Here is a 72089-nt window from a genome sequence, read left to right on the forward strand (position 1 = left end):
GTTTGCGCCTGCCTCGATGTGGGATGCTAAAATCTGTCCACCACCACCCCAGAGAACCACTCTTTTCATTAGATTGATCACCCTATACCTGTTCACCCACAGCTACTCTAACTCACCCAGTAGTTTCCACACAGCAGCCACACATCTTTTTTAAATGAACATTTTCATCATGAACCTTCCCTGCTTTAAAACTTTTCAGTGACTTCCAACTGCCACTATAAAATGTTTAAAACCCTCACATTCCCTACAAGCCTTGCAAATCAGCACCCCACCTAGCTCCAATTCTGTGTGCTAACCCCCTCCCCTCATTCTGTCTGTATGCTAGCCATACTGACAGCTGCAGGACCCTGTTTATGATAAAAACACTGCCCTTTTCCCTTCTAACAAACACTTGGCTCTTCACTGGCCCCATGAAAGCAGGGACCCTGTCGATCTACTAGGCTACTGTATCCTTAGCATGCAACACGATGCTTAGCACAAACAATGAATGAATGAATGCACTATCAGTTAGCTTTCTATACCTTCTCTCCATGAGAGAACATTATTCAGAAATTTGTATTGAACTGGTCAGCATAAGTAACTGCCTTCCCCGCCACCCTTTACCTCAAATGTTTAATAAAATAGTAACAATAAGGTTATATTTGCATTTACAAATACAAGTATTTGAAACTAACAGGCTCTGTTTAAGGATTAAATAATTTATTTTTAAGAAATTTTGAACTGCTTTGCTAAATTGTTCTTAAAATTACTTATTAATAACTTCTTCTTTAAGTTTCTCTGCAAGCAATCTCCTCTTTAGTAATGTTTGCTTCTCCTCTGCTGTCATTTCTGGTTTCTCTGTCATTTCCTTAAAAAAAAAATAAAAGAAAAAAAATTGGCTACAGTAGTATAAGATGGGTTCATTTTCTAAAATTCCTAACATACTGCCTTGAACAAATAGAACATTCAGTAAATTTTTTTTAAAAAGCCACACATGGACTGAGTTCCCTAAATCTCTTCTTTGTAAAAATCTCTTCTTGGGGAAGCCTTTTAGAGGTGGTGGCTAGGGTACTGATGCTGCTTTATGATAAAATATTTCAAAAGGCTCAGGTAAAAGAGATGGCTGACCCTTCAGTGCTCAGAGCAGGGCAAGTAAAGAATCATAAAACTGCTACCATTTCTACTTCACAAAATCCTCCTATCACAACCATCTCACTGCCTAGAAAAGACTTATTATCAGGTGCTACACTAACAGGGAGGTTAATATGAATAGATCTACAAGAGCACATATGTTGATTTTGAGAATCCCACCCGTAGATTTGCAAATTTTCTCATACTAGAGCTAGCCATACCTCTGCCTCCCCAGCAGGTTTTCCTTTCTGCTCCGAATTTTCTATGTGCTTAGTCCTCATATCCTTTCTCATGGACATCAACTTATCTCTCTTCTGCTTCAGATAGTGTTCTCGTTGCCGGAGCTCTTCTGTTCCAAGTGTTGATAAATTCTGGGTCAAATAAGAGAAGGAAAAATCAAGTCTGCGTAAGTAGCACAGATAGCCACTGACTGATTAAATTAGAAGTTTGAGTTCAAGACTACAACAAAAGCCAAGTGTGTATGGCTGTTTACATTGTTTGTTCCTAGTACTTTATCATTTTGCTCATAGCTCTTAAAAAGCAATATTTTTTACTTACTGCTATTGGTCCCTCACTGTTTGCATGTTCAAAGCCAGGAATCTTCAGGTCTTTTTGTGGGAGGGAGGAACTTTCAGGCAACGTTTCCAGCTTTCTTGTCAAAGGTTGTACTGACTGATCAGCAAAATGCACTTTAACTTCTGGCAGTAATCAGACAGAGACCAATTAGAATATTATAAGTTATTATACTAGGTTACACTAGGTTCACCAAAATGAGCTAGTGGTAATAATACTTGGGTCTTTCTCATACTCATTCACTCAGCATGCATTGATTCAGTGCCTACATTGTGCTAGGCACTGGGTGAGAACAATAAATGTGGTCCCTGTCCTCAAGGAGCTTGAACTACAGTTCTTATGAATAATGACATTTCAACAAATAAATACCAAACTCCTGCTGTTTGGTACTATAGCTACAAAAAGATATAATTCTTGTCTAAAGATTAGAACTGCAGTAAAATGTAATACAAGGTTGCCATACAAGCCAAATAAACAGTGCACTAAAATCCCTTACTAACAATGTAATTGGCTTTCAAACTTTTGCTTGCAGGCAAAAACTGTTAAGTGACCTTATATTTTCAGAACAATTATTATAAAGCTATAATTTTTTGTATTGGAGGGATAAGTGCCAGTAATATCAATAATTTGTGCTACATACTGAAGATAACTAGAAACCTACTAACATATTTAAAAAATGAAGATTTTAAAGTAAGTAGAACAGGGAGATCAGCTTGATGCTTTGTAATGACAGAGGGATGGGATAGGAAGGGTGGGAGGGAGACTCAACAGGGAGGGGATATGGGGATATATGTATACATATAGTTGATTCACTTTGTTGTACAGCAGAAACTAACACAACATTATAAAGCAATTATACTCCAATAAAGATGTAAAAAACTACATAAATAAATACAGTAAATAGAACTTGGAAGCGGATATAACATGAGTACTCAATACCTTCCAGTTATTTGGTAACTGTGCCAAGAGACAGGATTAACATGCTAATTGCTTTTGAGACATTTTTTATTATAAGATAAGGTGGGGTTTTTTTTAAGATAAAACATTTTCACTGTAATACATGGACTATGAAAGACAGCTGGTGAGACAAGCAAAGACACATAAAAATAATGCCAAGAACTAAAAGCATCATGGGAGAACATGATATTCATGTCTCTAAATGATTAAAAATCCAGCACAGTAAAACCAGAAATAGAACTTTGCAGGAGCAAGAAACTTGCCCAAGGATCACTGCTTTAGCACAGGGTGAGTGGACTGACTGCAGTGCCAGGGAAGTTAGAAGAAGAAAAGCTCTTCAGGCTGTTGGACAGAAAGGGAAGTCTCCCTGGAAGAGATGAGGCTGCCACTAACACTCCAACCAACCTAGACAGGGAGCTAGCTCAGAACTAACTTAAACAGAAATGAAGATGAGCTTCAACAAGTTGGTCAAAATATGCAGACAAAATTAAACATGCCATTCATATGACGGTGACTTTAAGCAGTGGTGGGCTTAGCCCCCAAATATGGAAGCACAGAGCTCGGGACGAGACAGTAAAATTCTGAGGAGGGGGAAATCCCAGGCACATAAGCATTTATATTCAATTCATGTACTTGGTCTGGACAGTTCCTTGAGTTTGTTGGTTATGAACACCTTTTATATTCTAACTAGAGAGAAAAGTACCTGAAGCCAAAATACTTAACTTCTCTGATTTCTAAGAATGGAGAATTGGAAAGCCAGCTAGCTTAAAGAAAGATCATTTCATCACTGGCAACCCTGCGTCAATCTGAGAACAGATGCTATCCATTTTCAGCAGGGACTGGGGAAAGACATGAGCAAAGGGATAAGCAGGAGGTCAAACACCTTTATGATTCCTCCCACATTAGGCCTTTCTCATGGGCACTTTGTATGCAGTGATTGCCCATAATATCAGATATGCTCATTTTTTAAAAAAAATAGAATAGTTTTTAAAAATTAAAATCATTACTTTTGAAATTATCTGCCAGTTTCTCTACCGCTAATGTGCATAACTGACTTACAAATGGCTTGAGATTAAGTTTTCTATAATAGTTTCACTTAATAGTCAGATAAGCAAATATATTCAAATTATGTCAGACACAAGATTAGAACAGTATATGTACTTAGGTCTATATAAAACGAAAAGCTAAATTTGGGCCAGCAAATTTTAAAAGCACTCAAACAAATCTAAAGCAGGTACTTTCACAGACATAATTCAAATGAGGTTATTCTACTCAGAACCTGCAGAATATGAAAAAAGAAAAGAAATTATTAGATTTGCTAGGAAGGAAAAAGCCAGATAACTTCATAAACCTGCTTCTGTTTCATAAGCCCCATTGTTTTATCAACTAAGCATTTAGATCCTTAAAATAGTGGATAAACAACAAACCTATCTATCTCAATTATAAAACTTCTACAAAGTGTAGAAAAACACAAGATTTGGAGTCAGAAGACCAAGATAAGTCACAGTTTCACTATTTAAGAGCTCAGTGATTTTGGACCTCATTCAAGTTCCTTGAATTTCTTGTTTTAAAAAAATAAAAGAAAAATAAGGACCATAATATCTACCGCACAGAGTTATGGGTTTTTTTAATTGATAAAAGGACATGCACCTAAAAACCATAGAAATCCATTAAAAAAATGAAGTAAATTCATGATCATGATTCAAGTTGTTTCAGAATTACCTGTCTTCTTATAAAGGAAATCAGAAAACATATATTGAAAATGATTTGCTGCATAGTGAACAAGATCATCCACTAACATTTCCCACAAGGATTCTCATCAATTTTGGTTTCAACAATAGTTTCTGACAACTTCTAGATAAATTGGCTACCTGTTGTTTTCTAATTGTGTTTTAATTCACTAGGAAAATATTATCTTTCCCTGTTCAGCTTCTAACTCTCAAACACCATGTAATTATGGTCAAGGAAGAGAGTACCAAATGTTATGTGAACATACCTTGAATGCTGTAGTCATGGCATAAAGCCTGGAGGCTTCCCCAAGGAATTTTGATCAGAGCTCTGGGTTCCAAGCTTCACTTAGAAATTTGGGGGCTACGCCCTCTCTGTCAGCTATCTCCTACAAGCAACCACTTTAGCTAAATTCACAAAGAACATTAAATACCAATGGCCATTTTTTGAGGGTGAAGTATGCACGAGAAAGTAACACACTCTTTACAGTGTTTATGTATTCATATTATTCAGAAATTTCAGTACATTTCAACCTTACCTGAGGGTGGGTGTGCAAAGTGTTCACCATCCCCTTGGGAATTATTCATTTTTGCAGTTTCACTGGCATGCATCGGAGGCTCTTCTGTTTTAGCCTCTGATAGCTTCAGGAATCAACAATATAATTTTAAAAATACTTTACATTAATTCTGAATAATTCACTACTTAAGGGATTCATACACATTAGTTTAAAAAATTATTGTCTACTGAATGGATAATAAATCAGAGATTCTATTTTTCCAAAGTTTTTAGGATGTTTCCACCATTTTTTATCTTCTACCTTTTGAGGTAGGTAAACATTCTCATTTCCAATCATGCAGTGCTAAGAATAACTAGTTTGGTTAAGACTTTGGATTCAGAAAGAAGTGAGTTCAAACCTAGGCTTCACTCTTACTATTCATGTGACCTTGACCAAGACACCAAGAAATACTCTAAAAGAAATAAAATCACTGATTTATAAGGTGCTTTTTCACTTAAAATAATCTAAAAAATATAATAATAATACCACTACTATGATATGCCTGAAGCAACCACAAACTGGTTTACAGGTATACCTCATTTTATTGCACTTCAATTTATTGTGTTTCACAGACATCCCGTTTTTTTACAAATTGAAGGTTTGTGGCAACTCTGCATCAAGCAAGTCTATCAGTGCCATTTTTCCAACAGTATTGCTCACTTCATGTCTCTGTGTCACATTTTGGTAATTCTTGCAATATTTCAAATTTTCATTATTGTATTTGTTATAGTGATCAGGGATCAGTAATCTTTGATGTTACTATTGTAACTGTTTGGGGGCACCACAAACCACACCCATGTAAGACAGTGAAACTTGATAGATGAAAGTTGTGTGTGCTCTAACTGCTCCACTGACCACCTGTCCCCTCATTTCTCTCCCTCTCCTCAGACCTCCCTAGTCCCTGAGACACAAGAATGTTGAAATTAGGCCAATTAATAAACCTACAGTGACCTCTAAGTGTTCAAGTGAAAGGAAGAATCACGGGTCTCTCACTTTAAATCAAAAGCTAGAAATGATTAAGCTTAGTGAGGAAGGCATGTGGAAAGCTGAGATAGGAGAGACCTTCAAGATGGCAGAAGAGTAAGACATGGAGATCACCTTCCTCCCCACAAATATATCAGAAATACATCTACATGTGGAACAACTGCTACAGAACGCTGGCAGAAGACCTCAGACTTCCCAAAAGTCAAGAAATTCCCCATGTACCTGGGTAGGACAAAAGAAAAAAGAAAACACAGAGACAAAAGAATAGGGACGGGACCTACACCTCTGGGAGGGAGCTGTGAAGGAGGAAAAGTTTCCACACACGAGGAGACCCCTTCACTGGCGGAGGTGGGGGGTGGCGGAGGGGAAGCTTCGGAGCCACGGAGGAGAGCGCAGCCACAGGGGTGCGGAGGGCAAAGGACTGGGGTTGGCTGCATGAACACAGCCTGAAGGAGTTAGTGCGCCACAGCTAGACGGGAGGGAGTCTGGGAAAAAGTCTGGAGCTGCCTAAGAGGCAAGAGACCCTTGTTTCCGGGTGCACGAGGAGAGGGGATTCAGAGCACCACCTAAATGAGCTCCCGAGACAGGCGCAAGCCACGGCTATCAGCGTAGACACCACAGATGCCACCAAGAAGCCTGTGTGCGAGCACAGGTCACTATCCACACCCCACTTCCGGGAAGCCTGTGCAGCCCGCCACTGCCAGGGTCCTGGGATCCAGGGACAACTTCCCCGGGAGACCACACAGCACGCCTCAGGCTGGTGCAACGTCACTCCGGCCTCTGCCACCGCAGGCCTGCCCCGTACTCCGTGCCCCTCCCTCCCCACCCCCTGCCCCCCGACCTGAGTGAGCCACAGCCCCCGAATCAGCTGCTCCTTTAACCCCGTCCTGACTGAGCAAAGAACAGACGCCCTCAGGCGACCTACACACAGAGGCAGGGGCAAATCCAAAGCTGAACCCCTGGGCTGTACGAGCAAAGAAGAGAAAGGGAGGGCTTCCCTGGTGACGCAGTGGTTGAGAGTCCGCCTGCCGATGCATGCCGATGCAGGGGACACAGGTTTGTGCCCCGTTCCGGGAGGATCCCACATGCCGCAGAGCGGCTGGGCCCGTGAGCCATGGCCGCTGAGCCTGCGCGTCCGGAGCCTGTGCTCCGCAATGGGAGAGGCCACAGCAGTGAGAGGCCCGTGTACTGCAAAAAAAATAAAAAAATAAAAAAATAAAAGAAGAAGAGAAAGGGAAATCTCTCCCATCAGCCTCAGGAGCAGCGGATTAAATCTCCACAATCAGCTTGATGTACCCTGCATCTGTGGAGTACCTGAATAGACAACGAATCATCCCAAATTGAGGCAGTAGACTTTGGGAGCAACGATTTTTTTTTTTTTTCCTTTTTTCTTATTCTGAGTGTGTATGTGTATGCTTCTGTGTGTGTTTTGTCTGTATAGCTTTGCTTTTACCATTTGTCCTACAGTTCTGTCTGTTCGTTTTCTTGGGGGGGGGCGGTTTTTAGTATAGTTTTTAGCACTTGTTATCATTGGTGGATTTGTTTCTTGGTTTGGTTGCTCTCTTCTTTCTTTTTATTACTTTTTTTTAATTATTATTTTTTACTTTAATAACTTTATTTTATATTATTTATTTTTTTTTTTTCTTTCTTTCTGCCTTTCATTCTGAGCCGTATGGATGACAGCGTCTTGGTGCTCTGGCCAGGTGTCAGGCCTGTGCCTCTGAGGTGGGAGAGCCGAGTTCAAGACATTGACCCACCAGAGACCTCCCAGCTCCACGTAATATCAATTGGTGAGAGCTATCCCAGAGACCTCCATCTCAACGCCAAGACCCGGCTCCACGCAACAACCAGCAAGCTACAGTGCTAGACACCCAATGCCAAACAACTAGCAAGACAGGAACACAACTCCACCCATTAGCAGGGAGGCTGCCTAAAATCATAAGGTCACAGACACCCCAAAACACACCACCAGATGCGGACCTGACCACCAGAAACACAAGATCCACTCTCATCCACCAGAACACAGGTACCAGTCCACTCCACGAGGAAGCCTCCACAACCCAATGAACCAACCTTAGCCACTGAGGGCAGACACCAAAAACAATGGTAACGACGAACCTGCAGCCTGAGAAAAGGAGACCCCAAACACGGTAAGTTAAGGAAAATGAGAAGACAGAGAAACACACAGCAGATGAAGGAGTAAGGTAAAAACCCACCAGACCAACCAAATGAAGAGGAAATAGGCAGTCTACCTGAAAAATAATGATAGTAAAGATGATCCAAAATCTTGAAAACAGAATGGAAAACATACAAGAAACGTTTAACAAGGAACTAGAAGAACTAAAGAGCAAACAAACAATGATGAACAACATAATAAATGAAATTTGAAATTCTCTAGAAGGAATCAATAGCAGAATAACTAAGGCAGAAGAACGGATAAGTGACCTGGAAGATAAAATAGTGGAAATAACTACCACAGAGCAGAATAAAGAAAAAAGAATGAAAAGAATTGGGACAGTCTCAGAGACCTCTGGGACAACATTAAACGCACCAACATTCGAATTATGGGGGTACCAGAAGAAAAGAGAAAAAGAAAGGGACTGAGAAAATATTTGAAGACATTATAGTTGAAAACTTCCCTAATATGGGAAATGAAATAGTTAATCAAGTCCAGAAAGCACAGAGAGTCCCATACAGGATAAATCCAAGGAGAAACACGTCAAGACACATATTAATCAAACTATCAAAAATTAAATACAAAGAAAAAATATTAAAAGTAGCAAGGGAAAAACAACAAAGAACATACAAGGGAATTTCCATAAGGTTCACAGCTGATCTTTCAGCAGAAACTCTGCAATCCAGAAAGGAGTGGCAGGACATATTTAAAGTTGTGAAACGCAAAAACCTACAACCAAGATCACTCTACCAAGAACGGATCTCATTCAGATTCGATGGAGAAATTAAAACCTTTACAGACAAGCAAAAGCTAAGAGAATTCAGCACGACCAAACCAGCTTCACAACAAATGCTAAAGGAACTTCTCTGGGCAAGAAACAAAAGAGAAGGAAAAGACCTGCAAAAACAAACCCAAAACAATTAAGAAAATGGTAATAGGAACATACATTATCGATAATTACCTTAAATGTAAATGGATTAAATGCTCCAACCAAAAGACACAGACTGGCTGAATGGATACGAAAACAAGACCCGTATATATGCTGTCTATAACAGACCCACATCAGACCTAGGGACACATACAGACTGAAAGTGAGGGGATGGAAAAAGATATTCCATGCAAATGGAAGTCAAAAGAAAGATGAAGTAGCAATTCTCGTATCAGACAAAATAGACTTTAAAACAAAGACTATTATAAGAGACAAAGAAGGACACTACATAATGATCAAGGGATCAATCCAAGAAGAAGATATAACAATTGTAAATATTTATGCACCCAACATAGGAGCACCTCAATACATAAGGCAAATGCTAACAGCCATAAAAGGGGAAATGGACAGTAACACAATCATAGTAGTGGACTTTAACACCCCACTTTCACCAATGGACACATCATCCAAAATGAAAATAAATAAGGAACACAAGCTTTAAATGACACATTAAACAAGACAGACTTAATTGATATTTATAGGATATTCCATCCAAAAACAACAAAATACATTTTATTCTCAAGTGCTCATGGAACATTCTCCAGGATAGATCATATCTTGGGTCACAATCAACCCTTTGTAAAATTAAGAAAATTGAAATCGTATCAAGTATCTTTTCTGACCACAATGCTATGAGACTAGATATCAATTACAGGAAAAAGTCTGTAAAAAATACAAACACATGGAGGCTAAACAATACACTACTTAATAACTAAGAGATCACTGAAGTAATCAAAAAATACCTAGAAACAAATGACATGAAAACATGACGACCGAAAACCTATGGGATGCAGCAAAAGCAGTTCTAAGACAGAAATTTATAGCAATACACTCCTACCTTAAGCAACAAGAAATAACACAAATAAACAACCTAACCTTACACCTAAAGCAATCAGAGAAATAACAAAAAAAGAAACCCAAAGTTAGCAGAAGGAAAGAAATCATAAAGATCAGATCAGAAATAAATGAGAAATAAATGAAGGAAACAATAGCAAAGATCAATAAAACTAAAACCTGGTTCTTTGAGAAGATAAACAAAATTGATAAACCATTAGCCAGACTCATCAAGAAAAAAAGGGAGAAGACTCCAATCAATAGAATTAGAAATGAAAAAGGAGAAGTAACAACTGACACTTCAGAAATACAAAGGATCATGAGAGATTACTACAAGCAACTATATGCCAATAAAATGGACAACCTAGAAGAAATGGACAAATTCTTAGAAAAGCACAAACTTGCAAGACTGAACCAGGAAGAAATAGAAAATATGAACAAATCACAGGCACTGAAATTGCAACTGTGATTAAAATTCTTCCAACAAACAAAAGCCCAGGACCAGAGGGCTTCACAGGTAAATTCTATCAAACATATAGAGAAGAGCTAACACCTGTTCTTCTCAAACTCTTCCAAAATATACCAGAGAGAGGAACATTCCTAAACTCATTCTACGAGGCCACCATCACCTTGATACAAAAACCAGACAAAGATGTCACAAAGAAAGAAAACTACAGGCCAATATCACTGATGAACACAGATGCAAAAATCCTCAACAAAATACTAGCAAACAGAATCCAACAGCACATTAAATGGATCATATACCATGATCAAGTGGGGTTTATCCCAGGAATGCAAAGATTCTTCAATATATGCAAATCAATCGATGTGATACACCATATTAACAAACTGAAGAATAAACACCATATAATCATCCCAATAGATGCAGAAAAAGCTTTCGACAAAATTCAACACCCATTTATGATAAAAACCCTCCAGAAAGTAGGCACAAAGGGAACTTACCTCAACATAATAAAGGCCATATATGACAAACCCATAGCCAACATCGTCCTCAATGGTGAAAAACTGAAACCATTTCCTCTAAGATCAGGAACAAGACAAGGTTGCCCACTCTCACCACTATTTTTCAACATTGCTTTGGAAGTTTTAGCCACAGCAATCAGAGAAGATAAAGAAATAAAAGGAATCCAAACTGGAAAAGAAGAAGTAAAGCTGTCACTGTTTGCAGATGACATGATACTATACATAGAGAATCCTAAAGATGCTACCAGAAAACTACAGGAGCTAATCAACGAATCTGGTAAAGTAGCAGGATACAAAATTAATGCACATAAATCTCTTGCATTCCTATACACTAACAATAAAAAATCTAAAAGAGAAATTAAGGAAACACTCCCATTTACCAATGCAAAAAGAATAAAACACCTAGGAATAAACCTACCTAAGGAGACAAAAGACCTATATGCAGAAAACTATAAGACACTGATGAAAGAAATTAAAGATGATACAAACAGATGGAGAGATATACCATGTTCTTGCATTGGAAGAATCAACATTGTGAAAATGACTATACTACCCAAAGCAATCTACAGATTCAATGCAATCCCTATCAAACTACCAATGGCGTTTTTCACAGAACTAAAACAAAAAATTTCATAATTTGTATGGAAACACAAAAGACCCTGAATAGCCAAAGCAATCTTAAGAAAGAAAAACGGAGCTGGAGGAATCAGGCTCCCTGACTTCAGAGTATACTACAATGCTACAGTAATCAAGACAGTATGGTACTGGCACAAAAACAGAAACATGGATCAATGGAACAGGATAGAAAGCCCAGAGATAAGCCCACGCACATATGGTCACCTTATTTTTGATAAAGGAGCCAAGAATATACAATGGAGAAAAGTCAGCCTCTTCAGTAAGTGGTGCTGGGAAAACTGGACAGCTACATGTAAAAGAATGAAATCAGAACACTCTCTAATACCATACACAAAAATAAACTCAAAATGGATTAAAGACCTAAATGTAAGGCCAGACAGTATAAAACCCTTAGAGGAAAACATAGGCAGAACACTCTATGACATAAATCACAGCAAGATCCTTTTTGACCCACCTCCTAGAGAAATGGAAATAAAACCAAAAATAAACAAATGGGACCTAATGAAACTTAAAACCTTTTGCACAGCAAAGGAAACCATAAACAAGACAAAAAACAACCCTAAGAATGGGAGAAAATATTTGCAAATGAAGCAACTGACAAAGGATTAATCTCCAAAATTTACACGCAGCTCATACAGCTCAATATCAAAAAAACAAACAACCCAATCCAAAAATGGGCAGAAGACCTAAATATACATTTCTTCAAAGAAGATATACAGATTGCCAGCAAACACATGAAAGAATGCTCAACATCATTAATCTTTAGGGAAATGCAAATCAAAACTACAATGAGGTATCACCTCACAGCAGTCAGAATGGCCATCTTCAAAAAATGTACAAACAATAAATGTGGAGAGGGTGTGGAGAAAAGAGAACCCTCTTGCACTGTTGGTGGGAATGTATATTGATACAGCCACTATGGAGAACAGTAAGGAGATTCCTTAAAAAACTAAAAATAGAACTACCATATGACCCAGCAATCCCACTACTGGGCATATACCCTGAGAAAACCATAATTCAAAAAGTCATGTACCACAATGTTCATTGCAGCTCTATTTACAATAGCCAGGACATGGAAGCAACCTAAGTGTCCATCAACAGACGAATTGCTAAAGAAGATGTGGCACATATACAATGGAATATTACTCAGCCATAAAAAAAATGAAATTGAGTTATTTCTAGTGAGGTGGATGGACCTACAGTCTGTCATACAGAGTGAAGTAAGTCAGAAAGAGAAAAACAAATACCGTAGACTAACACATATATATGGACTCTAAAAAAAAAAAAAAGTGGTCATGAAGAACCTAGGGGCAGGATGGGAATAAAGACGCAGACCTACTAGAGAATGGACTTGAGGACACAGGGAGGGGGAGGGGTAAGCTGGGACAAAGTGAGAGAGTGGCATGGACACATATACACTACCAAATGTAAAATAGATAGCTAGTGGGAAGCAGCCGCATAGCCCAGGGAGATCAGCTCGGTGCTTTGTGACCACCTAGAGGGGTGGGATAGGGAGGGTGGGAGGGAGGGAGTCGCAAGAGGGAGGAGATATGGGGATATATGTATATGTATAGCTGATTCACTTTGTTATAAAGAAGAAACTAACACACCATTGTAAAGCAATTACACTCCAATAAAGATGTTAAGAAAAAAGGAAGCTGAGATAGGCCAAAGGTTAGGCCTCTTGTACCAAACAGTTAGCCAAGTTGTGAATGCAAAGGAAAAGCTCTTGAAGGAAATTAAAAGTGATACTCCAGTGAACACATGAATGATAAAAAAGTGAAATAGCCTTATTGCTGATATGGAGAAACTCTTAGTGGTCTGGATAAAAGATCAAACCAGCCACAACACTCCCTTAAACCAAAGCCTAATCCAGAGCAAGCCTTTAACTCTCTTCAGTTCTATGAAGGCTGAGACACGTGAGGAAGATGCAGAAGAAGAGTGTGAAACTAACAGAGGGTGGTTCATGAGGGTGAAGGAAAGAAGCTGTCTCTGTAACACAAAAGTACAGGATGAGGCAGCAAGTGCTTATGCAGAAGCTGCAGCAAGCTATCCAGAAGATCTCACTCACAAAATTAATGAAGGTGGCTACACTAAACAACAGATTTTCAATGCAAATGAAACAGCCTACTACTGGAAGAAGAGGCCATATAGGACTTTCCTAGCTGGAGAGGATAAGTCAGTGCCTGGCTTTAAAGCTTCAAAGGACAGGTTCTCTTATTAGGGGCTAATGCAGCTGGTGACTTGAAGTTGAAGCCAATGCTCATTTACCGTTCTGAACATCATAAGGCCCTTAAGAATTATGCTAAATCTACTCTCCCTGTGCTCTATCAATGGAACAACAAAGCCTGGATTACAGCACATCTGTTTACAACATCGTTTACTGAATTTTTTTTTTTTCTGGTTTACTGAATATTTGAAGCCCACTGTTATGATCTACTCCTCAGAAAAAAAAAGATTCCTTTCAAAATATTAACTACTCATTGACAATGCACCTGGATACCCAAGAGCTCCGATGGAGGTGTACAACAAGATTAATGTTGTTTTCGTGCCTGCTACACAACATCCGTTCTACATCTCACGGATCAAGGAGTAATTTCAACTTTCAAGTCTCATTCTTTAAGCAATACATTTCATAAGGCTATAGCTGCCATAGATAATGATTTCTCCAATGGATCTGGGCAAAGTCAATTGAAATCCTTCTGGAAAGGATTCACAATTCTAGATGCCATTAAGAACATTCATGATTCATGGAAAGAGGTCAAAATATGAACATTAACAGGAATTTAGAAGAAATTGATTCCAACCCTCATGGATGACTTAGAGGGCTTCAAGATTTCAGTGGAGGAAGTTTTGCAGATGTGGAGCAAACAGCAAGAGAACCAGAATTAGAAGTGGAGCCTGGAGATGTGCCTGAATTGGTGCACTCTCATGATAAAACTTGAATGGATGAGGAGTTACTTCTTATGGATGAGCAAAGAGAGTGGTTTCTTGAGATGGAATCTGCTCCTGGGGAAGATGCTGTGAAGATTATTGAAATGACACCAAAGGATTTAGAATATTACACAAATTTAGTTGATAAAGTAGCAGCCAGGTTTGAGAAGATTGACTCCAATTTTGAAAGAAGTTCTACTGTGAGTAAAATGTCATCAAACAGCACTTCATGCTACTGTGAGATTGTTCATGAGAGGAAGAGTCAAATAATGCGACAAACTTCATTGTTGTCTTATCTTAAGAAACTGCCACATCCACCCCAACCTTTAGTAACCACCACCCTGGTCAGTCAGCAGCCATCGACATCAAGGCAAGGCCCTCCACCAGCAAAAAGATTACAGCTTGCTGAAGGTTCAGATGATGGTTAGCATTTTTTAGCAATAAAATAATATTTTTCTTTTTCCTCTTTGGCCACACCACACAGCATGTGGGATCTTAGTTCCCCGACCAGGGATCGAACTGGCGGCCCCTGCAGTGGAAGTGCAAAGTCTTAACCTCTGGACCACCAGGGAAGTCCCAGCAATAAATATAATTTTTAATGAAGGTATGTACATTGTATTTTTAGACATAATGCTACTGCACAATTAATAGACTACAGTATAGTGTAAACATAATCTTTATATGCACTGGGAAACCAAAATACTTTTGTGACTTATTTCATTGCCATCTTCGCTTTATTGCAATAGTCTAGAACCGATCTCACAACATCTCTGAGGTATGCCTGTATTTCCATTTCTAAAATGGGATACTATATTTAAACCAAAGAGATCGTTTAAATCTTGGAAAGAACCAAGTAAACTGATACTTCATTTTCCCTTAAAAACAGGAAAATCCAATCACATGTAACTTTCAGGTAATTCATGAATACCTAAATCATAAGTCTCTATATGTTGAGTGATGGAAACATGACGACTGAAATTATTATCAGGTCTACTTTTGTGTGTTTGAAAATTCCATTAAAAGAAGTCTAAAAAAACCATACACCCCAAAACATATTATTATTCAAGAAGCCTGATATAGTTTACATATAAATCAGAAAGTCAATACTACTGTCCTGTCTTTTTGTGTGTGTGTTTGTGGCCGCATCGCCCGGCCTGTGGGATCTTAGTTCCCCAACCAGGGATCAAACCGGCACCACCTGCAGTGGAAGTGCAAAGTCTTAACCTCTGGACCACCAGGGAATTCCCAGTACTACTGTCTTCTCAGAGAAGTTTTGAATGAGTTTCTGTTCTATACTCCTACATTAAAAAATATTATTATCTATGAATTTCACCTCCATTTACTAAAAGGAGATTTACTCAAAGATACATAAATCCCCTCTAAATCCTAAAATAGCTCTCTTTTGCTCTTCATTGGTTACCTTGGAGTAAAATAGGTTTTTTTCAAATATAGTAAATGATACAAGCAGGTATCATAGTCATTGAAGGAAAAAAAGGAAAATGACTTTCAAGCAACTGAGAATTAGTTTATATTAGGTTTCACTCTCCCTTCAGGGAGATTTGAGAAAATGTGGAAAGAGAAGCAGCTAGAAAAGGGGGGAGGAAAAAATAAATATTATCTTCCCTCACCTCAGACAGATACATGTTTAATTGATCCTTAGGAAAGATTAGGCCCTTTATGGAAACAGTTCTTAATGAAAGAGGAGTATGCCAGGAAATGTGAAACTGAATCATTCTGCTTCAAGCTGGCAATGTTAAAGTCTACAAGGGACCCTCAGTATTAACTGCAGATGCTGTTTCAAAATAGTAAAGGAATCAAGGCGAGTGGGGAAGTAAAATATTTTTCTTAATCTTCTTTTATTCATAAAATTAAGGGGAATTTCTATTAAAAATTCCCCAAAATATGAATGGTATAACATACAGTTTTTTTGGAGTGAACAATCTCATTCTTTATCGGGAATTTAAAAGGTAGGTCGCTGGATGAATTATAAAGTGAATAAAGTTATGAAGTTAAGTATAAATGCTCAGAATTGCCAAGAAAATATAAATACTCTGAGGAACTGTGTCGTTCCACCTAAGCTTAAACTTTAATAGAAAACCCAGGTGTAAACCTAAGGGATAACAGCAATGAAATATTTTTATTATATTAATATGTTTTGTAGGCACCTGCTTTTTACTCTTTCTTTCTTCCTCCTGGTCATATTCTTCTTTCGATTTTCTGAAATATACAAAAATAAAGTAGAAAAGTAAACTTTCTCTTTTGGTCAAAGAACCAATATTCAACAAGCAACATGCTAACCTAAGCTTACAATATGTGCAAGAAATTTTGGAAACAAAGATGGAAATAATCAGGCTTAACTTAAAGCAGCTTACAATCAACTGAGAAAGACATACATAGGCATAAACAGCATAATATAGTTAGCCACATAAAATACAGGTTTACCTATTTCCTCTGGAGATGTGAAGGACCCCTAGCTGAACAAAGATCAACAGGTTTGAAATCCTAAACCCAAATCTGAATGGCAAATCTCATGAATATGGACTTCGATCTCTCTCTTTAGACTGATCAGTTACATTCCTCCTAAGATCCATTTCTCCCCTCATTCTAGTTTTTCCATGGCATCTGAGCTACCACACAGCTCTCCTGATGCCATTATGCCAAAGCCCTATCAGCTTTTGTAAACTGCTCACTGAGGCAAGTCTGATTTAGGAAAATAGCCAATTCAACTCTCATACATGTTCATGATTAAATTCCACTGCTTATACAGTAGTACACCGCCCCCAGAAGCTCGTAGAAAATACAGTAAAATCTAAAAGCACAATGCTGACCAGTCTTCAAACCACCAATCAACCAAGAAGCAACCAGTACAAGTCAAAACTGCCAGTCCTCTAAACCTATTACCAAATATCCTTAACTCTTCAAATCTTTCAACTCAGAGCGCTGTGTGTTGTCTCAGGCTCCCATTTGCCCTCGCCATGGAAAGGAGGACCTGGAAGGAAAGGCCGGGGTTTACCCGCAAACTTGCCTCCCTCCCCACAACCACTCAAATCCCCTGAAATGCAGCACAAAGTCCTACAGCTTCTTCCACAGTCCCCCACTAGGCCCATCCTCCAAACCACCATCCTGCCTAACCTCCCTCCTGCTTTGGAACTGGGGACAAGTTGGGTAGGTGGGAGGACTACAGGATGCTAGAAGATGGTCATGTATGTGGTTAGAGTAGAGAGCCAGGGCCACCAAATGCCAAGACCCCATTCTGCAGGGGACACAAACAGCTGCAGGTATCCTTTTGCCTTAAACCTATACATTCCCATAGATTTAAATATTAAGTGCTTCAATTGCCCCTCCCTTCTAAAACTCCCATAGGGGTCAGGGGACAACAGGCCCAAGGGGGGAAATGCCCCTTTAGTGGGCTGCACATTCCATGCCAGGCATTTGGCTGAGAATCACGTAACTGAGGCAAGAAAGAGACCAGCAAAGAGTCAGCTATTTGGTCTGTGGAGTCTGGATATCCAACCTCCTACTGTGAGACACCTGGCATAAGCCTCCTCTAATACCCAGATCCAAAAGCCAAGGAGTTTCCTGCTTATCTCAGGCCACTACAGCCCTTCCAGGCATCAGGCTGGGTCTACTGCATCTTGTTCCCATTGGTGGCTAGTTTCCTATTCCCATGATGGGAGTGGAGGAAGACCCTCCCATCTGCGCTGATCTGGTATGAGTCATCTGAAAATAATTTTTTCTGTCCATTAAGAAATGTAATATATACATAATTATAAACAAATAAAATGATAAATCATTTTCATAGTCTTTAGGAGAGAATTTAGATATTTTACTAGTTCACAGTATTTTTTTGAGTAAAAAGCACATATGCAGATAATATTGTAATATTACTAATGATCCATTCAATAAATAATTAAAGAAGCATACCTAAGAACTTCTCTCAGGATTTTCATCTCTTCCTGTTCAAGGTCACTGACCACATCAGAACCATCTGTTAAGCAGTCAGGTAATACACCTGTTCAAAACCAAAGACCATACAGAAGAATGTCAACTCAACTGAAACACTTATTTTTCACTATTCTAGTTCATCAAGAAGTACAAATAAGTTTATTAAGATCTATCACTTTTAAAAAATGTTCTAAGCTATTACCTTTGTAACTATGGTCTTTTTAACTTTTTCTTCTTTTAGGGAATCAGCCCCACCAAAAAAAGCACAATTTTACCTAGAAATGACTCTTGGTAATTATTTGTATTGCTTATTTAAAATAACAATAATAATATATGACAATAGAAATTAATTGCTTATATTTAATATAAGCAACTTATAGAATTAATATAAGCTATTTATAGAATAAATAGCTTATATTTAAGCTATTATCTTCCATAATCATACTATACAGGACATACCATTGAAATCAATAAGCTCCTAATAATGAAACTATGCTCTCAAAAGTATTCCTTAAATGGGAAAAGAGTTTACAAACCAAAATATAAAATACGTCATTAACTGAAACAGCATGTTAATACTCTTCATTCATACTACAACAAATGCTACTGAAAAGGACTCCACTTACTACATGCAAAAAAGCATGGTGGTAAGCACTTAAGGGGAATATAAAGATGAATAAAACAACCTCTGCCCTCAGAGCTTCTATTCAAATATTGGGCTAATAACTATAAACCAGGGCAGCACCAACTTTGGCCCAAGGCAAATAGTAATTCATGGCAAGCAATTTTAAGCATTGGTTTCATTTACTTTATTACCTATACATTCCTGATAAGCAGGCAGACTGGTAATAAGTGTTCTGTTTTTATCTATAATTATTATATTCCCAAAACACTAACAGCATGTCCCCTAATTTTTACCTTCCATTTCTTTACCCATATATGACTATGGGATTTTGGATCTGCTCTAAATTAAAGTAGCTTTATTATTCTAATCCCCTGATGTTTAAATGCATTGTAAAGTAAACTTGTCATTTTGAGATAACTGCAGATTCACATGCAGTTGTAAGAAACAATACAGAGAGATGCTATGCACTCTTTACCCAGTTTCCCCCAAGGGTTACATTGACAAAACTATAGTATAGTATCATAACCAGAAAATTGGTCTTAAGTGCATTTTTGCTCAGTCAAAAGCTATACAATTAGTATTCTCCTATTCACCTTTTATGGAAAATTTTAAGAACTAAGGAAAGAATAAAACAACAGTATGCAATACCTCAAAACTGTAATAAGGAAGACACTTTTATATTCTATTACAAGTTAATCACTAAAGGGATGTTGCCTATAAACTTAAATTATACATAATGGCCCATCTCTGGGAACCCTGCTTCCCAGGTAATGAGCATTAAGCTAAAATAGCTTTGTTTAGCTCACAGGAAACATTCTGACCAGGCCCATCTGTGCATGACTACAGGGAGGAAGAAATTAACACATCCCCTCCAGAGGCTGATGGGAACCAGAAAAGGTTTGACTTTACTCCCTCCCCTTTTAGTATAAAATGAGTCTGAATTCTAACTCAGGCAAGATGGCTCTTTGGGGCACTAGCCCAACAACTTGTCTCTCGATTACTGGCCTGTCGTGCAGCAAGCAGTACGAGCTTAGACTCCGTAACAAAACCATCAAAATAATGCTCTGATTTGCATTTTCCCCAAATTCTTTGATTAGATACAACCAGAATCCAGAGAGCCTTTGAATTTTTCTCACATAAACAGTCTGCAGTTTTGAGTGCAATCAGCATTGCTCTAAGGTACTTTCCTCTGGATTTATGTTAAATGAAATTCTTAAATACAAGTATTAAAAATTCATGGCAGAACTAACTAAGTATTAGTCTATGTTTAAATGTAAGCAAACTGTCACACCCTGTGGTTTGACAGCAGCATTATTCCACATCATTCCCCTCGTCCTTCCTTGCTAATATAAGCCATATGTGTGCAGTTACCAGGCAGCCAAGTACTTAGAGTCAGGGCCCTACCCCACCCCACAAGAGTGACTCATGATTTAAGCCAATTGCAATGGTCTCATTCCCCCTGCCAGAGGGTTTAGAAAGGCGTGTCACCCCAATCCTGACCAATAGGACCTAAGGGGAAAACTCCTAGGGGGCTTCCCATGAAAGTGTTGTCTTGTTAGCAAAAAAAGATGTACAGGAAGAAACATCCCTTTTCTTCATGAGATATTAAAGTCTGCATTCGATGCAGCCAGAGTGCAATCATGAGAGAAGATCCTGAGAATAGCAGAGTATAAAGAGGAAACGTGTCAGAGTCCTTAATAACATCACTGAGCCACCAAATTAACCAACCCTGGACCTTTCTTCCCTCCCTTCCTCTGGACTTCTTGTTCAATTGAGATGATAATTTCCTATTGTTTAGGCCATTTTCACTGAGGTATTCTGCTAATGGCAGCCTGAGGCACCCAGCTGATACAAGCTATGTGTACCTGTTCTCTTTTAATTAAAATCTAAATGTTGGGGCTTCCCTGGTGGTTGAGAATCTGCCTGCCGATGCAGGGAACACGGGTTCGTGCCCCGGTCCGGGAAGATCCCACATGCCGCCGGGAGAGGCCACAACAGTGAGAGGCCCGCGTACCGCAAAAAAAAAAAAAAAAAAATCTAAACGTTTCTGGTTAAATTGAAAACTATAGAGTACCAATATCAAGTTCACTATTTCTTTTATCAAAACTGATCCCCCCAAAATAATTTTAAATAATATGAAATAATTATTCAAATTATCCCATAGGTTAGAATAAAGCATAGCTGCAGGAAAACACAAGAGAAAAGGATTTTATGAAGCTAACTATGGTAGAGAAACAAAGAAAAAGAGACTGTTCTCCAAACTTATTTACACCAAAGCAACAGCACGGTGTCATGCATCGTTCAGGGTTAGGGTGGTGCTGTCTCCAAACCACAGATAACAGCTGTTTTACCTGCTGTGAAATGAATTTTAGGATTTTAAGGAATAGTTTTGATGGTGGTTGGCTCTAAAGGATATAGTCTTTACACATATCAGACAAATGAGAGTCGAACCCACAACAAAGGCCCTGCAACATTCTAATGTTTGCCCTGTAACAACAGAAGCCCTATTGCTGCATGCTCCAGACCCTTAAAAGCAAACAGTACAACTAAACTATAGCTCCCATATCTTCAAGAAACAAGCAAAAAAAAAGGCCCTCTGCCAAACCATTAGAGTTTGGCATGGTAAGGAATATCAGTGGTAATCTATTAAGCAAAGGAATACACAGGTATTAAGGTCATCAGAGTCAGAAATGGGAAACTGAGATAAGCACCTGGGGTGAAAATCAGATAGTACAAGAACAAGAAGTATGGTTAGAAACTCTGATGTTCTGAGTCAAGATGTCAAATATAGTTCAAGTGCACAGGAAGGGAAGAAAAGCAGGAAGAGCTAGAAAGAATGTGAGTTTAGGCAGAGAGTTAAGGAAAAGATAAAGCTAAAGGTAGTTACCAAGGGCTGTGAGTTCTGCTTTTTCTTCCACCTGATGGTGGGGCAATCCTATCTGCCCATTGCCCTAGAACAGTAGTTCTCAGTGCGGGCCCAGGAGCAGCAGCTTTAGCATCAGCTAGGAACTTGCTAAAAATGCAAAGTATTAGGCCCTAGACCTACTGAATCAGAAATGAGGAGACAGCCACATGTGTTTCAACAAGCCCTCCAACTGCTTCCAAAAGCTTGAGAACCACTGTCTCCTATAAAGCCAGAAGAGTAGTCACCTTCTCTCGACAGTAACTGTAACTGTGACCACTCAAAAATGCTGAATTTCACAAATGCAGTGGCTGCGCAGAAAAATCAAGCTCTCTGAAGCCTAAAACATTAAATCAAATTCTGGTCTGCTTTCTTTGAGATGTCAACCACTCAGTGATCAGGAAGTTTGCACTCTTGTATCTCTTAAGTCAGCCATAGACTTTCAAACTTGAAATAAATTTATACAAGGCAGCTACATCAAGACCATATTAGTTAAAACTGCCACCAAAAAAAAATGCATTTAGCACTTAGATTTCTAAATTCAATCTTTTACCATTTCTCTCTTGAATTATTCGAATGGCTTGCAGCTGCATTTCAATGTTTTTCTGGACCATCATTGCTTTAAAGATAGTAAAATCTTCTGCTGCCAATACAGGTTGCAAAATGGCCTGTGAAAAGAAGTCAGGAAGTTAGACAAGATTCAAGTTTTAAAACTATTTCCCAAACACTCAAATCATTTCCACTGCAAAAGGCGCATTAATTCAAGAATGCTGCATTGTTACTTATGACTAGATGACTCAAAAGGACAATTTAAAGATTTTATTCTAAAAGCCTTTAAAGTAGGTTCTCAAGAGGCTGACTCTCCCAGCCCCTCCGTCCCCACCCTCCAGGAAGCTAAGGCAGACAGTGATACATTTTCCAAATGAGCCAGTGCTGAGCAACTCAGAAAAACAACACTGGAATTGGGCTTACTTTTTTAAAGTTACCACTGCAGTATCCGGATCTGTTTTTCAGCCAAAATGATGATATCTATTTGGTTTAGCCTCTGTCAACCTGAAATTTACTCTTTGGTGATAAATCAGTAACTACAAAATAATCTTTGAATTAATAAAATTACCAAATTAAATAACAGTAAATGCCAAAAAAGAAAAATGAAGTCTGGAAAATAAGCATAATGTGGTAGGAGTAATGTGAGAACACAACTGTAGTAGTCCTATAGGCAGAAAGTTTCATGGAAGAAATAGAGTTAGAAATTATAATGAGAAATCTTTTTCTGGATGAAACAGAAGTGTAATAAATTAAGAAAAAACAATAAAGGTATCTACGCTAGAGTACCCAAATTACCACTCTCTTAGCTACAGAGAACTATTGTTATATCGAAAAGCAAATAAATTCCCAAGCTAATCAGTAAGAAGTAGAATAAGATTTGAAATGCATGAAAACCCAAAAGAAAACACTCAGATATTATTCACCTTACTCAAGTCTTATTTCAAGCTTTACGTGACATTCATGGAAAAGCTGACCACAGGAATCATGCAGAGGTAACCAAGGGTGTGCTACTGTTCACCAGGTAGGCAGCAGCAATAATGTCAAAGACACACCTCAACAGATGTTCCACCAAAGAGCTCTAAACAGAGAGGAAGGAGTCCTTCCTGCAGCAACTAGCTCACATCCTAGACAAAAGCAGTACAGCAAAACAAAATAATAAAGTGTGAAAGCAGCTCTCTGTGACATTTATAAGGAGTCAACTGCAGGAAAAAAAGACGGAAAGTTTCTTTTCCTTTAAATTCACATATACTGTTCAAAAGGCCCAGGGCAGGGGATGACAAATAGGTTTCATGTATGTTTAACTGAAAGTTGCAGCCCAGGGACTTCCCTGGCAGTCCACTGGTTAAGACTTCGCCTTCCACTGCAGGGGGTGCGGGTTGGATCCCTGGTCGGGTAGCTAAGATCCCACATGCCTGGTGGCCAAAAAACCAAAACATAAAACAGAAGCAATATTGTAACGCATTCAGTAAGACTTTAAAAGTGGTCCACATGAAAAAAATCTTAAAAACAAAACGAAAAAGAAGTTGCAGCCCAGTGATCAGTATTAAAGACAACTGCAGCCAGCCTTTGTATTAGAGTAGTTATGTCTGGTCTGCCAGGGCTCCCTTATGGGATTACACCACCACATAACATTGTTCTGGCCTTCTTAGACTTCTTATTAGTAATATCAAGTACTCTATCCTCATCAACAAACACTTGAAGGCAGTGTGTCAACTAGAGCTATCAGCAAGTCAGTGTTTGAGCTGACCTTAAAGTTGTAATGCAGGGCTTCTCAAACAGTGTTCTTAACCCATCTAAGAAATGCGGGAGGGCTTCCCTGGTGGCGCAGTGGTTGAGAGTCCGCCTGCCGATGCAGGGGACATGGGTTCGTGCCCCGGTCCGGGAAGATCCCACATGCCGCAGAGCGGCTGTGCCCGTGAGCCATGGCCACTAAGCCTGCGCGTCTGGAGCCTGTGCTCCAGAACGGGAGAGGCCACAACAATGAGAGGCCCGCGTACTGCAAAAAAAAAAAATAAATAAATAAATAAAAAAAAAAAAAAAAAAAAAAAAAAAAACCAAACAAAAAAAAAACCTAAACACTGACCTTACACTTTTCACAAAAAATTAACTCAAAATGGATCATAGATTTAAATGTAAAAAACCAAATCATAAAACTTCTAAAAGATAGCATAGAGAAAATCTGGATAACCTTGGCTTTTGGCAATGATTTCTCAAGATATAACACCAAAAGCACAAACAATGAAAGAAAATCAATAAATTGAACTTCATTAAAATAAAAAACTTCTGCTCTGTGAAAGACATTGTTAAGAGAATAAAGAGAAAAGCCACAAAAGAATATTTTGTGAAATATTTGCAAAATGCATATCTGATAAAGGAGATTTGTATCAAAAATATACAAAGAAGTCTTACAACTCAACAATTAGAAAACAAACAACTCAATTTAAAAATGGGTAGAAGAAAACAATGAGATACCACTATATATCTATTAGAATGGCTAAAATCCAAAAAACTGACAATACCAGTGTTACTGAAGACATGGAGCAACAGGAACTCCCACTCATTGCTGGTGAAAATGCAAAATGATACAACTACTTTAGAAGAGAGTTTGGCAGTTTCCTACAAAGCTAAAGTTAATCTTAACATATGATCCAACAATCTTGCTCCTAGGTATTTACACAAATGAGGTGAAAACATTATGTCCATGCAAAAGCCTGAATATGAATATTTATAGTGGCTTTATTCATAATTGCCAAAGACTGGAAGCCACAAAATATCCTTCAAAAGGTTACTGGATAAACAAATGGTAGTACAACCATATAATGGAATATTATTCAGCAATAAAAAGAAATGAACTATCAAACTATGAAAAAAACTTAAATTCATATTGCTTACTGAAAGAAGTCTGAAAAGGTTACATACTGTATGATGCCAATTATATAACATTCTGGAAAAAGCAAAACTAGAGAGACAGTAAAATGGACAGCAGTTGCCAGAGGTTTTGGTGCAAGGATGGAAAAGATGAATATGTGGAACACAGGGGATTTTTAAGGCAGTGAAACTATTTTGTATGATACTGTAATGACGGATATATGACATTATATATTTGGCAAAATCCATGGAACTGTACAACACAAAGAGTGAACCCTAATATAAACTGTGGACTTTACTTAATAATAACATATCAGTATTGGCTCATCAACAAATACACTACACTAACTAGACTTCAATTTAAAGAAAGAAAAAATATATACTACACTAATGAAAGATGTTAATAAAAAGGGACACTACATTAACTGCTCAATTTTCTGTAAACATAAAACTGCTCTAAAAAATAGTCTATTAATTTTTTAAGATCTTACTAGACGTCACAGATATTGTTAATGTGTATTTTTAGAAAAAGAAAGTTATACCACATATGTAATCTTTTCAATGATACAAGTTATTGGGAAAAAAGGATAATTTTCCCAAATTACTATTATTAGAGGACAAATTTCGTGAAAATGTTAATTTCTACCTTATAAAAGTCAAAGCAAAAGAGTTAATTTCTGAAAGTGTTAATTTCTACCTTATAAAAGTCAAAGCAAATCAAACAAAAAAACAAAAACAAAAGCAAAAAACACTTTGTCTCTTGCCACATAGTCATCCCTGGCTCTTGCAATACATAGAAATCAATGATTAGCTCTATCCTCACCAAAAAAAAAAAATCACAAGCAATGAAAGAAGCCATTTTTGCCTACTTCAACTGAAAAACAGCATAAAATTAGAAAATCAACTGAACACAATTGAAATAATAAGTCTCTCAATATTTATTATATTATTATATTTTTCTGAACTCTGTAGAAAGATATCCTAATTCATGAGCATTTTTTGAGAAGCCACACATATATGACAGGAAAACATGCTCTTAAAAGGCTTTTTGTTGGGACTTCCCTGGTGGTCCAGTGGTTAAAACTCTGTGCTTCCACTAGAGGGGGCATGGGTTCCATACCTGGTGGGGGAGGTATGATCCTGCATGCTGCACAGAGCAGGGAAGGGAGGAAGGAAGGGAGAGAGAGAGAGAGAAAGAAAGAAAGAGAAAGAAATGGAGAAAGAGAGAGAGAGAGAAAAGAAAGAAAGAGAAAGAGAAAGAAAGAAAGAAAGAAAGGAAGGAAGGAAGGAAGGAAGGAAGGAAGGAAGGAAGGAGGGAGGGAGGAAAAGCAAGAAAGCAAGAAAAGAAAGAGAGATGGTAGTTGTTGTTGTTGTTGTTTTTAAACTAGAGGTCTTCATCTGATGCACTCTTTACTACTGCTGATTTTAATACACAAAGAGTATGCCAGGACCAGTGGTCTAGGGCTAACGATGACCAAACCAGATGAAAAGAATTTTGCAAGTCGGCTTTAGCAGTACAATCAATGAGAGGAGAGCTGGCAGCTGTTTTAAAAAATCAAAATCAAACCAAACAGACCAAAACAAAATGAAAAGTACCTCCTAAACTACTCTAGGCAAGCAATTGGTTTCTTGAATTCATTCTTAGGCACCCTATATTAGCATAATGGAATCAGCATTCTGACCTTTATTTACAAAGATTAGATTATTGCTGCAAAGCAGTAAATAGCATGCTTTGGGCTGTTTTTCTGATTAACAGTGATGGCCTTGTGCTGATTCAATCATGTTGCCTTCAGTATCTGGGGCTAAGAGTTTGCTCCAGAAGAGAATAAAGCTAACTAGTCCACAGGGAGATTGAACACATGACCCTGGCCTAATTAGCACCCTGCTAATCAACCACCAAAAAAGCTACCTTTAATTAAGAGGTGCTTCCATTTATAGACCACCTTATATGTGTCAGGTATTGTGCTAAATGCTTTATGAACATTTTCGCTCAAATTTCACAAAAACCTTTCAAAGTAGATACTATCCCTATTTTATAGATATAGAAACTGAGAATCAGAATGGATAAGGAAAACTGTAAAACAACTTTGCCCGTGGTAAATGAAAATAAACAGAAGATCTGGGACTCAAATCCAGGTCTGTCTGTGTCAAAAGGCTTGCCTCCTCGTACACAACAAGGCTGTACTACCAATCAACTCCAAATCAAAAGGTGTTGTATAACTGAGCAAAAGAGAAGGATGTGTTACTATTGATCTGAAAACAGTATTTTAAAATTCTGAACATCTTCATTCAAAAATAATTTAAAGTTATCCTGATAATGAAAACAAAAGATGGATGTGACCACTATTACTATGAACATCTTTTTTCACAAAGTAATTCAGATTCATTCATAATAATTTAATTAAGAGGCTGACAAATATTAACCAAAGCAGAAAATATTTCTGAAAAACAAGGAAAATAAAAACAAATACCAATGCCTTAAATTTAAATACTAGTTAATAATTTTCAATAAATTCTTCAAGGCAAACAGATGTGTAAGAAACTATAATTCAAGGCAGTCGAATTGAATTGAAAATGTAAAAGTGCTCAGTGAGGTAGAATGTGTGCTAGTCTGACTAGAGGGATCAGGAAGTTGCATTTCAGCACACCCTGATGATGAGATGGATTTCTCTGGCTAAGGAAAGGATGGAGGGAGGAGGAGGTGGGAGCTGAACATTCCAGATTAAGGGACTACCATGAGCAAAGCCAGGCACATGGATGCTTACAAGAGCAAGTGGCCAGAACTACTAGAGTATGTAGTGTGTTGGAGAACGACAGCAGGAGAAGGTTGAAAATAATAATTTCAGGTCACATCATAGACAATCCTCACTAAACTATAAGGAATTATAGTTTATTTGGTAAACTATATTTGGTAGTAACATACCCCTATACTCAATCTCTGAGCAAGGACTCTCACTTGGAGTGCCTGGGCTGGTATCCTGGCTTTATCACTTGGCTGTGGACTTTGCACTAGTTCCTTAATATAACTGTGCATTAGTTTTCTCATTTCTAAATGGAAGTAAAATAGTAACAATTTCTTAAGGATTGTCAGGAAGATTCAATGAGATAATACATGCCGATTGCTTAAAACAGCAGCTAGGGACTTCCCTGGTGGTGCAGTGGTTAAGAATCCGCCTGACAATGCAGGGGACATGGGTTCGATCCCTGGTCTGGGAAGATCCTACATGCCGCAGAGCAGCTAAGCCCGCATGTCACAACTACTGAGCCTGTGCTCTAGAGCCTGCGAGCCACAACTCCTGAGCCTGCATGCCACAACTACTGAAGCCTGCGCGCCTAGAGCCCACGCTCCACAACAAGAGAAGCCATCACAATGAGAAGCCCACACACCACAACGAAGAGCAGCCCCCACTCACCGCAACTAGAGAAAGCCCACACGCAGCAACGAAGACCCAATGCAGCCAAGAATAAATAAATAAAGACCTTGGTGAAAATGAAAAATGTTTTTAAAAAAAAAAACAGTAGCTAGCATGAGCCATCAGTAAATATTAGTTGCAAATACACATAAGACCTACTTCAATCCAGCACTGCAGAACTAATGAGACAATAAAATTAGTTCTAAGAGAAGGAAGCCCAGGAACTGTGCGCTGTGTATCTGCTAAGATTAGAAACCGGGCAACTGCAAAATTGTCCGAGATCTATATAAATAAAACAGTAGTTTGCATAAAGCCTGTGATCTAGTACAGTCCTGAGTTCAGAAAGTTCCTTTTTAATAGCATCAGTTCATTATGTCTCAAATGATCATTTCTCAAGGTTGTTATAAAAAAGAATCCATATGTGATAAATTGGCTTTTCACTCTTACAATGTCTAGAATATTATACTTTGACAATCAAACATAGCAAATTTAAGTGAAATCTGAGCATTTTTGTTAAAAGTATATATTAGCAGAATAAAACAACAAAAAAACCTGTGATGTATGGGTCTTTGCAAGAGGAGAAGTGCATGCTTCTTGAAACTGATCTTCATTAATTCCAATTTCTTTAAGGTAACTTTCTAACAGCCTTTCAACCTAAAAACAGAAAGTTTAATTTTTTTTTTTTTTTGTAATTTACATAGAAAAATTCCAAATTCCAAATTTTACATTGAGTTTAGAAAACTATAATCAAATGCTTGTTTGCAATTATTAATCTACATAAAATTATATTATACAGCAGTGACAATGTCTTTCACCGAAAAAATAAACAAAAAGTGAAAATTTTTGCAGAGAATCAAATGAAATTTTATTTACTCTCCCAGAAATCACTGAAGTCAGGATTATGAAGTTTGATGTGGTATAACTCTTCTGCTACCCAGAGGCATTCCTTAAAATCTCAAGACAACATGGCTAAATTAATAATTAACACTCCCCTGGATGTATCAGCAGAAGAATAAGAATAAAATTTAAGTACCAGATGCAAGATCCCTTAAAATACTTGTCCTAAATCTATTTCTTACATTCTACAGTCATACGGATTGATTGAGATGCACAGAGAACCCTTGGAGTCTAATGCAACTGGTAGTACTATTAGGGTAGATTGGAATTTTTTAATTAAAGAATTTTAATGGAAAAATCCATTTTTAAAATTCAGAACATCTTGAATTAATATTATTCGAATTACATTTAAAATCAGGTAAAAAAATACTCACTAGTTCTTTGTACTCCTGATGAATCTCCGTATAGGTCAATTTGCTTTCTTCTTCATCATCAAAAACTAAATTTAAAAGAAAAATATTGCATAGTGTAAAAAAACAAGTCATTTCATTAATGCAAATATCAAAGTCCACTCTGGTTGTCTTATAAATAGAACTCTTAGTCTTATAAACCAGCTCTTCTGCTTTAAATTCTTGGGATTAAAAAAAGATGTGTGTGTGTGTATGTGTGTGTGTGTTGTGTGTGTGTAGTGTTAGTTGTAAACAAGTTTTTTTTCCTACTTAAAATCTACTTCATATGGAACAGGAACACTAATTTGCTACTTTTCAATCAATAATATAAGGCAACAATTTCTTTATAAACTTTAAATGGAACATTATTGTTGATAGTTTTTAAATAATTCCTTTTACAACAGGTTCCAGATTATTTTATCATACTGGAACTTTGCTGATCCAAATTTTACTGAAAGTTACTAGGCCTCCTTTATTACATATAAATCAATAATGAAATAAAAGTAAATAAAAACAAATGCTTACTGAATGATCATATGTGTGAAACAATGTAGATTAGAAAGATATATATTCCCTCAAGAAGCTACAATGTGATTAAGGAAAGAAGACAAACTCATGAATTGTAAACAATAAACCCCCTTTTTGTAATATTCCCCCCAAATGATCTTTCTAAAATGCAAAACTAACTTCTGTAATTTTCTATTTAAAACTCTTCAATTACTGCTTTTTGCCTAGAGAATAAATCCAAAATACTTAGAAGACCAGACAAAACCCTCCAAGACTAGATCCCAAATCTCAACTCCCACCACTCCAAAACCCAAACTTTGCACTCTTAACAATACACAATTACTTGGAATACTGACAAATGTAACACAAAAAGACAAAAAAGCCCCATGCCTTTGCTCAAGCCCTTAGATCTCTTTGCCTTTACCCGGCCCCCCTTCTCCCAACCATTCTCCAAAATATTGCAAGTGGCACATTTTCCATGATCTGCTACCCACTCCCAACTACTAGGCTAGTTAGAGTACTTCCTCTGAACTCTTACAATACACAGCACCATGTGCCTACCCTTATTATAACACCTGCCAATTTACATTTAAATTCCATTTACCTGCCAAATTGCAAACTTCTCAAGCACAAGGATTTGTTTTATTCATCTATCCTCAGCTTCTGGCCAAACAACACTCAATACATTTTGAAATAAAGGCTGATATTACAGAGTAGTACAAAACTAATTTTTAAATTATCTGAGGTGATGAATAGCACATTGACAACCCAAAGTCAGTGAAATATAAACATTATTATCTCAAGTGTCACTGGGATGTTACTTCCATTTCCCCTGGCATCTGCTCTATATAACACTGGGCATACATGCAATATAGCAGCTACTAAAGCTGTTTTCAGTTAATTTTGAAGCCAAATTACTACATTACATGTTTATAAGGCTGAGGATTACTGTTTCCCTGTAAAATTACACAATCAGGTGTGTTACAACTGAGATGCAGCCACTTTTGACATCTGGGGATAAAAGGAACAATGCTTCATTTTTTTTTTTTTTCCATTTCAGCATTTAGTTTCATTCAGTAGCGTAAATGGAATCAAAAGGTGACATAATTTCCTTTTTCTCCTAAAGGAGGTCAGAATACCACCACATGCTTCATCAGTCTCATAATAGCATTTTAAATTCTTAAAAAGAGCAGAAATAAAAGTTATTTTGAACTTATTTTAAAAATTACCTGTAAGAACAATACTTAATAAATACTATTTGAATTTTGCTCATGGCAATGAGAATGTAATGAAAAGATTCAGTGGTCAAAGTAAATTTCCTCTTTACCGGCTTCATGGAATCTTAGGGCTGAAAGGACTCTTAAAAGATCATCCAGGATAACCAACCATTTGATAGTTGAATTCTCCTCTATAATAACTCCATTAAGTTGTTGTCAGATTCATTCAAACACTGCTAGTGGCTGGGGAACTCATTACCTCCTGAGGCAGGCTAATTTATCTGGGATACTCTCTGTTATGAAGCTCTTCCTTCACAGAAATTTGTTCCCCTCTAGCTTATACCCACTGACCCTAGCTCTATCTCACTGAAGCTTACAAAAACAAGTCTAATCCCTCCAACGTAAGACAGATGTTCAAACGATTAATGGATATGACTACCCTTAAAGTCTTGGCCGGCTAAACAACTGCAACAACAGCCTGGAATTATTCATATGACATCGTTTCTGGTTCCTTTTCCATGAATGGGCTCCAATTTGTCTCTAAGAACTGAATGCAGAACTCCAAAGCGTGAACTGATCAGAACCTGGAGGTATCCTTTTCTCACAGGAAATGTTATGACACGGTTACATAAATCATTTGTTGTAAGATACCCTCCATTTTTGGTATAACCGAGAGTCAGAGAACTCAAAAAAGGGAATACAGGCCACCGAGATCACCGGCTCTGGGCCTGCTGGAGTAATCACACACCCCTCGCCCACCCACTTTTCCGTCAACTGTTGGGATCAGAAGGAACCCAGAAGCAAACTGACGTCTCCCCTCTCAAGTCACTGGGGAAGTTGTTGAAGAAACCCACACAAACAGTGCACCTGCCCAGGACAGAAAGGTGCAGGATGGGGTGAGAGACCCAACATAGGATTAAAGTTTGATGTTTTTCGGAGGTGTGCTTGGGCCCAGGGGGAAAGGTATCTCGGTCCTCGTTTTCATTTCCGTGAAGGAAAGGACCGGCGCAGTGACAGCAACGCATCCTAAAAACCAGCTCTAAACCTGGCAGACAGTAGTGGAGACCGGGGAGATGAAAGGCAGTTTGTGGAGAGGCTGTTGGTGTGAGAGAGGTGAGAAAGGATTGACGATTCGGGATCTGAATTTTACCTTCACATTTCTGCTCCACAAAGTCCAAGATGGGAATGGACCAGTCCGGGCCCCTCAGAAACCCCGCGATGCTCTCCACTACCCATTCCACCTCGTCCTCTTCTTCCGCAGCCATTCCGCCCCCGAGGGCCGTCGCGGAAGCCTAGGCCAGACCCCCGGAGCCTGGAAGGCCTTTCGGCCGCAGGGAACCGAGAGGAAATGGGAAGACAAGCTGCCCCCGCAGTCTCGCAGTCACCTGGATGAGAGCTACAAACCAATTAATGTAAAACGGTCGCTATGGCAACACGCGTAGCCGCCCCTAGAAGCCGCCCGGAAGTGAAGCCAGCTTCCGCGGAGCTAGCGCGTCCTAGAGAGAGGTATTTGAAGAACTCTGCCGATTGGCTGGAAAGGAACAGTATTGAGTCGAAAGGTAGCCTTCCGCCCATTGGCCCGGAGCTGCTGGGGCAGAGAGCAGGAGTGTAGCCATTGGCTGGAAGTCCTGGAAAGAATCTCAGCGTTCCTTCCAGATAAATGCGTGGGACCAAGGCTTAGAAATGGCGCTGGGAGGGCGAATCTCACCTGGACTATGACTGAAAATTTTAAAGACTTCAGTACACGGTTGTATCCCCACCACTCAGTCCCGAACGTTTTCAGACCCGCTGGCCCAGAAACGTTTGCAATTAAAAGGTTGTTTGAAAATACAAACCTGAGCAAAGTAGCTCTGTAAGACTTGCTGATTTCGCTCTGCAGTCAGTTTGCATCCTGTAGCTGAAGGCGGGTCTTTAAACTTTCCTGCGCAGATAGACATAACTAGAATTGACCTTTTCAAGAGCAAAATCAAAGTAAATGTTCCTTTAAATAAATGTCTAGGTAACCAACCCTTTTGTTAAGTAACACCAACTCTACTTTTAGATTGGGGTCATTTGTGGAATGGGTCTTCAAAGGTCATTGTCAGGGTACTCGGCATCCCAAAATATTTTCAAACAACCTTATATGTATTTACATAAATGGGGTCATATTGTATGTACGGTTATGAAACTTTGTTCACTTAATATTTGGTCATCTTTTCATATAAACAAAACTATCATTTCTGTACAGCTACATGGTATTCTATAAACTACCGTTTCGTTATTTTTATTTCTTGTATATACACACAGTATCTTACTTGGATGCATAGATGTCATTAGTGTGCAGGGGTTTTTTTCCCTCCGTGGTGTGGATATACCATGCCATTTTTCCCTTCTACAGACTGCTAAAATGAACATCTGTGTGTCTCTAAGAACTGTTGGTTTATTGACTATTCCAAAGGATAGATTCTACCAGATTTGCTAAATGAAAGACTATATATACTTTGATTTGTGTGACCAATTCTCAATAGCTAGGTTAAATTACTTCGATTTCTCAAATTTAGAAACAATTCTGTAATGAACATACTTGCACATGTTTTTCAACTCTAGTCTCATTATTTACTTTGAATAAATTCCCAAAGGAAAGATTACCGAACCTATTTTTTAAAGCCTTTTTGAAAAATATCTTTACCAATCCACTAGGTTAAAGATGATACATAGTTTTAATTTGCATTTTTAAATTTGAATTTGAGCTTTATTTCATATTGATTAGCCTTTGTGTTTCTTTCTATGTTACTTTTTCATACCTTTTGACCATTTCTTCTTGGGATTTATTTTTCTTATTGATTTGAAAGAGCTTTTTATACATTAGTATAAGAATTTTAACTCTTTGTCACATGTTGCAGTGATACGTTTGTAATTTGTCTTTTAGTTCACTGTGTCTTTCGCCATATAGAAGTTTTACATTTTTTATGTAAATGATAGCCGATAAGTTATCTTCCTTAGTGGATAGCCATGCTCCAGGTACCACTAACTGGAAATGGGTGTGGTAAGTGTGGGGGGTTTTGAGGTACTGAGAAGAGGTAAAAGGAGAGAAGGACATCATCATTTTGGAGCTAAAATATTGTGACACAAGAAGGGGATTACTGTGGCTTCTTGTTCTCCTTTTCTGTCTTCTAAACCAGCTTAAAAGAGAAATACTCCTTTTCTGCCAGTTTCCTTTCTTCATAAGGAAGTTACTTGTCAGGTTTCTAATGAGTGTGAAGGCCACAAAGTGCTATCCAACTGCACTCAGCATTACCTGGCCTTAGGGTCTTTATCTTTAGTCTCTTGGGAGTGCTTTCCAATTCCACTGGAAGCAGATAATAACTGGAATGCACAAGCTCTTCTTTCAGCGTCATTCTTCAATGTGGCCAATGTGAATTCCCTCAGGCCTGCAAGTTTTCTCATTTATTTCAAAACATTGAATTATTTCAATTTTCTCCTCAAATGTAAGGATTTTCTTTTTATTCAGTACTTAGGACCTTTATAAGAAGGATGCTTATACAGATTTAATATAATATATTCAATATGCTTATCATGAAATAAACACAAACTCAAAAGAACAGTGCACACACTCTTAGGGCAATGCATGTGGGGTGCTCTGGAGGAAGAATAAGAGGACAAGGTGGGTGTGCGTTGTGCATTTTACCATATAGCGCTTTGTTCAGCCAGGTAGTGTTTTTCATGTTTTGCAGTGCTACAAAGCATGGTCCTCTCTTGAAAAATCACAACTTCTCATTTTGACAACTTTATCTGCTATGTATGAACAAATTTTCACATTGAAGTTGTTTATTGTAACAGAAAAGACTGAAATAGATAACATACATACCCATGTAAGCATACACACACACACACACACATATCTACAGTGCTTTTACCATGGTGTTCATAAGAGGTTAATTAGAGAACACATAAAAATTACTTGGGACCATGCTTGGTAAGTTAGTAAATGCTCAATACATGTTAGCTATTATTATATGTAATTTAGATTCTTTTTTAACAGCTTGCATTCTCTTTATTTTGTCTGTCTTCACTGACAAGTCAGTTACGTTCTTTACTGCATTCCTACTGAAATCTCTTGCTTCTCCCCATCCCTGTGTGGGAACTGGATCTCTGCCTTACTAAAGGGTTATAAAGTTCAGTCTTAACAAGATAATTACATTCCTCCAGATTTTTCAGGGACCACGTGAATAGCAACTACTTACATTTGTGTAGTAGTTCATAGTTTACAAAGAAATTTACATGTTTGACTCAGGACAACCTTAAGAGCTAAGTAAAGATGGTATTAAGATTTCCCCCATCTTACGGATGATGTGTATTAGTTTGCTAGGATGGCTGTAGCAAAGTACCACAGACTGGGTGGCTTTGTCAAAGGCTAAGAAATAGTCAAAGTAAAACCAGTGAATCACCAAAGTAGTAATAAGTTAAAGTTTATTGTGCACACATCAAAAAGACAGTTTGCAGACCAGAAGCTCTTAAACCAAAACATGGAATGAGGCTCAGGGGTATATTATTATAAAGCAGCTTATGTAATGAGAAAGCAGTGACCGTTTATTCTTTACAGTGATTGCTTATAATATTAGAATTTTCTTAAACGATAGGGAATTTGTCAGTGATTACCTGATATCAACCTTGGGGAACAGTTCAAGTTTCACTTATGATTTCCAGAGGCATAAACAAGAAATGACCCAGGTCAAGTAGGTCTCACACAACAAGCTAAATTAAGCCTTGTTTGTATGACTAAACTCTTTTTATTGGCTAAGGGAATTTTCAAAGCTAGTCTCCCTTTGTTTCTGATTTTAGTAGCTTGAGCAACAGAATTTTATTTTCTCATAGTTCTGGAGACTAGAAGCCTGACTTCAAGGTGTCAGGAGGTTTGGTTTCTTCTAAGGCCTCTCTTCCTGGCGTCTAGATGCAGCCTTCTCACTGTGTTCACATGGTCTTCCCTCTTTACCTGTCTGTGTCCAAATTTCCTCCTCTTATAAGGACATCAGTTGAAGGGGATCAGAATGTGACACCCTAAAATATGCCACTTTGGCATATTGATTATTTTGAGCTGAATGCAGCTGAGAAACAGCAGATGCAGAAATAGCTCTCTGCTGTCCTCCATCTGCATAAAACAGGGCATAAATTTCCCATGAGAAACCTACTTACTTTCCCTGTACCAGGCAGAGGCGAGGAGAACACTCATCACTGGAGACGAGGAGTCAATTCTGGGATGAGTCTGCATAAATAGACTCTACTAAAATAACCCTTGTCTTCCATTCGAAGATATCTTAACCACTCCTTCCCCATGTATTTACAAGTCATTTCCGCACAATTTGTCAGCCCTAGAAGCCCAAGTCCTCTTTCCTTTGTCTAGTCACTTCTCCACAGTATATCACTCTTTGTTAAAATGGTACGTAAGCCCACAAGTCTCTCTGCTCTTTGACTTTTTTCGTTTCTTTTTGGTGAAGCCCCCATGCATATAAAGTTGTAAATATTAATAAAATTGTATGCCTTCTCTCCCATCAATCTGACTTTTGTCAGTTTAATTCATAGGCCCCAATGACTAAACCTAAGAGAGTAGAAGAAAGGTTTTCTCCTTCCCTACATAGTCGTATCGGATTAGGGCCCACCCTAATGACCTCATTTTAACTTAATAACCCCTTTTAAGGCCCCCTCTCCAAATGCAGTCAAATTTTTAGGTACTGTGGTTAGAACTTCAACATATGAATGTTGGGGGACATGATTCAGCCCATAACAGGTGGGAAAACTGAGACTGTATGAGGTCACATTTCTTGCCCCGGGTCAGCACAAAGTCAGGGCTTGCACTTCTCTGTACTTGACACTTAATCAACAAGGTAACCTCCAATTTTAATTTTATAATATATCACAGAAGATTTTCCATGTTTACATGATCCCTTTTAATGTTACCTAGTGTCTTAGCTTGGCTGCTGTGACAGAGTACCATAGTCTAGGGGGCTTATAAACAACAGAAATTTCTTTTTCACAGTTCTGGAGGCTAAGAAATCCAAGATCAAGGAGTCAGCTGATTTGGTGAAGGCCCACTTCCTGATTCATAGACCACCATCATCTCTCTGTGTCCTCCCAGGTGGTAGAGGTAAGGGAGTTCACCAGGGTCTCTTTATAAGGACACTAATCCCATTTATGAAGGCTCCTCATGACCTAATCACCTACCAAAGACCCCCACTTCCTAATATCATCACTTTAGGGGTTAGGATTTCAACATACAAATTTTAGCGGTACACAAGCAATTCATTTCCATTGTGTGAACATAATACAATTTAAACAATTCCGTATTTACCTAGGCTGTTTCTTGCACTGCTTTAAAAATAAATGCATCCTTGTAACTAAATCTTTGCACCTAATCTTTACCACTTTGTGAAAATGAATTCCTAAAAGTGGAATTGCTAAATCATACAGCAAGCAGTTTTTAAAGACATGTACCTATGGAGTTTGGTTTTGTTTTAAGAGGAAGTATTGTGCATTCTGCAATCATCATGGTTAAATGCTAATTCTTATCCCTTTTATTATTGTTTTGTATCCATGAGTCTACATGTCCCTACAAATGCACAAATATATCTCAGATACTTGGGAGATTGCTAATTTAGTCAGGGGAGGACTAGAGAAACGATTGTAAATTCCAGAGGACATAAATTCTTTAATTTCACAAATGTATCTCCAACTCCAACACAATGATTCGCACTAAGAGACCCACAATGAGTATTTGATGAACATGTGAATTATGACTGGAGTACGTAGAGCCTCATATTCGCCTGAAAACAATCCATTTCTCTTTTCTGCTCCTGGGGGAGACGGTAAAGGTGTGACTACTGGCAGAGTGGGGTTTTTTTAACTTTAGCAAAATACGCTTGCATTCTAGATCAGATGGCTTAAAGTTATTATTAGCAATAAGCTTAAAAATACCAATGCAACAGAAGTGTCATTTTCATATGTAATTTATAGAACATATAAAACAGCTCTAATGAACTACCTAATTACTACTCCAAATGGTATGAATTCAGCTTTCAAGTAAAGAAAGGAAAAGAGGTCACTGCTTTAATCCTCTGATTTGCTTTTATTCTGGCTATAGAAAGACTTTTTAGAAGTTCTAAATTATAGGTTCTTTCCAATAGTCTTGATTATTTGGTTTATATAACAGCAAAGGGATGGAGGAGGTTTCCATGGGTTGGCAAATAAATAATTACCTGCCATATCTTCAAATTCTCCAATGAATCCTTAGATTTTTATTGCATTTGCAGATGTAGCATCACAGAATTTCCATTCTCTTTTAAATGTCTTACTGCTCATAATATATAAAATGTTCAACACCTTGATTTAAAATAACAGCAAAGAAATGAAAATACAATGACCTTTCAAATTGTGACTTAACACATACATTTGGTGTGAAATGGCATGGCTTAGAATCCTTTCTTTACTCATTGAGTGCATACTGTGTGCCAAGCACCATGCTAGAAACCAAGAATAAAGAGCTCCAGATATGGTACATTCTAAATTCCAACTGTATGATAGTTTGCTTATTTTCATTTCATCTCTAAATGTTCAGGATCTTTGTGTGAATTACTCTTTTTCTTTCACCTCCTTTTCTTTAGTCATTAGGTTTTTTCATTGTCTTATTTGTGTATATGTAGATAATTTTCCTATTTTACTTTCTTCTCTTCCCTTCTACCTTGGATTATGTACTAAATTGACTCTTGCATTTGTCTTCTATTGTGTTTTCTTATCTATTTTCTCTTTTTCTTTTAACTACTATATTAGTGACTTTGGGGAAGATGACTAATTTATAGAACATGTTTATATGCATCTGAGATCTGCTTTTAGTTCTCTCTCTTAAAAGCAGCTATAGCCTAAATTAAATGGCCTCTAAATTTTTTTGACCAGATACTTCATCAGTAAAAAAAATTTTGAATACTCCTCTTAATATTTGAATATATATTTACTAATGACTTATGGACCTGTACATATACATATATGAATATAAACAATTGTATACTGTATAATTATACAGTATATAATTGTATACTGTATAATTGTATACTGTATAATAATTGTATACTATATAATTTTATACTGTATAATGTATAAAACAAAAGTTGAAATTAACAAAGGATGAGATAAAAATATATAGGTTGAAATTCTAATACTTTTTCCCTGAGTGCCAATGGGTAATTTTGTGGACCCACTGTGGAGGCCACTAGTTTGGACTTGATAAACTTGATAGTTTGGGCTTCTGGCATAGTAAGGAAGCCAGTGAGTGTCCTATTTGCTTTAGTCCCATTTTGAATATCTGGGAAAGATGATAAAGAAAATTTCAAGGTTCATATTTGGAGCCCAGAACATTGAGATCAAGTCTCTCAAGTAAAAAAGGATGACAGAAGCCTCTTCCACCTTCAGAAGAGGTGGAATCAGATACCCTGACTGGGAACCATCCTGATGTCAGAGGCAGTAGGGAAGCAGGCTTAATAATGGAATATTTTTTAAGGATGGCAGGGGAACACTCTTTTATCTATTCATTTTAAAATGTTATCTTTATTACTTCTTCTGTTGGAAAAGTCATATGGTCAGCCCTCCATATCCACGGGTTCTGCATCCTCAGATTCAACCAAATGTGGAACAAAAGTACTTGAAAAAAAAAAAATTCCAGAAAGTTCCAAAAAGCAAAACTTGAATTTGCCACACTGGCCACTATTTTCATAGCATTTACATTGTATTAGGTATTAGGAGTAATCTGGAAATGATTTTAAATAAAGGGGGATATGTATAGGTTATATACAAATACTGCAAATACTATGCAATTTTTCATAAGAGACTTGAGCATCCACACATTTTGATATCCACAGGGGTCCTGGAACCAATCCCCCATGGATACCAAAGGATGATTGTATATGTATATTGAAAAAAACTCAAACGGTAGAGAACTACACAATGAAGAAAGTGAAAGTCTTCTATTTTTCCTACCACCTAAAAAAAACTCACTGTGATTGTTTGGTTATCGGCCTCCAGATTTTTTTAATGTGCCTATTGACATATACTTTATCTTCTTTAACCAAAATGAGGCCATTCTCATTTGTCTAACTTGCTTTTACTTCATTTTCCAAGGATCTTTCAATATTAATACAAAGAAATTGTTCTTTCAAATGGATGCATGGTATTCCATTATACAGATGTACCTTTTTTTTTTATAAATTATTTTATTTTTATTTATTTTCCGCTGCTTTGGGTCTTTGTTGCTGTGTGCGGGCTTTCTCTAGTTGAGGCAAGTGGGGGCTACTCTTTGTTGCGGTGCACGGGCTTATGGCGGTGACTTCTTTTGTTGCAGAGCACAGGCTCCAGGCACGTGGGCTTCAGTAGTTGTGGCTCGCGGGCTCAGTAGTTGTGGCTCACGGGCTTAGTTGTTCTGTGGCACACGGGATCCTCCCGGACCAGGGCTCGAACACATGTCCCCTGCATTGGCAGGCAGATTCTTAACCACTGCGCCACCAGGGAAGCCCTAGATGTACCTTTTTAAAATGAATATCTTATTCATTTATAATATTTTGCTCTTATAAACATTGCTACATTAAATATCAATGTACATGTATTTTTGCATTCTTGCCAAGTCATTTCATAAAAGAGAATTAGAATTCTGGGTGTAAGGATATGAAACATTTTTGGAATAATAAAATTTTCAATCAGTATTACCAAATTGCCCTCCAAAAGGCAATACAAACTGACACTCTCACCAAAAGATTGTGTTTATATTTCCACACCTTTTCAGCACCAGAAACGTTAGTGTTTTGTTTTTTAATCTGAAAGGTTAAAAAAAATTTACTTGTTTTAATTTACCAGTGTTTAATTGTTAATGAGGCTGAGGATGTTTCATATATTAATTGGCCATTTATGTTTGTGAAAGCAATAATTTTTTTAAAGAATATTACTCTTTTATTTTTATTTATTTATTTTTTAATTTGGTTGCTCTGGGTCTTAGTTGCGGCAGGTGGGCTCCTTAGATGCAGCTCACCTGCTCCTTAGTTGTGGCATGTGAGCTCCTTAGTTGTGTGTGGCATGCAAACTCTAAGTTGCGGCATGCATGCGGATCTAGTTCCCTGACCAGGGATCAAACCTGGGCCCCCCGGATTGGGAGCATGGAGTCTTACCCACCGTGCCACCAAGTGAAGCCCCGAAAGCAATATTTGTTTTGTTTCTTTTTAACTTTCTATTATACAGATTTGCACATACACCAAAGAAACACCATGCTTCAACAATTACCAACATTTTTTCCAAACCCATTATGTCATTTTATATAGAGTTCTTTTACGTAAGATTGGAAGATGTCATTTAGTGCCCTTTGACTCAGGCACTCAACTCTAATTCTTTGGCTAACTAGAACAAGTGTAAACTAAAGGGTAACAGCCAACTCTAGGCATCTTGCAGCAGTGAAAACGTAGTTGCTAATTGAGGCCACCAGATGGCAGACCACGGGGAAAAAGAAAAAGGAGAAGAAATCTATGCCTACCAAGACCCAGCTTCAGGATGGCCCAAAGGTTTTAGGGAACTTTGTTTCCTATTAGTAGTGCGGGGGCGGGCAGATTACTCAAAGGCATTGTTTTAAACCATAGTGATGTATTTAATTATCTGATAGTAATGTCATTTATTATCTGATGCATTTTATTATCAGATTAAATATCTTTTATATTTTCTTTTTCATTTTTTTCTATGAATCTCTAGGGCTCCAAAAATAATGTTTCAATTGGAATTGCATCAGAATTATAAGTTACTTTGAAAAAAGTAAGATCCTCATACTATTTATTTTTCCCATGAAAGAACATGTTTTCCCCATTTATTCGTCTCCATTTATATCTTTCAATAAGGATTACAGTTTTCCTTATAAAGATCATGCACATCACTCATTAAAAATTTCACTTGGGAACAGGTTTATTTTACATGTATGCTAACTGGATTTTGACGATTTCGTAGAAATATATTGACTTCTGCAGGGTTAATATTTACTCTGCATTCTTTTATTAAGGAATAACTATGAGTTAGTTCTTTTTAATTGCCCTGCTGTGGAATTACTTAATCTGGAAAGCATCACAAAATTCTTGTGCTTGCCTTTCTACTATTTATTTCTCTTATTTCTGTTTCATACTTCATTACATTGGCTAAAAATGGCGTAAAATATGAAATATTTAATAATGATAAATAATGTATCTTTAGTATGTTTAACTGACTATTTGGAATAGACACTCATCGTGTTTATTTTAATTTTATATAGTAATATGTTTTTATTAAGAATATAAACGGATGTTGAATTTCACCTGGTGGCCTTTTAGCATCTACTGAGAGGATCATATGATTTTTTTATTTAATCAATTGATATGGTTATTTTATTAATGCTTTCTCGTATTGTCAGCTTTCCAGTCTAAGGTAAATTCTCCGTGATTTCAATGGGTTAAAGTTTTAGTGTATTTTGAACTAGATTTGCTAGCATTTTATTTATTTTGTGTCTAACATTCATAAGTTAGGTTTGTCTAAATTTTTTTTCCGTGTCACATCTTTATTAGATTATAGTGTCGGAGCTATGTTTAGCTCATAAAAGAATTGGATAACACCCAATCATTTTCTCTGTTTTATGTTCTGGAATAAATATGTAATGATTTTTATCTATTTTATTATTATTATGTTTCTAAGGCTGATCCGAAAAGAATGCAGTCTTTAAAATTTAAATGAAAATAAACAAATGCTTGTATTAGACATGTTTTATAATTCAGAACCTTAAAGAACTGTAATAAAAGTTATTTCCCCCACCCCAACATGTTAAAGAAATGCCTGCCAAACCCATTATAAAAGATTATCTCTGTCTGAGTGTGCTCTGGGTTATACTATTACATAAAGCAGACAAATCCTTTATTTTTCTCAGCTGTTCTGCTCAATCATGGTGAGAAAATTATGCCTAGTGATTCAGCATCTGAAATGTTATACCAAGTCAAAAGTTGCTGCCTATATATTTTTCACAATAAGCTATTGCATTTCTTAGGTGCTGGTAGATAATAATATTCCAAGGAAGTGTATTTCTTGGGGGGGAAGAAAAAGGCAATAAAGAATTTTGACTCTTGTTTTATCTAGGTGTACATCTTGCCTCTAGAAGTAGCTCATGGCAAATAGTTATGGTAAGCTTCCAGATGAATAATATTCATAATTCATTATGGCTCTTCTGACAGATCACAGCTTTGTTGAACAGAACTCTCTGCCATGTTGGAAATGTTCTGTTTCTGTGTCCGGTGTCTACTGTGGCTCTGAGGACTTGAAATGTGGCTAGTGCAAATGAGAAACTAAATTTTTATTTTTATTTATTTTTAATTAATTTAAATTTAAATAGCCACTTGTGGCTAGTGGCTACCAAATTGGACAGCTCAACTTTCAAGGTACAAAATTTAATTGGTAGGGATACATTAAAAAATGCAGAATGTTTTCACCACTAAACATTTCCTTATTATGCATAAATAAATTTCACTTGCCAGTATTTTGACAACTGAGAATCAATATCAGTCTCTGCTCACTTCTCCAAAATTATTTACACTTGCATTTTTTTTTACATCTTTATTGGAGTATAATTGCTTTACAATGGTGTGTTAGTTTCTGCTTTATAACAAAGTGAATCAGTTATACATATACATATATTCCCATATCTCTTCCCTCTTGCGTCTCCCTCCCTCCCACCCTCCCTATCCCACCCCTCCAGACAGCCACAAAGAACCGAGCCGGTTTCCCTGTGCCATGCGGCTGCTTCCCACTGGCTATCTACCTTACGTTTGTTAGTATATATATGTCCATGTCTCTCTCTCGCCCTAACACACCTCACCCTTCCCCCTCCCCATATCCTCAAGTCTGTTCTCCAGTAGGTCTCTGTCTTTATTCCTGTTTTACCCCTAGGTTCTTCATAACATTTTTTTTTCTTAAATTCCATATATATGTGTTAGCATACGGTATTTGTCCTTCTCTTTCTGACTTACTTCACTCTGTATGACAGACTCTAGGTCTATCCACCTCATTACAAATAGCTCAATTTCGTTTCTTTTTATGGCTGAGTAATATTCCATTGTATATATGTGCCACATCTTCTTTATCCATTCATCCGATGATGGACACTTAGGTTGTTTCCATCTCCTGGCTATTGTAAATAGAGCTGCAATGAACATTTTGGTACATGACTCTTTTTGAATTATGGTTTTCTCAGGGTATATGCCCAGTAGTGGGATTGCTGGGTCATATGGTAGTTCTATTTGTAGTTTTTTAAGGAACCTCCATACTGTTCTCCACAGTGGCTGTATCAATTTACATTCCCACCAACAGTGCAAGAGGGTTCCCTTTTCTTCACACCCTCTCCAGCATTTATTGTTTGTAGATTTTTTGATGATGGCCATTCTGACTGGTGTGAGATGATATCTCATTGTAGTTTTGATTTGCATTTCTCTAATGATTAATGATGTTGAGCATTCTTTCATGTGCTTGTTGGCAGTCTGTACATCTTTGGAGAAGTGTATATTTAGGTCTTCTGCCCATTTTTGGATTGGGTTTGTTTTTTTGTTATTAAGCTGCATGAGCTGCTTATAAATTTTGGAGATTAATCCTTTGTCAGTTCCTTCATTTGCAAATATTCTCTCCCATTCTGAGGGTTGTCTTTTGGTCTTGTTTATGGTTTCCTTTGCTGTGCAAAAGCTTTGAAGTTTCATTAGGTCCCATTTGTTTATTTTTGTTTTCATTTCCATTTCTCTAGGACGTGGGTCAAAAAGGATCTTGCTGTGATTTATGTCATAGAGCATTCTGCCTATGTTTTCCTCTAAGAGTTTGATAGTTTCTGGCCTTACATTTAGGTCTTTAATCCATTTTGAGCTTATTTTTGTGTATACACTTGTAAAAACTTGGTTTAATACTTACCTCCCAGCTGAGCCACCTTCTTTCGCCATTCTGAGACGTATTCTGTTTTTCCTGTCTTGGCATTTGCTTTTGTTGTTGTTCCACTTTGTTTACATGCTGTTAGCTCTGTCATTAGGTGTCTTTGTAATTTTGTATCCAAACCTACTGAATTTTTGGTACTTTCTTTAAAAAGAAAGTGATTTGGTTTAAAAATTGGACATGAACATTTTGCCATGTATAATGATGGATAATTATATCAGAATCATAACAGTATGATGATCATGGGTAAAATATGATCAAGAAGAATTTGCAAAAATTTTTAATGAGAATTTATAAAAATAGAATTGGCACTTTAGTAAGGAAACTGCAGCTATATCATTGAACTGCTTTTCAAGATGAAGCCAAATTATACTTTAAACTTTCTAAAAATGTTCACTTCAATATACAGCAGTTTTACATGTATTCTCCACATCCAGTGCCACTATTATTAAAATTTTAAGATTTGGCAGTTATGTTATTGTAACAATCCTGCATGTCCTGCTTCTTGTATTTCTATAGCAGCAATCTGAATGTATACTTGACAAGTTTTATGATTTCAAATGACCTAATAAGATCTGGGAATTATTTCAGTTAATTATCTTTTGATTAACAGATTGCAAAGTACTATTTTAGAGAGATTGGAATAACCATTCATTTGAAACTAAAGCTTCATCCTTTAATAAATTAATTCATCATTCAAGTCAGAAGCTTTAGTAGTTGAGAATAGTGGTAGCCACCTATTTTTTTTAAAGGCTAATTTTAAATGAAATTATTTGTGACTAGAGTCCAGATACTGAAAACATTGAAATATTGGACTGGCTGGGTACTTAAAAGAACAAGTTTCTATAAAGATGCTGAGTCTCGTGGTTGAGGCCATTCTAATAGGGATGAGAGAGGTGACTCACAAACTCTTCAGAAAGGAGATGCTACACCTCACTCAGATCAGTAACTGAGAAGATTAGTCTAGCTTCTTGATAAAATGCAATCTTATTACCTTGGCCCCCCCCAACTCACAATTCATGATATAAAATTTAAGTTTTCATTGCTTCTTAGGAAAACATTTTGCTAACAAAATAATAGTGTGAACACAGGAAATAATATAAAACATGAGACAATCCTTTTTATTTATCTATTTTTGTATGATTGCCTCATTTAAAAGTTAATGTAATATAAGATAATTTTTTATGATGGCTAAGGATACTAACTATTTTTACCTGTTTTTACTTTTTTGTTTTGGGGGTTTTTTTGGCCACTCTGCATGGCTTGCAGGATCTTAGTTCCCAGGGATGGAACCCGGGCCCCCTGCAGTGGAAGCGTGGAGTTCTAATCACTGGACCACCAGGGAGTTCCCTACCTGTTTATTTTTTCAGATAATTTCAGAATTATTTTATCAAGTTCTTTATAAGTATTTTAAATTGGGATTTTGTCTATTTGCTTTAAGTATTTTAATTGATAGGAGAATGGCATTATTAAAATACTAGTGTAAAATATGGTACTACTTTTCTTGTACTTAATGTCTTTCAGGAAGATCTAATTTTCTTCATATTGGTGATATATTTTCCATTAAAGTTCATTAACATATATTCATATCTGCTGCTATTACACATTAGGATTCCTTTCTAATTACATATTTCAAACTGAGTATTGTTAGTACGTATGAATGTTATTTCAATTTTATATATCCACCTATTTCCAAACATTTTTCTAAGCTCTTTAAAGCATTCTGCGGACTTCCCTGGTGGTGCAGTGGTTAAGAATCCACCTGCCAATGCAGGGGACACGGGTTCGATCCCTGGTCCGGGAAGATCCCACATGCCGGGGAGCAACTAAGCCTGTGTACCACAACTGCTGAGCCCGCGTGCCACAACTACTAAAGCCTGTGGGCCTAGAGCATGTGCTCCGCAACAAAGAGAAGCCACCACAATGAGAAGCCCGTGCACCGCAATGTAGAGTAGCCCCCGCTTGCCACGACTAGAGACAAAGTCCATGCGCAGCAATGAAGACCCAATGCAGCCAAAATTACTGAATAAATAAATTTATTTTTTTTTAAGTATTCTGTATTCCTCTCCCGAAAATGGAAATTCCCCACTTTCAAATTACTAAATATTCTCAGTGAATTTTCAAGGAACTACCAGACCCTGAGATCTTAGTCTGGAGTATCTGAACAGCAGATAAACCGAGCTATTTGTATTACCCATAGGCCAAGGACTTTAACTGATGCCCATAGCCAATGTTCAGGGTATCCAAACCACGCACTGGCTATCTCATTTGTACCCCCAAAACAGGATTCAAACTCCATGATCCATTACATTTGTGTGGAGCCTCATGTGCTTAAGACTAAGAACTGCGTAAAACTTGCCTGATAACAGTTCATGGGGACCAGTGGTTTCCAGAGAAATGTTCCACTATTTTCACTTATAAACATTGCAATTTCCCAAAGCTCTGATACTTTAGGAAATAATTTGGTCTATAATCATTCAGTCAGTCCAGTCAGGAAAACAGAAACCACTGTATGTAGTTCAAACAGAAAGGGATATAATTCTAAGAAATGGTTACAAAGGTGTTGGGAGGGCTAGAGGAAAAAAGAAGAAATGTTACCCAGAGGTGAGAAAGCTGCTACCACCATGCTTAGACTGGAGCCCTGCAGCTGCATTTGCTGCCAGAGGTTACTGGGTAGCCGTGCAGGAACTCCACCTCCACAGAACAGGCACCCTGTGGCCCGTGCTGAATCTGCTGTTGAGACCCCTCTACCACTGATACCAGTCTTAAAATGGCTTCTTCTTTTCTCCCGCCAGTGACTCCCATTGGCCAAACCTGACCGGAAGCCAGTTAGTAAAGGATTCTGGGGAATGGAGTTACAGGCTTCTAGCCCCTACAATTATGGAATACAGAAGGGAGAGAGAGTATGGCATTGTACCAGCAGAAAAATAATTGGCACAGTAATATTCTCAGGTAGATCCTTAATCATTTTAATCAATTACATTAGGTATAAAATCACTTCTGAATGGATTGGATAAGTGTATAGCAATAATCACTTTCCCTTCATTTCTTGGGAAATCTTGCTTTTGAGACTTATTAAGATAGTACTAGCACAAGACAGAGAGAGTCAAGGATGGTTGAAAAGGGGAAGAATGGGCAGGACAGAACAGGTCCGGGGTCAGACACATGGATAATTAACTTGATGAAAGGCCAGTATGGATTTTGAAAAAGACTTACTCTTTCTAATAAAAAAATATTTTGTCTCTAAAATTGAGGGTGGAGGTAGGGCAACAATAAAAACCATAAAAACCTTTCTTTTTGTCTGAGTAGCAAGAGCCAGTGAGTTTCATAAGAAGCTGGGGGTGGGGCAGGAATCTAGCTTGCTAATTATATGCAAATTATCCTGTATAATGGAAGAAAAATGAGTCAGCAAAAATACAAAGCTACATAAATTAGCACCTTCAGTGTCTTTAGACAAGTGAAACAGCCAAATAGAGTCGTCCCCAAATTAACTTCCTTTCATATTCCATCCAGGCACATCCACTAGAGTTTGTAAAAGGCTCACATTACCCTCAGTTGATACCTGATGTGGAATTTTTTTTAACTTCTTTATATTTCCAGCACTTTCACTCTGATTCACAAAATGCTTTATTAGAGTTCACTGGGGCTTTATGGCTTATATGACTCAAAAATGAGTTAATTCCTATTTTGTTAGTTAGCATAAAAAACATTCAATGAGCAATGCTGAGCAGGATGATTACTCTATGGGTAAACATGTATAGATCCTTTCAAAGATTCTTCTGAAAATTCTACTCTATAGTTAAGCAAATTTAATTTTTTAAATCTTATGAATGGGGCTTCCCTGGTGGCGCAGTGGTTGAGAGTCCGCCTGCCGATGCAGGGAATACGGGTTCGTGCCCCGGTCCGGGAAGATCCCACATGCTGCAGAGTGGCTGGGCCCGTGAGCCATGGCCGCTGAGCCTGCGCGTCCAGAGCCTGTGCTCTGCAACGGGAGAGGCCACAACAGTGAGAGGCCTGCGTACGGCAAAAAAAAAAAAAAAAAAAAAAAAAAAGTTATAAATCTTATGAATGTAGAGCATTATCTTTTAAAATGAACTTTGCTCCTGCCAGGACATGTGTGTATATATATTATATATACATATATAATATATATGTATCTTAAATTTATGACTATATTTTGTGGGATACCACTCTGCAGTGCTGTTCTAGAAACTTCTTTCAGAATTATGAAATGTTTTAGAATTATTAAAGTTGAAATATCTTTCTAGAGCTTCATTTTTTTAAAGCTGCTACTTGCTGTCATCATGAAATGCATACTATATGATCAATGAAAATTAATATGGAAATAAGTTCATATATATATTTAAATTTTCACATGATAAAAAGAAGAGTATTTCTGTCAGATATTTTTCTTAAGATTGTGCACCATTCTCTCCCAGTTCTCCTGGGTCTGAAATAGTCAACCCATTTCATAGTTAATCCTCCTAGGAAAATACTGGAAAGGTGAAAGCAGTGAATTAAGTTATATTGGTTTGTGTAACTTAAACTTAACCCTCTCTCCTCTTGGAGATAATAGGGTGAACATTCAAAACACAGTCACAGAGAACTGCATAGAGATTCCAGAGGGGTCGTTTCACAGATGATCTGTACTTAGTTCCAGTCAGGCAGTCTGCACAGGTGTGGCTGTGCTGTTTCTTCAAATAACGAGACATTTTCATACCTATGGTGGTAGGAAGAATGGTGGTCCCCAAGATGTTCATTTCCTGCACATCTAGAACCTGTGAAAGTGTTATCTTAAATGGCAAAAAAAGGATTTTTCAGATGTGATTAAGGATCTTAAAATAAGGAGAATATTCTGGATTATCCAGTGGGGTCAATCTAATCACATGGGTCTTTAAAAGTGGACTTTTTCTCAGCTGTGATTAGAGTGAGATGTGACCATGCAAGAAGGGCAGAGGGGAGATGTAATATTGATGGCTTTTTTAAAAAAATAAATTTATGTATTTATTTATTTATTTTTGGCTGTGTTGGGTCTTCATTTCTGCGCGAGGGCTTTCTCCAGTTGTGGCAAGCGGGGGCCACTCTTCATCGTGGCGCGCGGGCCTCTCACTGTCGTGGCCTCTCTTGTTGCGGAGCACAGGCTCCAGGCGCGCAGGCTCAGTAGTTGTGGCTCATGGGCCCAGTTGCTCCGTGGCATGTGGGATCCTCCCAGACCAGGGCTCGAACCCGTGTCCCCTGTATTGGCAGGCAGATTCTCAACCACTGCGCCATCAAGGAAGCCCATATTGATGGCTTTGAAGACAGAGGGAGGGGGCCATAAATAAAGGAATGTAAGCAGCCTCTAGAAGTTGTAAAAGGCAAGGAAGCAGATTCTCTCTTGGAGCCTCCAGAAAGAAAGATAGCTGTGTTAATACCTTGACTTCAGGTCAGTGAGACCTGTGCCTAATTTCTGACCTATGGAACAGTAAGATAAAAAATTTGTGGGTTTTTTTTGTTTGTTTTTTTTTTGCGGTACGCGGGCCTCTCACTGTTGTGGCCTCTCCCGTTGCGGAGCACAGGCTCCAGATGTGCAGGCTCAGTGGCCATGGCCCACGGGCCCAGCCGCTCCGCAGCATGTGGGATCTTCCCGGACCGGGGCACGAACCTATGTCCCCTGCATCGGCAGGCGGACTCTCAACCACTGCACCACCAGGGAAGCCCAATTTGTGTTATTTTAAGCCTCTAGGTTTATGGCAACTTGTTACTGCAAAAATAGAAAACTGATATACCTACAAAGCCATTGCCCCAAGCCCACTGCTGCCTCAGCCATCCTGACCCTCCTCTTGGGACTCTCAATTCAGTAACAAAGGGGTAACCCCTGGCATGGCGAAGTTCCCTGGAGCCCTGCCCCAACACAGCAGCCAGCTTTAGTTCTTATTTATTTATTTATTTATTTATTTATTTATTTATTTTGTCTGCGCCGGGTCTTAGTTGCGTTATGCATGTGGCATCTAGTTCCCTGACCAGGGATTGAACCCGGGCCCCCTGCACTGGAAGTGCAGAGTCTTACCCACTGGACCACCATGGAAGTCCCCAGCTTTAGTTCTGACTGGGCTACACCCAACTTAACCAGTTGTGAAATATTTTGAACATTATTTTCAATTTCAGGGACCTAAATCAGTGACTTTCAAACTTTTTTTGACTCCAGCCTACCTACAGTAAGATACACATTTTTATTTCAACCTAGGGCATAGACACATTCCCACACACACAAATTATATAATTGAAACTAATGTTTCTTGAAACAGTATTTAGCTTTACTACATGTATTACGCTCTGATATTTTCAATTCTATTCTCTTCTATTTTATTAGTGTAAATTTCAACCTACTAAACTGATTTCATGATTCACTAGCAGGTTGAAACCTTCAGCTGAAAAACACTGACCTTGATCCTGACAACTCTATGGTCGAGACGTAGAGTTTCTGATGGAGAATATATTCTGTTTCTTTTATTTATTTATTTATTTATTTGCCACACCTCATGGCATGTGGGATCTCAGTTCCCCAACCAGGGATCAAACCCGCACCCCCTGCAGCAGAAGCGCAGAGTCTTAATGACTGGACCGCCAGGGAAGTCCCAATTCGGTTTCATTTTTAAAGGAAGCAGAATTTGTTCAGAATTTAAATAGTATCTATATGTAACCTTAATTCATTGTTATTAAATGTTATTTATTGGTGTATTAAAAATATATTCTTTTTCCCAAAGCGAACATCAAATCCATGACAGTTTGTAAATTAAGCCTAACAGTAAGAGAGAGGGACCACAACAGGGAAGGGATACATTTTAGAAACAATTTTTAAATGAATAGATATAGTTGTTGGGTACATGTATTTAGTGTTCTGCTTTCTATTGCTCAATTTGTTCATTTCTGCTTTTATTTTTAATATTTCCCTTTTTGTGCTTGTTCTTAAGATATTACCCATTTCCTTTTCTAGATTTTTTTATGTTAATTTATTGCATTTCTCTTTTTTTCCTTATTACTATTTATAGCTGCAGTATCATTTCAAGCACTTACCCTTTGTTTTAGTATCCCCTTAATTTGAGGTCCTGGTGGAGTTTAAATGTGAATTTAAAATTATGTTTATTATAACTCACTTAGCTTTTCTAGGTATTGGTAGCAAAAGGGTTTGACGATTATACTGTGTATTAGTTAGCTTTCACTAGGTTATATTGTGGAACAAACCATCCCCCTAATCCTTGTGGCTTACAGCAGCAATGGTTTAGTGCTCCTTTACTGCACCTGTTGGCTACAGCTCTGTTCTGGGATCTTTATTTCAGGATGTAGACGGAAGGAACAGCCTCTATGTGAGACACGCTGTTCCATGGCTGAACCACAGGATGTCTCCTAAAGCGTCTGCTCAGATGTGGGGCATACATCACTTCTCCATGCATTCCTTAGGCCAGTGCAAGTCATAAGGCTAAACGTGATCACATAATCCTTTCAAAGGCAGGGCAATAAGTAGTAGGAAACAATAGTAGAATCTAACCCCATGTTATCCCCCATAGTGCCTCAACCAAAAAGGTTTATCCTTGCATCTCTGTCAATTCAAAACTCTGTTTTATTGTTGGATTACATCTGAGACTTACCATTATAGCATATATGTTTCCATTTTTAAATGTATCTTTAATCATGATAAAATACTGTTTGTCTCTCTTAATGCTTTTTCTACAAAATCAGCTATGCTGATCACACTTTTACAGGCCATGCCAGGCTGTGGCTGCTATGGGTTATAATAACATTAAGAAAACAGTACTTTTCTAGCTTAGCCTATACCCACAGCAATGCAAGACCTCAGCTCTCAAAATCCACCAGGTATTTCATGGGCTTCTGCAAGGAGTCCTGGGGTTCCCAGGAGGATCCTTCTTGGTACGTCTGAAGCCTGGGTCCCTAGTCTGCCGAGCCATGAGCAATATCTCCTGCTACCTCCAGACGCCCACAGAGCAGTGCTGCGTTGCACATCTCACACCTTCAGAGAGGCTCCAGGGATTTCACTCTCTTCTAAATTAATAGCCGTCTTTCCCCAGAGCTTTGGCACAGGTTCCTAAGACACAATTGGATAGCGAATAATATGATTAATACACTGTACCATACTCAAAATTACTCTAACGGCCACACCTTTTATTTCAGTAAGCTTATTTCTCTCCAGCCCCTGCCCCCGCCCCATCTCCAGCATCGCCTCTCCCCTCCCCCTCTACATGAGGCTCCTCTGCTGTTCCTGCTGGTAGATCCTGTAATAACCAATTCCACTCTGGAATCACTGTGAAACTGACATAACTCAAACACCAGGTTTTTATTGTGCTTGTACAGGCACTATGAATTGTAACCCATTCTTGCTTTCTTAAAATGTCATTATTTTAAAACATTTTATCACAGTAATCACAAGGAAAAAACAATGTAATAAGGCTTATGATGAAACCATAGTCTACTGTCCCATCCCCTCCCACCCCTAATTCGATTTCCCAGGAGGAATCACTTTTTTTTGGAATCACTTTTAATTGTTTCTGTTTCAAGACTTTTTGATGGTTATTTCCCTAATTCTAAACAATGAGTCTTCACCTTGCGTTTAACCCATTTGCATCATATGACATAGTTGGTCATTTCTTCCTTAAAACACTATTCTAAACTCAAATGTTACTTTATCAGAGAGGCCTTTCCTGAGCACTCTGGGTTAAATAGCCAACCAACTAACTAGTCCCTTCTACTCTGTACTATTTACCCCCCTACTCTGCAGTATTGATTACCACCTGACATATTTCATATTTGTTTATTGACTTTCTCTTTTATTTCAATCCCAATTTGAGCAAGGCAACTGTAAAATGACATCTTTGTGAAAGTTAGGGACGTTTGAATATAGACCAGTTATTAAATGATATTAAACAATAACATTAACTTTGTCAGGCATGATGATGACTTGGGGAAAAACATTTTATCAATTAGAGATGTATAATGAAGTATCTATGAGTGAATTGACATAATGTCCAAAGTTTTCTTTAAAATACTCAGGAATGAGTCCAAGATTTCTGGCTTGAGCAGCTAGGAGAGTGAGGTTGTTATTTGCTGAGGTATGTGAAGACAGCAGGAGGAAGCAGTTTTGCAGGGGATGGGAGTGGGAGAAAGTAAGGGGCTTGGTTTGACAACGTCAAGTTTAAGATGTGTGTTGATAACCAACTAGTGTGTATATAATCAAGTAGAGATGTTGACTGTCTAGATGTACCAGTATCTAGATGTACCAGTCTGGAGTTCAGGGAAGTGGACTAGGCTGGAGATAAATATCTGTGAATCATCATCATTTAAATATACATGATATTTAAAGCCATGAGTCTGCATGGGAATATTTAGGAAATGATAGTAAGATTTTTTTCAAAAAGGAAAAAAGAATGTCTAAGAACTAAGCCCTACAGCATTCCAAAATTCACAGGCCAGATATGAGAAGTCATCAGAGGAAGCCAGGAAGGAAAGGCCAGTGAGGAGAACAACTATGGCAGCCTGAGAAGCAAATGAACAAAGTGTCCCCCAACCCAGTGTTCCAAAACTGGCAGTACAACTAAAGTGTTTAGCAAGTGAATATAACACAATAGTTTATTTCCCTATAGCCACTGACTAAATGCCAGAATTTTTATGGTACAGTGATATTCCATTAGAATTTTTAAATAAAATAGCTATTATTGTGCAAATTATGGGTTAAAGATTAGCTAAGTGTCACTAATAATCTCAAAACTTAATTCTGTTTTATACCACATTGCATTGAACTGAATACTATTGTGCTCCACTGAGAGTCCCTCAGGGCCAGCACTCTCATCCCCAGGCTGCTGGGAATATTGACTGCTGTTGTCTCACAGCCACCTCCCCTGATGGGAACACCTCTTGGCTGCAGGGATCTGCCTCTCCCAAGGTTATACCCCCTACTAGGAGGAAGCACATATCAAATGAATACAAAATCTGGCCCCTTGCCTCAATTTGGGACAACTCTGAAGGGTCATCCCCCCTCCAGAAATCCCCGTGGGATGACTGAGGCCTTAGTTGAAACCTCACCAGGGTCAGCTTCTCCACTGTTCAGTCCCACCTTCCTTACCCACTCAGAGGTATCTCTCTAATGAAGTTCTGCATGCAACTCTCCATGCCAGAATTTGTGTGGAGGGAACCCACCCTAAAACAAGGTCTACCAGAGGCATGACTACCCTCCAATATAATTGTGCCATTTATAATATATGGTAATTATAGAATTTATTATTTGTTGAAAGCACCAGGTCATTTGTTCTGTAGAATTTTCCATATTCTGGATTTGGCTGATTGTATCCCTGTGTGTATTTTTATTCTGATACTTTTTGTAAACGGGTACTAATACTAGAGGCTTAATTAAGTTCACCTCCATCTACTTAAACATGGTATTCTGAAACTTTTTTTAACTTTTCTTTTTCTACCCTGTGAAATGTGAGTATTGCTTATCTGATGCTGAGAAGAGATGAAAATCAAAACTCCCCAGGATCAGGAGAGATCATTTATAATTGTATCTCCCTCTCCTACCCCCTCATTCTCACAGATGTGGTGTATGCAACCTAAAGGCCTTCCAGATACTGGGAGCAAATGACTGGAGAATATGTTTACCTAGGTTTACAGCCTTAAACACTAAATACCTTCCTCCCAAAGCAGAGTATGATTATCTTATTCTCATCTAGGAAGATAACCAAAGACAGCAACACCATCTCTGGATTATTTGCATGTAGAATTCCACATTGTTACTAATTTTAAAAACCATCCTGGCTTTCTTCTGTCAAGTGGTTTGATTGTGGATCACATTCTTTCACCGACAGCTGGTGTATTCTAAGTCAATTAATCAACATGCATTTATCAAGCACCTGCTGTGTGATCAACGTCACTCTTGGAGAATTCATGCTGATTAAATTCTCTGTCAAACAATTAGGAAGCTGTATCTTGTTTCTGCTCTGCCCCCATCCCCACCCCCAATTCACACAAATGCATTCCAGAATCAAATAGATGCTCTTTTTGTATCAATTTACTGTTTTGAATTATCTACATACTGCTCCATTCTGTTGAGAGTTCATAACAGCCTGGACAATTATGATTTTTCTAAGGTATTCAAAGCAGTTTTGCATAAATGTATATACCCTTCTGCATAATTATGTACTCTTATGCATCTCCTTTTAAAGAAATTTGTTATGGGTTTTTGTTTATTTTATTTTTTTATTAATGTCATTAGAAGTAACAGAAACCAGCTTGAGCTGGCTCAAGGGAAAATAAAAACTTACTGGAAATATATTAGGCTCTCTCACAGAATCCAAAGAAGAATTGAACCACCAACCAGGCCTCTGGAAGGGCAGAGGGCAGGGAAGCTCTGGGGACCCTAACAACAGCTGCTCACAAACATTCCTTGTGGAATTCTGCCACTAACATGATTCAGAACCAAACTTTTCCCATCTCTGTGTACGTACCTCAGTTCAAAATTCAAATTCCTGGAAGGGAGAAACTGATTGGCTGAGCTGTGGTTAGAAGGCTGCTGCTGCTCCAATCAAGTATGGCCAGGAGGCACTGTCCAATACAGAAGCCACCGGCCACGTGTGCCTATGCAGCACTTGAAATGTGGCTAGTACATTGAGGAACTGAATTTTCATTTTATTTAATTGTTATTCAATAAACTCTGCACTCCCACCTTCTGAGGTGGGAGAGCCGAGTTCAGGACATTGGTCCAGCAGAGACCTCCTAGCCCCACGTAATATCAATCGGTGGGAGCTCTCTTGGAGATCTCCATCTTAACACTAAAACCCAGGTCCACTCAGTGATGAGTAAGCTCCAGCGCTGGACACCCCATGCCAAACAACTAGCAACACAGGAACACAACCCCACCCATTAGCAGAGAGACTGCCTATAATCATAAGTTCACAGACACCCCAAAACACACCACCAGACTTGGTCCTGCCCACCAGAAAGACAAGATCCAGGCTCATTCACCAGAACACAGTCAGCAGTCTGCTCCACCAGGAAGCTTACACAACCCACTGAACCAACCTTAGCCACTGGGAGAAGACACCAAAAACAACCGGAACTACAAACCTGCAGATTACGAAAAGGAGACCCCAAACACAGTAAGTTAAGCAAAATGAGACAGAGAAACACACAGCAGATGAAGGAGTAAGGTAAAAACCCACCAGACCAAACAGATGACGAGGAAATAGGCAGTCTACCTGAAAAAAAAATTCAGAGTAATGATAGTAAAGATGATCCAAAATCATGGAAGTAGAATGGAGAAAATACAAGAAACAGTTAACAAGGACCTAGAGGAACAAAAGAGTAAACAAACAGTGATGAACAACACAATAAATGAAATTGAAAATTCTCCAGAAGGAATTAATAGCAGAATAACTGAGGCAGAAGAACAGATAAGTGACCTGGAAGATAAAATAGTGGAAATAACTACCACAGAGCAAAATAAAGAAAAAGAATGAAAAGAATTGAGGACAGTCTCAGAGACTCTCTGGGACAACATTAAATGCACCAACTTTCGAATTATAGGGGTTCCAGAAGAAGAGGAAAAAAAAAGAAACTGAGAAAATATTTGAAGAGGTTATAGTTGAAAACTTCCCTGATATGGGAAAGGAAATAGTCAATCAAGTCCAGGAAGAACAGAGTACCATACATGATAAATCCAAGGAGAAACACACCAAGACACATATTAATCAAACTATCAGAAATTAAATACAAAGAAAAAATATTAAAAGCAGCAAGGGAAAAACAACAAATAACATACAAGGGAATCCCCATAAGTTTAACAGCTGATCTTTCAGCAGAAACTCTGCAAGCCAGAAGTGAGTGGGAGGACATATTAAAAGTGATGAAAGGGAAAAACCTACAACCAAGATTACTCTACCCAGCAAGGATCTCATTCAGATTCAACGGAGAAATTAAAACCTTCACAGACAAGCAAAAGCTAAGAGAATTCAGCACCACCAAACCAGCTTTACAACAAATGCTAAAGGAACATCTCTGGGCAGGAAACACAAGAGAAGGAAAAGACCTACAAAAACAAACCCAAAACAATTAAGAAAATGGTAATAGGAACATACATGTTGGTAATTACCTTAAATGTAAATGGATTAAATGCTCCAACCAAAAGACAGACTGGCTGAATGGATACAAAAACAATACCTGTATATATGCTGTCTACAAGAGACCCACATCAGACCTAGGGACACATACAGACTGAAAGTGAGGGGATGGAAAAAGATATTCCATGCAAATGGAAATCGTAAGCTGGAGTAGCAATTCTCATATCAGACAAAATAGACTTTAAAATAAAGACTATTACAAGAGACAAAGAAGGACAGTACATAATGATCAAGGGATCAATCCAAGAAGAAGATACAGCAATAGTAAATATTTATGCTCCCAATGTATGAGCACCTCAATACACAAGGCAAATGCTAACAGCCATAAAAGGTGAAATCGACAGTAACACAATCATAGTAGGGGACTTTAACACCCCACTTTCACCAATGGACGGATCATCCAAAATGAAAATAAATAAGGAAACACAAGCTTTAAATGACACATTAAACAAGATGGACTTAATTGATATTTATAGGACATTCCAACGAAAAAAAACAGAATACTCTTTCTTTTCAAGTGCTCATGAAACATTCTCCAGAATATATCATATCTTGGGTCACAAATCAAGCCTTGGTAAATTTAAGAAAATTGAAATCGTATCAAGTATCTTTTCTGACTACAACACTGTGAGACTAGATATCAATTACAGGTAAAAATCTGTAAAAAATGCAAACACATAGAGGTGCAACAATACACTGCTAAATAACCAATAGATCACTGAAGAAATCAAAGAGGAACTCAAAAAATACCTAGAAACAAATGACAATGAAAACACGATGACCCAAAACCTATGGGATGCAGCAAAAGCAGTTCTATGAGGGACGTTTATAGCAGTACAATCTTCCCTCAAGAAACAAGAAAAATCTCAAATAAACAACCTAACCTTACACCTAAAGCAATTTGATAAAGAAGAACAAAAAAACCCCAAAGTTAGCAGAAGGAAAGAAATCATAAAGATCAGATCAGAAGTAAATGAAAAAGAAATGAAAGAAACAGAAGCAAAAAACAATAAAACTAAAAGCTGGTTCTTTGAGAAAATAAACAAACTTGAAAAACCATTAGCCAGACTCATCAAGAACAAAAGGGAGAAGACTCAAATCAACAGAATTAGAAATGAAGAAGAAGAAGTAACAACTGACACTGCAGAAATACAAAGGATCATGAGAGATTACTACAAGCAACTCTATGCCAGTAAAATGGACAACCTGGAAGAAATGGACAAATTCTTAGAAATGCACAACCTGTCAAGACTGAATCAGGAAGAAATAGAAAATATGAACAGACCAATCACAAGCACTGAAATGGAAACTGTGATTAAAAATCTTCCAACAAACAAAAGCCCAGGACCAGATGGCTTCACAGGCGAATTCTACCAAACATTTAGAGAAGAGCTAACACCTATGCTTCGCAAACTCTTCCGAAATATAGCAGAGGGAGGAACACTCCCAAATTCATTCTACGAGGCCACCATCACCTTGATACCAAAACCAGACAAGGATGTCACAAAGAAAGAAAACTACAGGCCAATATCACTGATGAACATAGATGCAAAAATCCTCAACAAAACAGTAGCAAACAGAATCCAGCAGCACATTAAAAGGATCATACACCATGATCAAGTGGGGTTTATTCCAGGAATGCAAGGATTCTTCAGTATACGCAAATCAATTAATGTGATACACCATATTAACAAATTGAAGGAGAAAAACCATATGATCATCTCAATAGATGCAGAAAAAGCTTTCAACAAAGTTCAACACCCATTTATGACAAAAACCTTCCAGAAAGTAGGCACAGAGGGAACTTACCTCAACATAATAAAGGCCATATATGAGAAACCCACAGCCAACATCGTTCTCAATGGTGAAATACTGAAACCATTTCCATTAAGATCAGGAACAAGACAAGGTTGCCCACTCTCACTACTATTATTCAACATAGTTTTGGAAGTTTTAGCCACAGCAATCAGAGAAGAAGAAGAAATAAAAGGAATCCAAATTGGAAAAGAAAAAGTAAAGGTGTCACTGTTTGCAGATGACATGATACTATACATAGAGAATCCTATAGACTCTACCAGAAAACTACTAGAGCTAATCAACAAATTTGGTAAAGTGGCAGGATACAAATTAATACACAGAGATATCTTGCATTCCTATACACTAATGATGAAAAACCTGAAAGAGAAATTAAGGAAACACTCCCATTTATCAGTGCAACAAATAGAATAAAATACCTAAGAATAAACCTACCTAAGGAGACAAAACACCTGTATGCAGAAAACTGTAAGATACTGATGAAAGAAATTAAAGATGATACAAACAGATGGAGAGATGTACCATGTTCTTTGACTGGAATAATCAACATTGTGAAAATGAGTATACTACCCAAAGCAATCTACAGATTCAATGCAATCCCTATCAAGCTACCAATGGCATTTTTCACAGAACTAGAACAAAAAATTTCACAGTTTGTATGGAAACACAAAAGAACCCTAATAGCCAAAACAGTCTTGAGGAAGAAAAACGGAGCTGGAGGAATCATGCTCCCTGACTCCAGACTATACTACAAAGCTACAGTAATCAAGACAGTATGGTGCTGGCACAAAAACAGAAATATAGATCAGTGGAACAGGAGAGAAAGCCCAGAGACAAACTCATGCACATATGGTCACCTTATCTTTTATAAAGGAGGCAAGAATATACAGTGGAGAAAAGACAGCCCTTCAATAAGTGGTACTGGGAAAACTGGATAGCTGCACATAAAAGAATGAAATTAGAACACTCCCTAACACCATACAAAAAAATAAACTCAAAATTGATTAAAGACCTAAATGAAAGACTGGACACTATAAAACTATTAGAGGAAAACATAAGCCAACACTATATGACATAAATCACAGCAAGATCCTTTTTGACCCACCTTCTAGAGAATTGGAAATAAAAACAAAGATAAACAAATGGGACCTAATGAAACTTAAAAGCTTTTGCACAGCAAAGGAAACTATAAACAAGACGAAAAGACAACCCTCAGAATGGGAGAAAATATTTGCAAACTAAACAACTGACAAAGGATTAATCTCCAAAATATAGAAGCAGGTCATGCAGCTCAATTGCAAAAAAACAAACAACCCAATCTAAAAATAGGCAGAAAACCTAAATCGACATTTCTCCAGAGAAGATATACAGATTGCCAGCAAACACATGAAAGGATGCTCAACATCATTAATCATTGGAGGAATGCAAATCAAAACTACAATGAGGTATCACCTCACACCAGTCAGAATGGCCATCATCAAAATATGTATAAACAATAAATGCTGGAGAGGGTGTGGAGAAAGGGAACCGTCTTGCATTGTTGGTGGGAATGTAAATTGATACAGTCACTATGGAGAACAGTATGGAGGTTCCTTAAAAAACTAAAAATAGAACTACCATACGACCCAGCAATCCCACTACTGGGCATATACCCTGAGAAAAACAGAATTCAAAAAGAGTCATGTACCACAATGTTCATTGCAGCACTATTTACAATAGCCAGGACATGGAAGCAACCTAAGTGTCCATCAACAGATGAATGGATCAAGAAGATGTGGCACATACATACAATGGAATATCACTCAGCCGTAAAAAGAAACGAAATTGAGTTATTTGTAGTGAGGTGGATGGACCTAGAGTCTGTCACACAGAGTGAAGTAAGTCAGAAAGAGAAAAACAAATACCGTATGCTCACACATATATATAGAATCTAAAAAAAAAGAAAAGGTTATTAAGAACCTAGAGGCAGGACACAAAGACACAGACGTAGAGAATGGACTTGAAGACACAGGGAGGGGGAAGGGTAAGCTGGGACGAAGTGAGAGAGTGGCATGGACATATATAAACTACCAAATGTAAAGTAGATAGCTACTGGGAAGCAGCCGCATAGCACAGGGAGATCAGCTCAGTGCGTTGTGTCCACCTAGAGGGGTGGGACAGGGAGGGTGGGAGGGAGATGCAAGAGGGAGGGAATATAGGGATATATGTATTCATAGAGCTGAATCACTTTGTTATATAGCAGAAAAAAAAGCAGATAAACAAAGACATAATGCCCAGGTATATAATAGATGCTCCGGGAAAAAAAAAAAGTTAAGGAGATAGAGAATGACAGGGGATGCTCTTTAGCTGGATGAACAGGGAAGACCTCCCTGATCCCATGACTCTGAAGTAGAGATTAGAATGAAGGGGAAGAGTAAGTCATGTGACTCTCAGGAAAAGCAGTCCTTCTGACAAATAGAATTAGTTCAGCTTGTTTCAGAATCCACAGGGATGCTTCTGAGCCTAAAGATCAGAAAGAAAAGGGAACAAGGTAGAAAATTAGAACAGGTAGTCTGCAGCCATGTCATCCATGGCCCTCATGACAAGGTAAATGTTGAGTCGAAGCGCTTGCAGTGTTGAGAGCAGAGAATGGGATGATTGCATTTACCTTTTTTTCTTTGGTCCACAAATCATACAGGCAAGACATGAAATTTTGTGAATAAGATTTTTCTAAGAATTTTTGTCCTCTTGGTTTTATCAAAAATTATCAACTCTTTATTTCCCCAATCTGTGTTTTTCTTATGATAAAATTAAATGAATTATGAAAACATTAATAAATATTTATGAAAAAATAATTGAAAAATTAAATTAAATCCAGAGCTACTTATCTCCTGAATTAATTTGAATCCTGAAAATTTCTATGCCCTTTATCTGAATAAAATGTTTGCACAACTGAATTGTAGAACAAAATTATTTACCTCAGGGAATCAATTTTATCCATGATAGAAGTCTTTGTTATGGATAAAAATCCTTTCAAAATTTATTGCAGGCAAACCTTTAAAAAATAATACACTCAACTGTATAACACACAAAGAAACACCCATAGAACCTAAAGACAACCATAAAACAGATATGAATGCACATAAATTCCTAAAACTTGCTAAGCATATGCATAATCTATATACAAGAGGGCATATATATATATATATATATATATATATATATATATATAATAACTGCAGATTACACATAATAGCTACTATTTTTAAGCACTTACTGTATATCATTTACCTGTGACTATCTGTATTAGTTTGCTAGGGCTACTGTAACTAAATACCACAGACTGAATGGCTTAAGCAGAAATTAATTTCCTCATGGTTTTGGAGGATAGCAGTCCAAGATCAAGGTGTCAGCAGGTTTGGTTTCTTCTGAGGCCTTTCTGCTTGTCTTGCAGATGGCGGCCTTCCTACTGTGTCCTCATGTGGTCTTTCTTCTGTGCATGATCGTCTCTGGTGTCTCTTTGGTGTCTCCATATTTTTTCTTCCTATAAGGATACCAGTCAGATTGGATTAGGGCCCACCCCAATGGCCTCATTCTAGCTCAGTCACCTCTTTAAAGACTCCCATTTCCAAATACAGTCACATTCTGAGGTACAGGGGATTAGGGCTTCAACACATGCATTTGATGGGGACACAATTCAGCCAATAACACTGCAACTTACCTATGAAGATAAAAAGTTGAGTAAGAGGCTGTCCCTAAGAGAGATGACAATGCAAGAAGTGCTATCATAGAATTATGTAAAAGTGGCCATGTATCTTGGGAGCACAAAGGAAAGAATGCAAATTCTTCCTTGATGCAAATGCAGGGGCTGGGAGCAATCAGAAGACTTCATGGAGCAGGTTACATGTGAAGTGGCATCAGAGGACAATTAGACATTGTATACTTTGTGCCAGCATCCATGGCAGCTATGCCTAAAATATAAAGTCATCATTTAACTATTCAATATATCATGGATGAGCAAGTGATTAGAATGCAATAAGGAACTATGTAAATATTCATTTTTCCTTTTTTTTTAAGTTTTTCTTTTTTTTAATTAGGTAAATTACTATATTCCTTATTTCTCCAGAAAACAAACTGCTAAGTGAAAATTTGAATATATAATATCTTTATTGGCCTTCTTTATTTATAGGATAATGCTTGGCAAAATATTTTGTTGTTTCTTGTTACTTTTCTCATGTGTCTTTGCTTAGATGTCTTCAATTTTTTTCTGGGTTGGGGAAAGAGAGAGACTTCTACAGAAATTTTACATGTCATCCTGTAATTGATGACGGCACCTGAAGATAACTATTAATTGTGTTAGGAACAAGATGGAATAATACTTAGCAAAGTTCTGTATTTCTCTTGGGTTGGATAAGTCCTTGAACTGACTTCAAGTAGACTTCTTTATAGCTCTTTTGTTATAATACCCACAGTATTGTTCTCTTAAAATGAAATCCATGTAATTTAAAAAAATAGGCCCTATGTCAAGATAGCCTCAATAGATCTGAAAACAGCTTTATGTAAAAATGCCGGGAATTCCCTGGCAGTCCAGTGGTTAGGACTCGTCACTTCCATTGAAGGGGGCACGGGTTCAATCCCTAGTAGGAGAATTAAGATCCCGCCAGCCATGGGGTACAGGGGGTGGGGAAGCAAGTAACTTTCAGTTTCCCCCAAATTCCTCCAGATATTACTCCTAGAGAGAGCATTCTTTTCTTAGGGAGAACTTTTGGGTTTTGTTGGCAAGTGTTTGTCCCCCTGGAGAAGTTGAGTGGACAAGAATCTGGTCCTGTGGTCTTTTGTGGTTTCTGTGGCTTAGACTGTGATGATTGCATCAGACCTGTAATGTTTTCATAAATTATACTCCCACTACCTTTACAGCATGTCCCTGGAATAAAATTCTAACTCTACTAATTACATTAGGAAGAATGAAACAGTTTTCCCCTAAAAGTTAGAATGCTTTGAATTTTCTTGTACTTCTCTTACATTTTACTGCTGTGAAAACTACATCCTATAGAGCAAGGGTCCCCAGACTTTTGGGCACCAGGGACTGGTTTTGTGGAAGACAATTTTTCCACGAAAGGAGGGGTGTGGGGAGATGGTTCAGGCAGTGACGCAAGCCATGGGGAGCAGCTCCCCGGCCACTCACCTCCTGCTGTGCGGCCTAGTTCCTAACAGGCTGCGGACCTGTACCAGTCCACGGCCCAGGTATTGGGGACCCCTGCTGTAGAGAATGTATGAAACTATATATAGATAAAATGTGCCAAACAAATAATAGAGACTCCTCCCCAGAGGAGCTCATAATCACAAAACTAATGACATCTTGACAACTTGTGTTTTTTTTGCTAATGAATTGTTTATCCTAAATATTAAAATGCCAAATTCTTCATAACTGTCACAGCTTAATTGGAAATGACTTGGAAAATAATTTGTTTTAAAATTTAGCAGATTAAATTCAGTGCGCTATCCTGGATTGGATCCTGGAATAGAAAAGAACATTAGTGGAAATATATGGTGAAATACATATACAGTCTGGAGTTTACTTAATAATAACGTATTAATGCTAATTTCCTAGTTTTAACAAATATACCCTGGCTAGGTAAGATGTTAACATTAAGGAACACTGGATGGAGGATATAGGGACTCTCAGTTCTTTGTAACTTTTCTGTAAGTCTAAAATTACTCTGAAATTTTAAGTTTTTTTAAACAAAAAATTTAGCAGAGTGTTGAAGTTATATTTTCCAGTCTATCCCCATGAATAAAGAGGCCAGGCTCACAGTTCCAGGGATCTGGATTGGACTTGGGGCTATCTGGGAAAACAAGATAGAGAACCAGGATGCAAAACCAAAGAGGCTGGAACAAAGAGAGCTTCTGGGTGAGGAGGTTCAAAGCTGCTAGAAGGAGGGGAAATCTCTAGGTTGTGAATATAGGTGGCCACTAAATGTTAATGTAAATCTACAAACAAGATTTTAATAACAGTGTTATAAAAATAAAACATATATGTAGATGAGAATGATGGGTAGAACACTGGTTGATGCACCTTTTAAAAGTACTTTTGAAATCTAGACTCTACCTGTCAAAAATTTGGAAGCTGCCGGTTGACAAAAGCTAAGGAAGCTACTGAATATTTATAGGATTGGCTCTTGCATTTCTGATGTTGTGAAGACGGAGTGACAAAGTCTTCTGCTGTTTTCCTTGTTCTCTGGTTCTGGCTCTTTCTCATTCTATTTGAGATCACCTTGCAATTTTTAAGCATGAGGGTATGATCCTAAGAAACTTTTCTCCTCATATATTTTCAGTTTTAGATTTGATTTTTTTTTTGACCTGTGCCACCAGCGTGCGGGATCTCAGTTCCCCGACCAGGCATCGAACCCGCGCCCCCTGCAGTGGAAGCACGGAGCCCTAACCGCTGGACCGCCACGGAAGTCCATAGATTTGATGATTTTTATATGAAGTACTAAACTGTAGTCTACCTCAGCATTCCCACACCTTGTCCCTTTTTCCAGGAGACCCCATCAAATTGGACGTGGACATGTGACCCAGGCCCAGTCAAACATGGTACCCCATTTCTCTGGATGTACTGACAAACTGGGATGATGCAAACATGGAGACACTAGGAAGAACCCTGCTAAGCAAAGAGGAAGGGACAAGCTTGAATCCAAACTCACTTATCTGAAAGCAGAAAGGCAACAGCATACTGGGGGGCCCTTTCTGCCTCGAGCCAGCAATCCAGGACCACTGAGGGTCAAATAATAATTCTTCTCACTGATTTGAAAAAGCTGAAATCTATTTTCCAATCTAAAATTGATAACAAAGGAAGGAGGCAGGAATCACACCAGAAACTTGGTAAAAATTAGGAAACCCTGTTCCCCTTGTCCCTTCTTCTTAAACAACTGTGCTATTCCCTGCCAAATATAATTAGTAATCATGCCCATGGGAAAACACTATCCAGTGGGTTACAGCCGTGGGTCAGGGTAACCATTATGGGATACAGTAAATTGAGAGCCTATAGGATGGGCAAAGCTGAGATCTATTGCTAAGAGACAGAAACTACAAGGGCTGGGTAAGATTTCTGGTATTGGGGCCTAGTTTATGGAATCCCCAGGTATAAATTGGCAAAAAGCCATCTGAGATCTGAAGGGAGTTGTATTGCCAGAAAAACCCAACTTGGAAACAAGCCTGTGAATGGTCAAAGCCTAAGGCAGTACCGAGGCTCCATAATGAGGCCAATAAGAAGTTGGTGGCTGAACTGGTGCCGTCCTAGAACATGTTGGATGAGGGAGACTTGCTTCTCACATGTGCAGACTCACAGGCAGCAAGATTGAATCACTAAAGAACTTCACTGCAAGGGAAGCAATTCAGGTGTTATTTGCGGGACTTCCCTGGTGGCGCAGTGGATGAGAATCTGCCTGCCAGTGCAGGGGACACGGGTTCAATCTCTGGTCCAGGAAGATCCCACATGCCGCGGAGCAACTAAGCCCTTGCACCACAACTACTGAGCCTGAGCTGTACAGCCCGTGAGCCACAACTACTGAGCCTGAGCTGTACAGCCCGTGAGCCACAACTACTGAGCCTGCATGCTGCAACTACTGAAGCCTGCGCACCTAGAGCCCGTGCTCTGCAACAAGAGAAGCCACCGCAAGAAGCCTGCACACCGCAACGAAGAGTAGCCCCCGCTCGCCACAACTAGAGAAAGCCCACGCGCAGCAACGAAGACCCAACGCAGCCAAAAATAAATAAAATTTTTTAAAAAATGATATTTGCATTGCAGGACCAGGAGGAACCCGATTTCCACCTGACCAAGAAGCATATGGCCCAAAGATACTAAACTTTAAGACAATGTGGGTTGTCTTTTTAGAGATGAACTGAACATGGAGGTTTTGCATTAAATTTAGTATGGGACATTTTTGGAATTGCATGTTCAGAAAATCAAGAGTGTGGATGATAACAGTGAACTGTGACAGCATATTGTGCTGCATGATATCTTTCTTAATTTGGCTGGCTGTCATGCTATCTCTCTCTTCCAGTATCAGATCCTCTCTTCTGGAACAGATATGGGCATATGTCACCAGCCCACCCAGTCTTAGTACCCCATTCCCCAGACATCATTATTAGTATAGGGTTGGGCATGTGGCCCAAGCAGGGCCTATAAGAATTCTTCTCTGGAATTGATATGTGGACACTGGGGGAGAGAGATCTCTTTCCACTGGGATTCCTAATGCAGATGATGTAAGCCTAGAGCTGTGGGCAACCTAATTCTCTGGCAACCTGGAAGATGGAAGAAAATGAGGTCACCACACAGAGGAGGCTGAGCTGAGGTATTAGGAGGAGGGAAGAAGAGAGAAACCTGATGATATTTCCATGTGGGCCTGAAGCCAAGTCCTTCCATGAACTTCTCTTTCCTTCTTTCTCACCCTCCCTTCAACTCCTCTCCCTTTTTGGCTTAAATTAATTTGAGTTGTGTTTCTGTCCATTTCAACTGAGACAGTCTTTATTTTTTAAATTTTTCTAAATGTAAAGTAACACATACTCACTGTAAAGGAAATTTGGAAAATATAGATAAGTAGAAAGAAAAAAGAAAATGATCTATTCTCTCTCATGCTTCAAGTATAACTAGGTTAGCATTTTAGATTTTGCAGTAGTTTAAATGCTTATTTTACATAGTCATAAATATTCAAGCTTAATCTACTGCTTTTCCTATTTAACATTTTAACATTTTCCCGTGTTCTTAAACCACCTTGTAAACATAATATAATTTTCTTAAATTTCCTCTACTATTAGGTAATTTTGCCATGTTATAACCATTTTGGATTATAGCCCTAGCATTTATTTTCAGAAATATAATTACTGGGCCTAAATATTGGAACATTTTAAAGGCTCATTTTATGTTTTAGCTATGATTCCTTATTTAGATGAATACAAACACACGCAAATGAGAAATCTGTCGTTCATGGACAATCAGGATTAAATGACTCAAATATATAGGGTTAAGTTAGAAAAATAAAATAAAATATCATTAGGCCTTCAATGAATAATTCTTTTTAGGGACAAAAGCTGTCCCAAATTAACAAAATTCAAAACTTAAGCCACATCCAATTAAATTAAAAGAAATAAAAACACTGATATTCAACCATGGCACCTGGTGTACTTTCCTCCCTAATTGATAATCTTTTAAACATAATTTTAGCATTTTTCCACTTTGAAAATAATATATAAAACAACACAAGATACCATTGACACCCTTCTTTTAAATGATAGTATCTGTTGTCATTGAAGATACAGGTATAGTGCTGGGAAAGGTGAGAATTAATAAAACCCTTTGGGGACAACTTGCCACCTATTTTATTTTTGTATGAAGGAATAAATAACCAGTCATTTCAACTGCTTTATACGTGCATGTATTTACTTAACCAGTACTCTATTTTGAGACATTTAGATTGCTTCCAGTGTTTTACTATTACAATAATACTGTATTGTATTATTGTACAATAAGTCTGAGGAAAAGCTTTCCTCTCACCTCCCTGGGAGAGTCAAGGGGTGGGTATGTGACCTAAACTAGAACAACTACACTCTCTGTCCTAGAACTTTGTTTTAAGAATTTAATAAACTTTATTCAAGCATACACAAAAGTAGAAGGAATAGTAGAGTGTATCTCCGTGAACTCACCCTCATTCTCAACAATGAGCAGTTCATGGCCAATCTGACCTCTGTATACATTTCTCCATTTTCTCCAGTCCCCAGGTTTTTCTGAAGCAAATCTTAGAGGTATAACATCAAGGAATATTTTTTCTAGTATTACTAATATAAGCCATTAGACTAATTTAAGTTAGTTTGATGAAAATATTTCTTTGTGCTATAAATGATGCTTTCTAAAAGTCCTTTAAGAGCCCAGTACTGAAACTGACAAGGCCTGAAAAAAAGTATTTTCCTCATTGGAGGAAAGAAGAAATGTCAAGGTCTGGTCACCTTCTGTGTTTCTCTGACTTTTGGTTGACCTCTCTTTGTTACCTCCAAAGTCAAACACAGTTGTATCAGTTTTATTTAACTTGATCACATTTGTTTAATTCCATATATTACCATGTGCCATTTAATCCCTAGAAAGATTAAAAGCTATATTTATACTTAGTTGCTCTAAAATCACCTTCCTGAAAATTTTCAGTATTTGGCTACATTCAGATCATTTTTAATTTTTTGTTTATTGTGGGAAAATATATATAACGTAAAATTTGCCATTTTAACCATTTTTAGTGCACAATTCAGTGGCATCAAGTACATTCACAATGTCCTGCAACCAGGGACTTAGTATTTTGAGCAGTGTGACTTAAGGTGAGAAGCAGCAGATAGAGTTCACTCATTACAGCATAAGCACCCAAACAAGACCAACCAGGGAATCACTACTATTGAAACCTTCGGGAACTGCTTCATTACAAGTTGTGTTTTCAGCCTCACTTCTTTCCTATAAGCTCCTGAAACCCCCTTAAGATGATCAGTGTTAATCGTTTCTCCACCAAAGAACCCTAAATGACACAGAATGTGAAAGATTTTAAGCAAAGAAATGACATGATCAGCTTAGTTGATAAAGAAAAAAACTTTGACAAAATCCAACACACCTTTCATGATAGAAACAATGAATAAACTAAAAGTAGATGCTAAAGAGCATCTAAGAAAAACCCACAGCTAATAGCATACTCAGCGAAAGACTGAAGCCTTTTCCCTTACATCAGGGGCAGGACAAGGATGCCCACTCTTGCCACTACTATTCAACATTGTACTGAAAGTCCTAGACAAAGAAATTAGGCAGAAGAGGGCTGGGGGTCAGGGTGGGGGGATCCAAACAGAAAAGGAAGAAGTAAAATTATCTCTATTTGCTGCTGTGTGTTTTGGATAGATCACTTGGACTGTAGCATAGAGGTTGTTATGGACTGAATTGTGTCCCCTCCAAATTCATATGTTGAACTCCTAAGCCCCAAGGTGACTGAATTTGGAGATAAGGTCTTTAGGGAATAACCTTCCCCCTCCCCATGTCCTCAAGTCCATTCTCTAGGTCTGTGTCCTTATTTCTCTACTGCCCCTAGGTTCTTCAGAACCAGTTTTTTTTTAGATTCCATCTATATGTGTTAGCATACAGTATTTGTTTTTCTCTTTCTGACTTACTTCACTCTGTATGACAGTCTCTAGGTCCATCCACCTCACTACAAATAACTCAGTTTCATTTCTTTATATGGCTGAGTAATATTCCATTGTATATATGTGCGCAGACGTAGAGAATGGACTTGAGGACACAGGGAGGGGAAAGGGTAAGCTGGGATGAAGTGAGAGAGTGACATGGACATATATACACTAACAA

The 72089-nt window shown here is 38.0% G+C and overlaps 1 protein-coding gene across 2 annotated transcripts; it reads right to left on the reverse strand.

Annotated features, from left to right (window-relative positions):
* Positions 1–677: 677 nt before the first annotated feature.
* CFAP36 (cilia and flagella associated protein 36) lies at positions 678–33242 on the reverse strand. Of its 2 annotated transcripts, none has more exons than XM_007465661.1 (10): positions 32923–33242; positions 30034–30098; positions 29315–29416; positions 22486–22600; positions 18385–18472; positions 16626–16677; positions 4907–5009; positions 1669–1808; positions 1332–1481; positions 678–847 (listed from the first exon to the last, which is right to left on the reverse strand). In XM_007465661.1, the coding sequence occupies exons 1-10, from the start codon at positions 33035–33037 to the stop codon at positions 746–748; spliced, it is 1032 nt and encodes a 343-aa protein (XP_007465723.1). In that variant the 5' UTR covers positions 33038–33242; the 3' UTR covers positions 678–745. The 2 variants fall into 2 exon arrangements, with proteins under 2 accessions (XP_007465723.1, XP_007465724.1); XM_007465662.1 differs by having other exon boundaries at positions 682–847; positions 1669–1718; positions 32923–33149.
* Between the last annotated feature and the right edge of the window lie 38847 nt (positions 33243–72089).

The sequence above is a fragment of the Lipotes vexillifer genome, unplaced genomic scaffold (assembly GCF_000442215.2).
Source record: "Lipotes vexillifer unplaced genomic scaffold, Lipotes_vexillifer_v1.1 scaffold77, whole genome shotgun sequence".
NCBI lineage: Eukaryota > Metazoa > Chordata > Mammalia > Artiodactyla > Lipotidae > Lipotes > Lipotes vexillifer.

Coding starts and splice junctions, on each gene's coding strand:
- CFAP36 (XM_007465661.1), bottom strand. CDS start 33,037: ATGGCTGCGGAAGAAGAGGACGAGGTGGAATGGGTAGTGGAGAGCATC. Junction 22,601..29,314: donor CAAAGACCCATACATCACAG/GTTTTTTTGTTG, acceptor TTCTTTTCACAG/GCCATTTTGCAACCTGTATT. Junction 1,809..4,906: donor CTTTGCACACCCACCCTCAG/GTAAGGTTGAAA, acceptor GATTACTGCCAG/AAGTTAAAGTGCATTTTGCT.